Source organism: Anas acuta, chromosome 12 (genome assembly GCF_963932015.1).
Source record: "Anas acuta chromosome 12, bAnaAcu1.1, whole genome shotgun sequence".
Classification (NCBI taxonomy): Eukaryota; Metazoa; Chordata; class Aves; order Anseriformes; family Anatidae; genus Anas; species Anas acuta.
In genome coordinates this window covers 2,147,425-2,216,694 of record NC_088990.1, presented here as the reverse complement: position 1 = coordinate 2,216,694, position 69,270 = coordinate 2,147,425, and the positions used below count along the sequence as shown (strand labels likewise).

The 69,270-nt window shown below is 53.5% G+C and overlaps 1 protein-coding gene and 1 long non-coding RNA gene across 2 annotated transcripts; one reads left to right on the top strand and one right to left on the bottom strand.

Annotated features, from left to right (window-relative positions):
* Window positions 1–21,940: 21,940 nt before the first annotated feature.
* LOC137863126 (uncharacterized) lies at window positions 21,941–28,569 on the bottom strand. Its single transcript, XR_011100702.1, has 3 exons — window positions 28,413–28,569; window positions 22,509–22,630; window positions 21,941–22,417 (listed from the first exon to the last, which is right to left on the bottom strand). It is a non-coding gene; the product is annotated as an uncharacterized lncRNA (long non-coding RNA).
* A 5,756-nt stretch (window positions 28,570–34,325) lies between these two features.
* On the top strand, window positions 34,326–66,730 carry SMAD6 (SMAD family member 6). The gene is made up of 4 exons (XM_068695820.1): window positions 34,326–35,593; window positions 37,988–38,044; window positions 39,230–39,307; window positions 65,820–66,730. Exons 1-4 carry the CDS (start codon window positions 34,816–34,818, stop codon window positions 66,359–66,361), a joined length of 1,455 nt encoding a protein of 484 aa, XP_068551921.1. The 5' UTR covers window positions 34,326–34,815; the 3' UTR covers window positions 66,362–66,730.
* The last annotated feature ends 2,540 nt before the right edge of the window (window positions 66,731–69,270 follow it).

The window sequence follows — 69,270 nt, the reverse complement described above, 5'->3', positions numbered from 1 at the left end:
GGCAGCAATGAGATTTTGCCATGATTTTGCACAGCCAGTAGGCTTCTACCCCAACGCTCGTCTGTCTGGTCGTTCCCATCTATCGGTGTAGCTACAAACAACAACACAAACCCACCCTGCGCCTCTCTTCCCAAAGCTTTTGGCAATATTTTTAGGCCCTCGAGCTATGTAATCACAGCTCCATGACACAGAGAGATAAGCTAAGTATTTAGGAACACAGCCGGGATCTGGGCTGTGGCCCAGCTAGCCCCGTACCCTCTCTCTGACAGTAGCCGGCAGGAAATGAATCAGAAATTTTTGCAAAAATGGCTGGGAGATGATAAGATCGTCCAGCCTTGCTCCCCAGCTGCCGTCTCCTGGACGCTTTCGCTGTGCAGCCAGAGCTGCTCCCACCGCCGGGTACGGCTCCTGGCCCCCACCAAGCTCTGAACCTGCTCAAGGAGCCTTGCCTTGGCTTCTGGAGCCAGGCAGCCCCTCCACCGTGCCAAATCAGCCGGATCTGCGGGGCTTTGGGGTGTGCAGGGCCCCCACCTGTGCCGTGGAAGCCCCCTTGGCTCTTGTGGTGTTTCTCACTCATCGAGCTCCGTCCTGAGAGCTTCCAAGCACAACACCCTCGGCGAAAGTAAAGCTTCCGCAGAGGTGATCAAAACCCCCTTGTAATGGGAAGTGGGTTTGGAAACCCCTGGTTCCAAAATCCCCGCGATACTCTACCTGGCCCCAAAACGTTGGCTGGGATGGGTTTGTTGCTGCAGCAGCATTTGGTGCCTCCATTCAGACAGACCTCTCAGGTGCAGTTACAGACGGAGCTCTCCCTCACGTGCATCCTTTGACCTGAGCAACTCAAGAAATTCTTCAACTAATTTGATTTCTCCATTCTTGGCTTTTAGGGCCCCTCGTTTTAGTGCCGTCACCGCCCGCTGCAAGGCGCGCACCCAGCTCAAGCCTCCCCAGGATAGGGGCTGGGGGTCTGGGGGCTCTGCCAAAAGCCATCCAAAGCAAACAGGGTGTGCAAATACGAGCTTTGCATTCGAAAGGGAAAACACCATTCGATTTTTGGCCCTTTTCAAGTAGCTTTGGAGCGTCCTCAGTGCGTCTATAAATACGGAATTATTATTTAAGGGAACCTTTGCATTAGTGGTTCCTATGGCAATGAATCACTGGGTCCCCGCCGGTGCCAGATTGCACATTATTGTCTAACGCTCATCCAAACAACATCCAGTCGTGGTGCAGTTAGTTAAAGACTTAGCAGATGTTCTAAAGTAAATTCTCGTCAGAGCTGCGCGCCCTGGCAACGTGCCAGCTTCTAATATCTACGCCGAATATGTAAAGACTACTGAATTTCTCCGTTTTTAAAAAAAAAAAAAAAATGTTTGTTAATTGTCTGTACCAAGCCCGTCTAATTAACTGCACATGGATCCACCCCAATGCGCAGGGAGAAATGTAAGTGAATCCATTCTGCCCCTATTTCCAAAAGTATAATAACTGCATGTAGAAGCTGTAATCACCGCCTGTAATGGCTTCCTAGTTGCAGGCTGTTTCATAGCCTATGAAAATATGCTGTGTGGAAATAAACCATTTGTGCGTCGGGCTGAATTAAAACCAAATGCTTCAACTTCTAATTAAAATTTTTCTTCAAGTCGGGGAAAGGAAAGGCTTAATTACCACCAAAATGCTCTCCTCTTCTTTCTTTCTTTTTTTTTTTTTTTTTTTCCCTTTTTATGTTGTTCATAATTTCGCTCTGCCCAATTTTTGTGCATCTTGCGCCGCTGCCCACGCCGTCCCTGCAAGCCAGGCTGGCTTTGCAGGGTACCTGCCCATGTGCTCCTCGTTGGCCGTGCTCTCAAAGTTTACTGCAAACACATGGCTTGCTGCCTCCATGCTCCAGCTGCTCTGTGAGCTCCGGGAGAATGAAATAAGAGCGAGGGAGAAGTGTATGGGTGTGGGGGGGATGAGCAGGGTTTGAGGGAGATGCCGGTCCCTAGGATGCTAACTTACCTCCAGCAGGAATGTCAGAGCTGCAGCAGTCGGGTTTGAAATTTCTCCCTATCTTGTACGCGGTACAACAGAGGACTTGTTTTGAACTTTAACATTTGGACTTCTTACCAGGCTGCTCTTTAGTGTGGTTTGGGAAGGACAAAAGAAGACTTTTGTTGATTTGGCATAAATTATACAGTGGGTATTTTTGGCATAAACGTCGGAGTTCGATGCTTTTTGTTGGTTTGGCAAAATCTACCTTGAAATCACAAAAATATGCTTCTAATTACAGAATGTATGTTGCAGTGATGTGGGACAGCGAAGTAAGGAACCTTTCAGTATTTATATTAACCGAATCAAAAAATTAACCTCTTCCTGTTGAATGTTTACAGCTGGAACCCAGTCAAAGAATCCGAGGCCGGAGCTAGTACTGGCTAATATGGTTCTGCCTCAACAGCAAAGATAAGTAATTCATTATTCAGCTGCTGGCCGTTCGGCGGGCCCGTCCTCGCCGGTAGGGTTTAGACTTTCTCGCTCGGAGAGCTGGCAGGTAGCGGGGGCCCCAAATTGGAGCTGTGCGGTGACATTTTATGAAACCCTGCGTGAGCAGAAACCGTGCAGGGAAATAAAAGGGTGAAAACGCAATGAAAACGGGTTCTTGTTTAGGCTGAAGCCTCCTCCTGCCATGTTTGTCACTCGAGCATTTCGGAGCATGGCAGGCAGAAAGCGAAGCTGTTTGCGCTGCCCGGCTAGAGCAGAAAGCAAACAAGCAGCCTCGAGCAAAGCCTGGCTTTGTTGGAGATGGACCTTCAGCAATAAAAAGCTGGAAGAAGAAGTAGTTGTATGGGCTTGAACGTGGTTCTCCAGGGACCCTCACCCAGTGGTGTTTCCCTCGAGCCCTCCCGCGAGCGGGGTGGCCGGGCGCTGCCGCCACGCCGTCCCCGATAAGGATCGGTGCGCCGAGGAGGCAATGACCCTAATTACCAGCACATGTAATGTTTCGCCCGAAGAGCTTCCTGCGAGTGGCTCTCCCGACATGTCTGTCTTGTTGGGAGATGCTCCTTCTGGAATTAGCATTAAATTGCCATAATCACAGCGAAGGGCTGTAAATCTCATTTAACCCTTTTTGGAGCGCCGGGCGTGGAATGCGAGCACTGCAGAGGTATTGGGTTTGAGTGCACTCTTTATACAGCAAGAAAGATTTTTCTGTGGGCTTTTTTTTTTTTTTTTATGTATCTATATTTCTCCTGAAGGGTTTTCTATGAAGCCAGGCAGAAAGCACCGCGTACAAGTGCAAGAACAACGAACGAATTTAGCGCGCCCTCGACAACTCCGGAGCAGATTGCAAAGGTTTGCTTGACAAAACAGGCACCAAACATGTCAACGTTTGGGAATGCTACAGAGAGACTCTTATGGCCCTGTGCTCCAGGCCCTTCAAACAGCAGCGGTAGGAAAGCACCTCACCCCACAGCCTATAGGCAGCAGAACGCCAAAACAATGAGCCCGAAACCCACCCTGCTGCTATATGTGCAGCCTCCACCTCAGCAACTCATATCAGCTCTCACGTCATAAAATATAGAAGGGAATAAATGCTTTCCCCTTCCCGTTTCTTTAGGAATGGTTATAGAGTTCCTGTGGTAAAATCTGCTCGGCTGTGCTGGTTGCTAAGATAATCGGGTCGTGTTTTGAACATGGGGGGAAGCAGTCTTTTTATTGCTGTATATAATGGCTTTTCCTGTCTCTCGGTCATTATACTTAGGTCTCTATTCTATTTCTTTTATTTTTTTTCCCACGTTTCTCAGTCTTTCTGAGACACCAGAGAAAGGCTGGATTTGCGAAGGTAGCTGGAAGAACAGGGGTCTGTGGAAAATCAGGGGCATGCAGGTAGATTATTGCCACTCTGCAAAATTCATCCCCCCAAAACCCTTGAGAAGTCGGTGGCAGCGGTGATTTTTCTGTTCCTGGTGCTGTTTCCCTAAAAATAAGGAATGCCAGCAGGAGCCACCATGTTTGGGCCCCAGCCGCCAGCGTTGGCCACGCTGTTCCTGGAGATGGGTCAGTGGGAAGGGTTGGGTTCACCCCAAAACATCGCTTCCCTGCCTTCCAGCAGCTCCTTGTAGATTCCTGGGCAGGGGCTGGGTGCCTCCCGGCCTCCCCTCCCTGCCTGCAGTATGGGGATGAGGAAATTGTGGGATCCTAAAAGCCTCAATGAGCCGGGGAGCCAGGGTGCTGTGCATGGAGCTGGGGCTGTTCGCTCCAGCAGCCACCCAGCACCTTTCCAAGGCCTGACACAACCCAGCGCATTTTCCCCTTATGGTTCCCCCTGTGCACTCGTAATTTTTTCCCAAGTTCACATGAGGAATAACATTGCAGGGAAGGCAAAATAACGCACTGGAGAACGTGCTCTGCTGTCAGAGGACGGCGGCAACCATCAGGCACAGAGGAGCAGCCTGCCCTGCCCGCCTGGTGTCCGTGGGCACCTCTCCTGGATGCGCATCGGGCTCTGGTGTTTCACAGCTGCCACACCAGGCTTTGCTTCCCATCATTGCCACCAGCACGGGCGGCTGATGGTGGCTCTCGGCGCCCCGTTACACAGCAGAGAGAGCTCAGCTTTCTGCTGGTTTCTCCCCTTGGGATGATTTCTCATGGAGATACGGAGAGCAAAGAGAGAGGTTTCCCATTCTTTGAAGAGAGACCTTTCACTTCCGCGGATAAAGTAATGTGTAAAACAATGTTTGGGAAAACTTCCAGGGGGCTCGTTTGGGCTTTGCAAAGGAACCCTCTGCATTTGACTCCCGATGGGAAGATAAGATAATCCTGCGGCACTGTTTAGTTATCGCACGTGGTATAAACAGCAGCTCTCCTCTCCTCATCTCCCGAGAGCGCGGCGCTGCTTGGGAAACGCTGCCCCGGACCATTGGAGTCACTGGGACAAACCCCACAGCCCCCAGGAGAGCACGGGCTCCGTCCTCACCCTGCCCGATGGCTGCCAGTAGGGCTGCGGATCTGAACATTGCTTTCAGGTCCCTTCAGAGCCATTTGCTGAGGTCTCCAGATGATTTTACAGCTCCAAAGTAACCCAGAACTGGAGGAGCCGGGAGCCTGGCTCGGGCGGCTTTGGATTTGGCTTTCTGACCCCTTTTGGCCCTCAATGCCTCCTCAGGGCTTTTATGCACGACATTTCTGCCCCCATCACCCAGCCCGGCCGTGGGCGCTGGCAGGAATTGGTCCTTGTTTGTTTGGACACGATTTTACAGGGAAAACCGTGCTCGGTGTGGGCAGCCCCGCTCAGCAGGACCAGCGGTGTGCCCTGCCTCTTATCTGGGACTCCGTGCTAATGAGTTTTAAAGTACTTCGCGGGGAGGTCAGAGGTATTAGCCTCATGTAACGAGAGGGGAGCCATTACTCATCTTGCTCTTGACATTTCTCTCTCGGTGCTCTTTTGTTCCCGAGCCCCTTTAACAGCAGAGATCCCTTCCACTCGCATTTATCTGCAGGGAAGGATGCTGGAGCGGTGACAAGAGTACAGCGGTGGTTGGAGACCTGTGATTGTAGCAGAGCAGCAGTTAAGTCAGCCAGAGGAATGTTTTGCCAGTTTGCCTCTGTTATTTTTTGTTTGTTTGTGTGTTCAGCAGAGCACTCTGTTATCTTCCGCCCGTCCTGACGCCATGCTTTTCCTGTTTAAAATTCCTACTTCTGATTTTCCCTTTGGTTTTTTGTTGCTCTTTTTTTTTTTTTTTTTTTTTTGCTTCCCCAATTGTTGCAGTTTTCTGTTCCCAGTCCCAGACGATAGCTAACGAAAGGATCTGAGGACGTCAGCATCTGGTGCCTCTCGTCTGTACCCGCTGCACCGTGGCGTTTCACGGCTCTCACCTGCCAGACCCGGGGAACATTTCCCTGGCCCATTAACTCTGTTTTATTTCTTAATCCCTCATTGCAAAGGGAGCTCATACAGCGAACATACAGAGAGCAAATCGGCATCACAAAAGCTGCCTCACAAAAAACAAAGGGGAGAAGAGAAGCACAATTCCCTCCTGTGGTGCCCGACATGGCACCGAGCTTTGGCTCGGGGCTGTGTGAGACCACACATTTACTCTGGATGGACAAATGTGCTTCGGGCAGGAGGCTCTCCTGATGCAGACTTGCTCTATGTTAGGAGAAAACTGCTAGCGAGCTGCACCCATAGGGTGCTCCAAGTGGCTCCAGTGCTCGAGGGCCAGAAAAGAGCCGGGCTGCAGCTCTGCCGTGCCCTGTGGCACAGAGCAGGGCTTTGGAAACGAGGCTGCTCCCTGCAGCCTGGCCAGGGCAGGGTGTCACCTCTAAAGACTCTAAATATGGTTTTATTGAGCACTGAAGTAACGTAGGCTCATCAGAAAGATGAGTTACCGGGGTTTGGATCGCCGTGCTCTGACCCAGCAGGAATGCCAAGCAGCAGCTCGGTGCCACTCTCTGACACACACACGAATACACCCAGGAGTTTGTAAGGATGCTCTTTTGTCCCTCTCTGCTTGGGAAAATGGGAACACAAAATTTGCAGGAAACTTATTTTAAAATGTTTACTTTACCCGATTTCTAATCGATACTGGGGCAGCTCAGAAACCTGTTTGAATTTCCCTCTGTATCACCCCAGTACCCCCGACGTTGTCTCTGGTGAAGGATTCAAGTCTTGGCACAGCAGAACTGTTTCGAGAGACTTTGGGAGCTGCTGCCAAAGAGCCCTGCTTTAGCCATTCTGCCATGAAATGTCTGCCCCACTGCTGCTGCTCTGCCGAGAGACTTCCCATAGAAATTTCGACAGCGAGAAGATCGCTCAGTGCATGGAAGAGCCCAAATCTGGGCACTAAGCAAGATTCCTTCTGCAGTTCTGCACTTCTGGGGATCCGTCCCACAATTATTCAGTCACCTCCTTGCACGGAGCAGAAGTGTTATTGCTCCTGGCTCCCTCTGTAGTGGAGGAATGCAGGTGAACACCTCCAGGGATTAATTAAGATCTTAGGTCGTAATTAAGGTCTTAGGCAGTGCCCACTGGAGATGCACACAGCTCTCCGCTCGCTGTGGAGGGGATGCAAGGTGAGCAGCCTCGTAAGACTTTTAAATGCCTGTGTAAGGGGGGCTGAGCCATGGCCCAGGCCCACTCCTGTGCCCTTTCTGAGTTGTGCATCACCATAAAAACGCAAATGCAAGTCTGTGGCGTGTGTGTTTCTCCCTCTTTGGAAGATACTGAATGATTCAGGTGGATTGCAGCAAACAGGCAGCCAAACAAATGGCTGCAGCAGGGAGCAGGGCCCCGCAATGCTCCCTCAGGGGTCGTGCAGAAGGCTGGGACTGTAACCCCCGGGTGCACCTTGTCCATTCGGTGTTTGCCTGGGGACCTGGGGCTGTCCAAGTCAGCAAGAAGTGATTTGAACCAAGCCTATCGCTCATCAATTTTTGATGCAGTGCAAACGTGCAGCAGGCTTTGCACAGCTGTCACAATATGCTAAAAAAGAAATTGCCAGGGTTTCAGTATTGCACTTTTTGCTGGGTAAAGCAGCCTGCAGAGCTTCCCAGCCGGTCAGCAGTTTGCTTCTTGCCTTGCGACTCTCCAAAATTCAATTATTCCAGCAATTTTCAGGAGAAGAACCTGCCGCATCTGCATCAGGATGATTTGCACAGAAAGCCATCGCACCTGCCCAGTATGGCATCTGTCGTCGTGCCTGGCGAACACAATGACAGAGGTCGCAAAAAGCAAACAAGCAGAGGAACCTTTAAAGTGGGACAGGGAGTGGTGGCTCTTGAGAAATGATCTTTCATGAGATGAAGAGGCTGCCGCACAAAAATGCAGCCTTCCCCATAATGCCATTAAAATGCAATGCACCTCAGGCCACAGAAACAAACTGTGCAGCTATTTTCAGGAAGTTTGTTGGTTTAGGGAAGTCTCCGAGGAATTCCCTTTCTCTTTGCCCCATTACAAAAAAAAAAAAAAAATAATAATAATAATCAAATTCCAAATTCCAGTTCTGTACAAGTGAAGCATCATGGATGAGGTCAAAATTAGCAATTTCCCATTTCTTGATCTGAATTTTCCAGCTAGAAAACAAATAAATAAATCCAAATATGTATGAGATGACCTGTGTTCATGCAAAGTCCTGCTGCAGATTTGGGGAAGATCAGCCCATGAGGATGTAAGGATCAGGATCTGGAGGAGGATCTTGCTGAACGAGCACAGAGCAGGGATGGACCTGATTTATTTTCAGTTACAAGGATGTGGGGACAGGACTGGGACAAGAGCTGGCTCCAAACCCATGCCAGGGACTGTGTCTCTTCTCTTCCCCATGCTCTGCAGGACAGTGGCATCCTGCATCCCTCTAAAGTGCTAAATTGGGGAGCAGCGCCCAGGTGAACTTCCACACACTTTGTTCCTATCTGCAGAATGTTAGCTGGTACTTGTGCTATCATTTAGGCTGAAAAGTTCTCCTTGACATTTAATTATTATCAGAATTAGTCATTAGTACTGTCGTCATCACAAGGAGCTTTGCCACTGCTGCAGCAGGACTGGACTTGGGGCCAGAGGTGGGTCAGGTTTTCTCATGCGGCTGTAGGATTGTTTGTGATTCAGACTGAGCATGTGAAAAAATTATGAAAAACTGTGTGAATCTCCAGGCTTCTTTTAGTCTACTTTCAGAGAATTGGTTGGTCTTGCTGGAGTGACCAAGAGGTGATCTCTCCTGAAGGACCAGAGGTGCTAGAGCCAGGATCCAGGCTTTATTTTTGCTGAGACATCAGGGTGGGAGCTTGTTGCCCAACTCTTCATTGGAAAACCTGAAATCTTTGCAGAGCTTTGCAGAGCTCCCCGGGGTCAGCAGCTCCCGCTGAGCTCATGGAGGGTCCTGGTGGAAGATGATGGAGGATGATGCTCTCCCTATGCCCCCAGCCCTCTCCTGCACTGACCCCAGGACCTGGCAGGAGGTGATGCCCCATGAGAAGTGTCCATCCCATCCCCAGGGAACCAGGCGCTCCCGGCTCCTCCGCTCCCTTTCCCCCTGCCCGAGACACCAGGGCTGGGCGGGTTATCTGCTGGCTGCTTCCAGACTGCTGCTTGTTTGGAGAAATCGGATCAGAGATAAGATGTTAAAATGCAGATAATTAAGTTTCCTTGATACGAGCGTAATTCTGAGTTGGGATGGAAATAGCCTGCCTGGAGTTACGCCTCCCGTGCCTCTCCGTGGCTCTGCTTTGGGTCTCTGCTGAAAGCGACGGGGGGAGAGTCCTGTGTTGTTGACATTTGCTCTACAAAAACATTTCCAGCTCTTCTCAGGACCTTTTTCAGCAAAAGAAACCAGTTCAGCCACTTCCCCCCGAGCATGACGTTCCTTACACGGCTGAGGAGCAGACCGAGGAGCCGACCTTGCTGCGGGGCTGCCTGGGATTCACCCCCTGCCTTCCTCCCCGTGCCACCTCTTCCTCTCCCCCGGGGACATTTGGACGCTCCGCCTGGAGCAGGGGCACAGTGAGCTGTGGGGACACCCTCCCAAACAGTGTGCAAAGCCCACGCACACAAGTGTAAGAGAAAAAACCCACCAGGGATGATGCTGACAGTCAGCAGACGTCCTCACGTGCTGACAAGGACACAGGGCCAGGGACATTTTTGGGGGGAAGACATCACCCCAGGCTCCGTTCTCTGCCCCTGGTCCCTGGAGGTACCTGGAGAAGAGCAGAACAGCGCCTGTGGACCCTGCCTTAACGTCAGGAAGACTTTATGTACTTCATTGTCATTGAAAAAGTGTGTGTGTGTGTGTGTGTGAGAGAGAGAGAGAGGCTGAGGGACGGAGCTTTGAAATTTGAGTGGATTCCTCTAGGCTATGTTTACGCTACAGCGTAATTTGTGTGTGTGAAAGAGCCTCTGCTTCTATTTCAGCAGCCTTACGAGGATGGAAGTAATACCCTCTGACAGCCTCTGCCCACTCTGCAGAGGTTTTGGATCCTGGAGCATTTGTGCACAAAAGTCCCAGCTCAGCACAGCAGCAGGAGCGTGTCCTGAGCAAATGGGGAAATTGTCCCAAAGAGCCCCTCCTGCCCCAAAGTGGCACACAAAATCCCTTCGGTGGCCACTGCCCTGCCAGAGCCTTGGGATGTTGACGGACACCGCATCCCTTCCTGCTTATTGCTCTGCCCTAAAAGGGTCCCTGTGCCACTTGGCACTGCAGCCCCGGTCACAGCAGCGGGGGAGCTTGGGGCAGAAATGTCGCAGTGACCCCGGATTCCTGCCCGCTTCCCCAAAGTTCCTTAAAGGTAGGAAGAAGTGTGCTTGATGAAGGTGACCTGTCATCTCAAGCAGAGCTTTGTGGTGCTACAAAGCAATTCCTGCACTTCCAAAACTAACGTGCCACTTGTGGAATGGATGGCTCACCACGTGAGAGCTCCAGATCCCCTGAAACCACGTCCCTAGGAGGGAAGAAGAAGGGCAGCACCACAAATCCCACTGAAGATCTGGCCATTTGATGGGGCAGGGATTTGGGCACCACGGTGCCAGGTGGAGGTGTAGAAATATAAGGTGTGCAGGCAGCTTGAGATCCTTTGCAACTGGGAGCAGCGGTGGAAGTCGGTTCAGATTCAGCAGCGACTGCGCTCCCGTTCCTCTTACATTTACAGGAATGGACTCGAGGGCTTCCACGTGTCCTGTGCTATCGACTGGAGGTTTGCACGATTTAAATTACCAAAGGGGTTTCTGGGTCAGATGCCTTAGGAACAGGAATTGTTCGCAAGCACTGGAACCGGGGTTCAAAAGCTGCTCCCGAAGCCACACAAGCAGGACGCCCGAGTCTCCGGCTGCCAAGCGCCTGAGTGCCCTCGCCGTGCCCTACTTATCTGGAGAGGCTGTCAGCATGTTCTATAACTAGTGGAAACCACTTTAGGGCTGGAGCCAGACACCGAGGTGCCGGGGTCCACATTTCATTTCTTTGCATGGGAAAGTTCTGAAGCAGATACGGCCGGATCCTTCCCCGAGCAACATTTTTCTGCCTATCTAGTTCTCAGCCCTGAGCTGGCACGTCTGGAGATTGACACAGGCCCTGCTCTTTGTAGATCTATTTATTATTTTTTTTTCTCAGAAAGAGAAAAATGTGGCCATTAACAATTGTTGCAAAAGGTTAAGCTGTAGCAATTTTTAGTGCAATCGGAGAATTTTAATTGCATGTTTGCAGAGAATTTCAGCTCTGCTGTGGGAAGCGTGTCCCGGCACACTGTGGGACCCGGGCTCCAGCTGCACTTCGCTTGCAGGGGGGTGGAAATATCCCAGCAGCAGACCTGTTCGGGTGCAGCGCCCTCCAAGAAGCGTATCGGAAAGCTGTCCTAAACCGGTTCCTTTCCAGATGTGTAATTAAACAAGTTGCTCATTAAGAAGTGGCACTAACGAAGCTCGGTTCTGTCGCAATTTGTGTTCTCTGTCCCTTTTGCTGTCCCCTACAGCCATCCCGTCTGTGCTGGGTTATTTCCCACGGTCTGCCCCATCATGAAGCCATCCTCCTCCCGCTTCCCCAGGCGGCCAGGGGCTCCGTGAGGTTCCTGTGGAAGCCAGGAGCACTTTGTCACTGCCCCCACAGCAACCAAACCCTGGTCCCTGGGCTTACCATGCCGGTTGTGCTGTCACCAGAAGTGGCCGAGCCATATGGTCAGGCACCAGGCTTAAAGAAGCAGAAATGGAGCAGTGTTAAAAACGTAACCTCTCTTGCTGGATTCACGTGTAGGATAAACCCATCCCTAGGACAGCCCTCCCCCTGGGACACTGATGCTCTGCTTCTTGCCCCGTTTCCTTAAAGTTTTTCCTTCTCCATGGCCTTGGGCAAGTCAATGACTTTTGCTTTGTGTTCCCGAGCACGAGCAGGACCAGCAGTGCTTTGGAAGGATGCTGGGGCCATGGATGCAGCAGGGCTTCGGAGGCACGGTAACAGCTGGCAATGGCAGTGATCACCTCGAGATGGAGAGAAGGACTTTAACTCCCAAAGGCTCTGCAAGTGCAGAGATTTCTTTGTCAGGCAGTGCGGTATTATTTTAAGGGAAGGAGAATGTTTTCCTAGGGACAAGTTCTGCTCCTTAAGAAACACTTCAGACATTATTACTTTGCACAGAGTCCTGGTTGGGGAAAAACAGAGTTTAAAACCAGCCAGAACTGTTAAAATTTATGGTATCAAAATATATTCTGTCCAAATATTTATACCATAAACTAGCATCGTTAACTGTCCCCTCGTGCTGCTCTCGGGAAAGGAGGGAAAGGAATCTGAGATGTCTGATGTGTAAATTCCTTCATTTATCACTGTTTTATTGCCTGGCGTAGCAACAAAAAGCGGCTTGAGAGTTTGAATGAACATAGATCTGAAGGAATTGCTGTTGTTGAACAGCCCTTCTGTGGGCTGAGGGGGTGTTTTCTAAGTGACACGTTCCCAGGGGCACCTCCACCATACGTAGCATCGCAGCCCGCATGCCAGCACGTGGCATTAGCCCCAGTTACAGCCCAGGAGCTGGGCAAGCAGATGCTGCTCCCAGCAAGTCGTGTAGCAACGGGAAAGGACCAGGAGGTGGTGTGTGAAAATACAAGGCTCAAATATGTATGTGCTGAGCCCCCGTGCTCCGATCTTCATGGCTTTGCCTTGAAAAAAAGCTGGGTTAGGTTTGTGTAGGGCTGGATGCGCATCCTCCATGGCAGCTCCCAGCACACCCCTGGGAGACCCCCGCTCTGCCTTCCCTGTGCTGTGCTGGTTAATTTGGCGGTCCCAGGGATAAGCCCATCATTTTATCGAGCCCCCCGCAGCGTGGTGCTGGTGTACCCAGCATGAACAGGATGATGAACATGCATTCAGGCTCCCATGTCCCTTGCTGGGATGGGTCTGCATGCGAGACCCCCCCGTCTCCAACCCCACCAGCGTCTGCAAGGAGCTCTCCACTACCAGATCCCTCTGGGGAGAGCAAACGGTGCCGCAGTCGTTCATAAAAATGAATTGTTCCGCTTCCTGGAATTAGTACTTTCTGTCATATCACTTATCTATTAATTACCCATGCCTTTGGATGAGAAGCAGCAGATGGACAGGGGCACATTACAGGCGTGATTGAAGCCGCGGGGTTACAGCGGCACCTTTTATCATCTCACCCGAGTTTGGGTCTAATGCAGTGCTTGTTAATATTCACCTTCATTTGACTGTGAATGCCTGGAAAAAAAAGTCATCTCTGAGTTTATTTACCTTGGCAGAGGCGGTGCAATACATACAATGCAACTTCAGTTTTTGTAACAAGTTGAAAACCGGCCTGGAAGCGGGGATGGGGAGACCCTGCTGGAGGCGGCTGGGTGGGAGCTCGCAGCGGGGAGCGGGGTCCTGGGCTGGGCTCCCACTGCTCAGCCCCACCAAATGCTTCTCCTTTTACATCACAGCGAGGGAGTTCTCCTCCCCTGCCTTCTCCCTGTTGCATTGTTGGTTTTCCTAGGTTTTCTGCTGTTTCTATAACCATGAAGAAAAAAATTCAGAAAAAACATGAAAGTGGAGATTTTGGTGTATTCACAGCTCTCCCAGGACTGAGGCTTTACAAAACCCATCAAATATGAGGATACAGCCGTACAAGCTGGCAATAGCAAGGTTTTCATGTCCAAGTGTTTGTGCGAGTCAAAGCCCAGATTTTCATTTGTCTGCAAATTACACGGCGTGATAAGGTAACAGCGCGCGTGGAGAAGATGGCCAAGAAAAAGCAGCCGGCAGCTTCAACAACGGGGCGAAGGCTCTGTAAAAATGTGTTCCATTAAGTCAATGAAACGAGGGTCTTCCGTGGCAGGCAGGGAGAGATTCAATTCAGACTTTATTGGGGCATAATCATGTGAGGAGACACCTTTTATAGGATGGGGCTGTACAGCGAGGGTTTACAAGAGGTCCCTGTCAAAATAACCCCAAACTTCTCCTGGCGCAGTGCCTCTGCCCACCCCCTCTGCTCCCATTGCTCCATCTCCTCCAGTACCAGGAGAGGGAATCCTGGTGTTTGCTGAGACAGGAGACCGAAATGGGCTCCAAAGGGAGGGCAGCTGCTCCCAACACACCACCAGGCCCGGCCTGACACGCTGCCCCCAGCACCCGGCCCCATCGGCACCAGGCCCCGGTGCCCCGCTGCAGCCGTGCAGGGCAGGGGAGGTGTTCAGGGGTTCTGCTCGTACCAATACACAAGGCCGAGAGCTTTTTGTTCTGCTCAGAAATTTATCTCATGGTTTAGGCAGGCAGGGTTTGAATGTCCTCAGGCAGCAGATGTGTCGGTAGTTAGCGATCGCTTGTTACTTGCTGGCACCCTGACGGGAGCGGTGCCAGCGCTTTTGTTGTGAAATCCAAACCCACGTGAACCGAGTGTCACCGGCGGGAGGATGAGGTCAGGTTCAGGAAACCTGCGGAGCACCGGGGCTGGAAGCCGAGGACGTGTGGGCCAGCCCCGAGCCGCTCGAGACTGGGTTTCAACTTGCCTACGTTTCCGAACCGTTTCTGCTCTCAGCGGTCGACACAAGCCTGTTCCTTAGCTGAGGCTACGCCTAGGTTTGAAGAGGAACTGTACAAAAATGTGAAGCATGTGTAAAACGGGATCCCGGAGGAGCTGGCTCAGATAAGAGGAGCCCTCCAGGCACCCCAGCAGGAGATAAATGGGGCCTGCAGAGAGCTGTGAGGGCTGCGCCTCGGGCACCTCGCCGTGAGCAGGGACAGGGCCCGGCCCTCGGAGGCAGCCTCTTGGGATTCCCCCAAAATTCCCTTTCCTGACGGGCACAACTCATGAAGGGCTTCTCTGAAAGCAGGAAGGATGTCCCTCTCGTGGGATGGGGGTGTCACGAGGAAAGCAGATCTCAAAAAGCCCTGCCCGTGGGCTGAGCTCTCGTGCTCCTCGTGAAGAGGTTCGGTGGTACCAAGGCAGCCTCCTGCGGCCTGCTCTGTTTTCTGGAAGGACGTTTGTGCATAGATAAGAGCGTTTCCAAAGCTATTTGTGTCCCAGCCAAAGGGCCCTGCAATGGGAGCAGACCTGAGTTTTATCTCCCGGTGGGAAATGAGTAAAATTAGTTTTCCGGAGGGATGGGGTGAGGCTGGATGCTCCTTCTGTGAGCAGGCTTCTGGGCTTTCACAGCAGGCAGGATCAGGCCTCATCCAGGCATCCAAAATACATCTGCTTGTCTCAAGTGAAATCTAATTTGGCACTTTTTGGAGATTTGGGCATCATTAATTATGCCTGCAGTTAATGGCCTGATGTAGGCTCCAAGAGCTGATGGACTTGAGTCTGCTGCAGGGTCAGGGCTTGGCTTCGAAGGCTGTTTCGAGATGCCATCCTTAGGGAAGATGTTTCCGTGGGCTCTTTATTTGGGACATATCCTAATGGGCGCTTGGCTCAAGAAAGACCTGACTATTACACAGAGTATTTAAACACGACCTGAGAGATTAAAGGTTGGCAACGTGTGTTAAATAAAACTATGTATTTCTGCAAAATTGCAGCGAAATGTATGTGTGCAGCCAAATCGATGCACTGAAAAGCGGTGAAACACCAGGCTGGTGAGAGGCTGGTAGCAGTTGTTTGCTGTCCTGTTATTAACTCTGGTGTGTGGCTTTAAAAAGCTGCCTCTTACCCGTTTGATTTTTGTAGTGCGATCGCACAAAGCAGAGCCCTCCTCCTCCTCTCGGAGAAGCAGGAAAGCGTATTAAGAGCGCTGATAAAAGGTAAACAAACCAGGAGACACAAAGTTTCTTGATATGCTCTAATTGAGCTGGTTTCCTTACTTCGGCTTTGAAAAGGAACAGCCATAAGGCATTCTTGAGAGAGCCAAGTGAACTGCTGTTATCTCAAAAAGGTCTCCTTCATGTCTCGCTCGTGGGGGCTCCAAGTCTGCTCCGGCCATTGCCTGGAAGTCTAAGAAAAGAAGTCTACTGGCCGCTGTGATAAAGCACCCATTTTTAGGCCTTGGGAAGGATGGGGTTGTTGACAGTTCATTCCTGTGAAAATTCAGCGCGGTCCGGTCTCCCGATTGTAAATGGAAGGGATGTGTGGCAGCACTAATGCAAAAGGTATGTGATTAGATAGGCCCGGCCGCTATCTGCCCCGGCGTGCTGCTGATAGGCGGCCCTCGCTGGTGCGAAATGGGAGCCATCAGCGTTGCCAGACTGACGCCAGGCCCTTCATCAGCTGCCTCGCAGATAAGGGGAGAGGGCCGCGAGCTTCACGTCACACAGCGTTTCCCCAGTGGGTGAACTTGAGCATTGCTGGCTGCATCTTTCGCAGACATCTCGCGGAGCCGGTGGGGGGGTGATCTCTGGTTTCGTGCTGTACGGAGTCCAAAAGTTCAGCCTGAGAGATCCCATCCCAGCCACATGCAGCTCATCGCTGCCTGCCCTTCCCCTCAGCAAGGCGACGGGGTACCAGCAGCAGAAATGCCCCTTGGGCACTGCTGGCACACCAGTCTCCAAGCCCACCCGGCATGCCTTGCATGAAAACCCCCCCAAAACCTCTGTGAACCAGGGAAATGTGCTGCTGCAGCCTGCACGGCCACTTCTGGCTCCTGCTGCTGTCTGGGAGCTCAAGGAAGGGTCACAGCCTGCCCCTGCCCTTCGCTGGGGCATCAAGACCCTGGGGGAGATGCTCCTGGTGCCAGAGATTTACTGCGTCCCTTTGGTATGCAGGCAGCTCCGGTGAATAATCCTAAAGGCCAATCCATGCGGCCACTAGGGCCTGGATGGGGCATGAAGGTAGAGTCTGCAGACCCACCCAAGTGAAATATATGGCATTTAGGATCTCAGGTGTGGCTCAAATAGGCCAGCAGGGGATGTGAAGCCACCCATAGGTCGTACCACCAAATGCCAGCTGCTTCTAGGAGCGCTGGGTAGACCTGACCGCTCCTCAGGCGTCGCATTTCCTTCTCCAGCCTTATCTTTTTCCACACCCTAGAAAAACCTTCGAGCTTATTCATTCATTAAAACAGAAGGGAACTTTCCTCTAATCTTTTCCTGGTGACTCAGGCGCTCTGCCGGAGCTGCCACCAGAGGTGTGACCGCAGCATGTGGACGCTGACCCCAAATTTCTCCGGCTGTCTCATGGGTGCCCCAACCGGTGGTTTCCCAGCAGAGTGGGCTTCCATGCTGGTACCTGGCCATTTCTGGGGCTGGAATATGGGTTCCTCGGGTTTAAAGCGAGCACGTGTGTGCCACCCTTTGGCACAAATAGTCTCCTGCCCACCAGGAAGCCCCCATGGCCAAGGCGGCGTGGCCCAGCCTGCAGGGCAGCCGGCGGTGGTGCGCTCCATCAGAGCTCTGTGTGGGCTCCTGTTAGTCATTGTTTGCAAGGATTTGAGCGATGGCCAGGACTGATAGAGACGTCTGCAGAGCCTCCGAGACTCATAACTGTCGGCACAAAAGAGCCTCCTACTGAGAATCCTTAACCTTCAGCCCCCAAACCCAGGAGCCGGGCCCTGGCTGGTGGCTGCTTGCTGCTGGTGACTCCTGCTCCGTGCCATCGCCACGAGGAGGTGGCCGGGCAGGTGGCACAGCTGGGTGTCACCCGCAGCACATCCACCTTGCCGTGCAGCCCAACAGATCTGCAAGCAGAAAAATAGAAGTAAAAATAGGCTGGCATTTGCAGCAAACATTGCACTGGGTATCTAATGCGCCCGGGCTCATTGCTTTGCATTTATTTGGGGCTTGTTTTGCTCTTCTCTTGCTGGGTGCTTTTCTTCTGCTCTTTTTTTTTTTTTTTTTTTTTTTTTTTCTTTTTTAATATTGTACTTGTTTTCTTTGTGCTTTCCATGGAGGAACTGTACGCCAGTAGTTTTGCAGGGAGATGACGGAGATGTCACTTTGAGTTTGTGTCCGATTTCTTTCAGCTTGCCAATTTAACAAGCCATGTGAAGCCAGAGATAAGTCGGAGCGGTTTCTTAAAATGCACAACTCATGTGCAATGTATTGCTTAATGCAAACTAGAAACGAGCAACATCTGGGGGAACTGATGGGCGGCATGAGCTCTCACATCCTGCTGTCTCTCAGCTCACGGTCTGGAGCATCACCTCCTCCAGCCAGAGGAGAGCAGCCAAAAGGGTGTCCAGAGAGGAAGAAAAAGAAAAAGATCCCCTTCTGGCACGCCTGCTGGGTGGCAGCCTCTGGCTGCAGCTCTGCACAAGCTCTGCTGCAGGTTCTGTGCCCTGCTGGTCACAAGGAGCCTTATTTCTGCATGGGGTGGGCCAGGTTTCAGAAGCAGCTCTAGAATGTGGAAATGTCCAGTTTCACACCCAAAAGAAGCAGGGTGGCACGTGCTTGCTGCAGGAAGCTGTCTCGAGGGGCGTCACAGCCACCTGTATGTCCTGGGCATCCCATCTGATGCTGCTGCAGGCAGCGTGGGCCATTTGCTCCTGGGAGCAAATCCGAAAGCCAAGTTTAAACACGCAGACCACTGTTTATGTCAGTGAATCACGCGTGCCTAGGACCTGATCCTGCTAGCTCCAGAACATCTCCTGGGAGATCTTGAGAGCTCTCAAGTCCTTCCTGATAATGCAATTATCCTTTTTCAGCTGGAAGGCGGCAGCTTGTTGTTTGGGGAATTGCAAGAGAGGGCTGCGTGGTTTGGGCTCTGCTTATGAAAACCCATTAGGGGCTAGCTCACCCCATTAATTGCCCAAGTAGCACCTTGCAACGTGCACAGATGTGCACAAACAAGTGCTTACATGAACAACAGCTGCAGTTAAACACACACCTAGGTGTGCAGCCACGGGTTGTTTCTGCTTGTTTGCTTGCTGCTTATATCACAGGAAGGGTTTGAGGAGCTGCCTTCGAGACCACCACGGCTTGCAGCAGAGGACCCCATCCCTGTGGGAGATGAGGAGAGTCAGCGTTACTTTTGTCCCACCGCATTGCTCGTTTCCAGCCTGGCTGAAAGCTCAGCGCTTCCAGGGGCAGGACTCTCAGGGACTTTTATGCCCTGGGTTGCTGTAAGTCATTGGGCTCCTTTTCCAGAAGAAATCATGATGGAAACCTCTGGGCAAGCTCTGATACAGCCAGCACCAGCAGAGTCCCCGTGCAGCGGCCGCAGCGCATACCTGTGCTCAGGAGGTTTAATCTCTTCCTTTCACCGCACCTCCCGTTAGTTGCTTGGCAACTCGGACAATATTATTGCACACGCACAGGTGACATTACCTGCAGTGAGCCTTTATTTATCATTTTCACTTAGCAGATTCAAGCCCTGCCATTTTGAAGGCTGCGCACGGAGCAGCTGCCAGCAGGGAGGTAGTTCCCAGCGCCACGGCTGTGAGTCACCTGCCTACACGCTCAACAGGATTAGGCATTTCACTCCTTAATGCCTAAATGGAAGGTCATTAAAACAACACTGTGGTTTGGGGAGGATAGCAAGTCCGTAGCATGCTTGTTTTGGTGGCGAGTGAGAAGCTTGGTTTGAATCTGAACTGGTTCCCGCTGTCCCATCCGGGCTCTGCCCTGTGCTGGAGGCTGCAGCCAGCCTGTGCTGACTCTGCTCTGGCTTCCCTGGGGCCAGCCACGTCTCAGAACAGCAGGGACCTCGCTGGGAGCCTTTGTGGGTTACGTTCTGGTCCTGCCAGGGTCTGCCTGGAGAGCAGGAGCTGGTGCTGCCACGGGCAGGCACAGGAGAGCCTCTGCTCCAGGAGCACGCAGCCCTCGAGTCAGGTGAAATAAGGGATGTGAGGCGAGAGAGACCGAGGCTCGAGGGAGTTGTTTCATACAACCCTTGGTCTCTGCCTTTTCCAGAGGGAAAGCCCTTGGTACTCCCCCACAGCTCTGGAGGTAGAACCTTTTCCATTTATTGTGGCAATAAAAATAATTTGCTCCACGAGGAGCACATGGTTTGGAACAATCTGGGTTCCTCCAGATTTTTGCCTCGCGATCGGATTCCTGGTAGCAAAAAGCACAGCCTCCAGTTCAAGCTTTTTCTGACATGATATTTCCATCCTGCCCACTGATCCTTCGGTGTCGTCTCTTTTGAGCTTGCACTTTGGCTTTTCCCTCGGTGCACGGTGGCTGTCACAGAGCCTGCCACACGCGCTGCCCCGTGCCTGCTGCTCCGCTGCTAGAGAGACAGCTGCTGAGCTCCGCTTTTTGCAGCTCCTGCTATGGAAGCAAGAGCTTTTCTTAAAAGACCAGGTTAAAACACAGCAGATGGATGCTGGAGAAGGCCATGTGAAGAGTGATCTCCCGAAGTGAGACCGGAGGAGGGCACAGGGGAGGCTGGAGCAGCAGCAGCGGGGCTGGCTGAGCCGGCAGAGGGGCAAGGACATGGGAAGCGTGCCCCAAAACCTGGGTGCTGCCACCGGGTACAAAGCCCCTGCAACAGCTTCAAGAAAAAAACACCGTGGAAATTGTTTTCACCCCTCAGCATCCCCATATATCTGAAATCTGTGTCTGTCACGGATGCCAGCTCTTACTGCAATGTGATGGAGCTACGGGCAGCGCACAAGGGCAAAGCCTCTCGCCACGGTGCCAGGCTCCTAACGCCGCGGCTGGAGCCGAGGGAGGGATGATGAAACGTGTTCCTCTTTAATCTGCCGGGATTAGGTATGTTTCATTGCTCACTGGGAAGAACCTTCCGCGGGATCAGTGATGTTAACAGCGACTAATCTGATGGTGCCAAAGCAAGTTCCTACAAAGCAGTCACATGAAGCTGGGGGAAGAGGCAAAGCCCGGCTCCGCGGGGAGGGACGGCGAGCGCTTTCCCAGTCTATCAGCTGAAGTCCACAAACAACACACTTTGAAGGCCAAAGGCAAGGAGAAATGATGATAGTGAAGGCACCAGCCAAGCAACCACTTAAGAAAAGAGCAGCAGGTAGAGGTGACCCACCACAGGGGCAGCCGTGGGGTTTCCTAACGCCATCCAAAGGCAGCTGCTATGTCGAAATGACACTGCTGTGCCTTCGTGTTGAAGGGGATGCTAGCAGAAAATGAAACATGTAGCTAATGGGGGATTTTCAGTAGAAGAAATGTGTCATTTTAAAAATTGCTGATTTTCAGTCTCGGTTCTATTTTGAGAAGTGGGGAGAAGGGCAGGTGCTGCTTTATGGTTTGTGAGTGCTGGGAGTTGAACATCTGGCTTGTTCTGTTTCTTGTTTCACCAAGACATCTCTTAATTGTATAAACTGTAAAAAGGAAAAGGACTAAGCCCTCTAATCTTCTAGAAATCCATTCCAGAACGGTACCTGTACTCGGTGTTCAGCCTTCTCTGTTGGTCTCACAGCTGTGCATCATTTTTGAGTGCGTCCCATTCCAGAATTGTTTCTAGACTCCGGCCTCAGCCTCTGTAGCACAGCTCCAGAGAACTCAGTGGCTTCAGGTGTCACCTGGAGCAGGATCTGGCAGGAAGCCTTCGTCCTTTTCTGCTTCCTCTGGAGCTGTGGTGCTGTCTGTAGGTTGGGTGCTGCATTTTTCTTCCCTGCTAAGGCCAGCATTTGGCTTGGAGCATCCGCTGCTGGAGGAGAGCGACGTGGCCTCGTCGGGGATGCTCTGCAGCAGGAGACACAGAGAGGAGAGGGTTCAGGAGTGAAATGTGGCTCCTTCTTCACAAAGCGAGGCCAAGGCACTGGTTTACACATTCAGCAAAAGAATTGAGGGCGAACCCCATGGGCAGCACCTTGTTTGCGAGGTGGGTGCCAGGCAGGGAAACTCGTTCCCCCCACAAAATGCCCTGCGGCATTTAAGCACCACTTAAACCCGAGTTTTTGTGTGGCTCCTCTGTTCGAGAACCTGCTCACTCCTTCTTTGCCCTCTGCCCTTGGTTTCCATCCGTAATCAGCACAGCTCCATTCCCTTGCCTTACTCACAGCTGGTGGCCAGCTACTGACAGACACCGGGAGAGAATTCAGCAGGACAGCAGAGGAGAAGGGCAGCAGCACAGCAGGGAAGTGCAGCAGGACAGCAGAGGAGATAGAGAAGAGCCAGGTGAAGACCCCGGCCGAGCACCATGCAGGCAGGTTCTGTTCCTTCCAGGGAGCGTGGGAATTGACCTCTCAGCCAGGATTGCCCGGGCACTGGGATGTTGTTTCTTTTCGCCACTGGTGGTGTGTTTTCGTGAGTGGTGATTATGACTTACATGTCTTCCTCCCGTCCCGGCTGATAAAGATATGATAAACAGAGAAAGTGGGATGGCTGCAGCTCTCCAAAGTAACCTGGAGCTGTGAAACGCCAGAGAGGGTTGTTCGTTATAAAAATAAAGCATGGAGCTATTCCCATGGCAGGGAGATTCCCCTAGAAATGTTCTTCATCACAAAAACCCACCATCGTCCGGCTCCTGCCTCTCCCCTCCTCTGACTAAATATAAAATATTCTTCACGTGCCTCGTTCCGCTGGGATTCTGCAGTGGTTTGAGCAGAGCTGGCTTTTTTCACTGCCATATTTCAATATATGCCCCTTATGACAGACAGCAATGTGCCTTTCATCAGTTTTAGCTTTTTGCTTAATTTTGCCTATGGAGGGAAAAGAAAAAGCTGTAAACATCCCTCGGACAGGGGTGCTGAAGTCTGAGATGAATTTGGGGAGTTACAAAATGGCACAGACCTTAGCAAGGCATCCACCTAATGGCATCTTCAAGATCCAGCAGTTTTATGAAACCATCAAATCTGGGATAAGAATGGATTATTGGCAGCTCCAAAGTCTTGGGGAAAAGGTTTGTTCTAGTTCTGAATTTAAAAAAAAAAAAAAAAGTGGTTTACAACTTTTCTGGGAACTGAGGCTTTGAACAAAAATGTTGTTTTGGTTGAATGCATGGTTGGATTTGCTCTCAAAACTTCGCAGCCTTTTAAAAATAGAAAGAAATGTCATTTAGAAATGGAGATTATTTCACCTCAAAGTACCAAAACGTGTCATTTTGAAACACTCGAATTCTCTTCTAATAGAAATTCAGCATCCATATTACGAGGAAGTGACCGACCTCGGGCTGGTGCATGTCTGAGACAGCTAATTTTGGATCTTTTGCTTAAAATCACTCATCTGGGTGGAGGAGCCTATGACCCATCACCAGCGACGTCTGCGGGAGCGAGAGCTGGCGCTGGGCACCAGGTAGGCTGCGAGGCAAATTAACTCATTATGCCACGGCTCGCCAGCTCATTTTGCTCCCTTTGAACACCACGAGATTCCTCCTTGTTAGTCATCACTTCTGCAGTTGGGCCCAGATTCTTTCTTAAGCATTCACATATTTTATGAAGTTAGAAAGACTTTCAAGTCGCAAAAACCCTGATGTTTTTTTATGAGGTTAACAATAAACAGGCCGAGCCCGAAGTGTGCGCAGTCCTCGGGTGAAACCCGCACCAAATTTCCACTGGCCTCAGCACAGAGGAGCTGGAAGGCCACGCTTTCACTTCCAGATCCTGCAGGGATGGTAGAAAACAGGGTTTGTACTGAAGCTGCACTCACAGATGAAGAATTGCGGAGTTTTTTAGGGTCACTCAGAGCCTGCTGACCCACAGCCCATCCGCTTGGCCTGGACCTGCTTTGGTTTGGTTTATGGAGGAATTGTCGTGCTCCAAATGTCCCGCTGGTGTCCAGGGCTGCGGGGAGATGGCAGAATCTTCCTTCAGGTGCCTTTACTTTTGAGGCAGCTCAATTTTTACTCAATGAAAGGAAAACCCTTTGCAGCAGGGGTATTGGCACTGCAGGGAGAGGAGCTCCAAAGAAAGGGCTGGCGCTGAGCGACCCTCATGCAAGGGCAGAAGGTTTCCAAAATCTTTCCAAAAGCTTCATAAAACACAAAATGAATCCTCAAGCATTTATTGAAAGCAAAGTTTGAATGTTAATTCCCTCTCGCACATCGGCAGCGATTCTGGAGATGAGGAAATGAAACCACAAACCCAGCCAGTGATCTGCCCGGGGCCTGGGCTGTAAATCAGTGTCTGAACTCGCGAGCTGCTCGCTCTGCTCCTCCGGCTCCTCTCCTGGCTCCCCCGTGCCCCCGCGACGAGGCAAAGGGCTGGGGAGAGCAGACAGGATGGGGCTCGATGGCATCCAGGCGGTGGTGATCCTTGGGCAGGTTTTCACAGATTTGTTCCTGATGCCATCCTCGCTGTCCCATATGTTCTGGGGTCTGCCTCTGAGAGTTTCAGCCCCGATGCTTGATTCGAAGGGCGGCTCTGATCCGCGTCCTCCAGCCTCACTGCGAGCGCAGGGGCACAGGAACACGGCAGCTGCCCCGGGGATGGCTCAGGAGCGGCACAGGCAGGCAGTGATTCTCTCATGCTAAGGGATGGATTTCAGACCTCGGTTGTGCAGCGAGGGGTGAGCCCTGCAGCTACCCGGTGAGCACCGGGGAGAGCCCCAGATGTTGTCCCATGGAGCTGGCGTGCCGTGACTTCTGCTCCCAGCTTGTGCCCCTGTGCCCTTATCGATGAAAACACACCTGAATTTAGTTTGGTAGGGAGTTCTGTGTGATTACTGGGAAGAACGATTGGTGTCAGGAGTTGTGTGCTGAATAAGGAGATTTTTCATCTATTTTTAACATCGTTCTGATTTTGCCCAATTCTTTTGTGATTTCTAATCTGGGTGGCCCAAGCCCTATGTGCACAACCAATGCCACCAGTGGCCACCAGTGCTCTGGGTGCCCCAGTTCTCCTCCGGGTGACAAACTCCCCCATTTCTATTTCCTTTTGCACCGAGCAGAGCGAATTAGAGGAGCCGTGTCCCCAGCGAGCACCCGGCCCCGTGGGGGTCTCCAAAGCACCCCGGTGCTGGGCTGGCTCCATCCCCGCTCCGTGCGGGGCAGATGTGCCGCTGGGGCCGCGTGGGACTCTGCAGATCGCTGGCATTACGAGTTGTTTACCCCGTGCTTCGAGCAGGATGCTTTCCTTATCTGCCAGCGGAGTAAATTCCCCCCGGTGCTGTCATTCCTGGCCTGCTCCTGACTCCGGCGCGGCCGAGCGCTGGCGGTGGCTCTGCGTTATCTCCGGGCCGCAGCGAGACAGACCCAGCCTGCAGCAGCCCCGGGCTCTGCACCGCGAAGCCCGACGTCTTCAAAGGCGGAAAATTGCTCTGTAATTTGAATCTTTAACAGCACATGGAAAAATCTACAGGAACTGGCCTGTATCATGTCTCCGAATGGCTTCATAAATATAACACTGAGGAATTTGGAGACTCTCGTGTGTGTCGGTGATGGATGTTTGCGTTCTGAGAAATGCGTTTGCTGCCTTTCCCTATCTCTCTGGACCAGCTTTAACCTCCTGTGCAGCTCCTTTGCCCGTCCCCCGGGTACCTCCAGCCCCTGCCCCGTGTCACCAGCATGGCAGCAGCACCAGAGGGCAGGATTTAGCCCGTGTCACCAGTTCCCGAGCAGCGGGCTCCGGGGGCCCCTCCTGGGCCACCGCTATTGTTGTCGAGCCCTGAGCCCCATCTGCCCGAGCCCCAGAAGCCACATGTAGAAAGTTCAGATACAAAAAAGCTCGATGGAATGTATTTATCTGAAAACAATAGTGTGTCTGGATGGAAAAATCAGTGTTTTACACCAGTCATGTGGTTGCTATTAATGGTTTCCAAAACACCCAGAGGTACTCGATGTGTTAAGTACGAGCAGGCAGCGGCGTTTCGCTTGGGAGGCAAAACGTGCATCTCTGCACCCAAAACTGCCCTTCTGCTCCTGCCCTGCGCTGGGGAATCCCCAGATGTGCCATCGGGGGCTTCATTGCAGAGCCTGAGCCTGCCACAAATCCGCACCGGGGTGTTCAGGGCTTCTCCTCCGTCCCCTTCCTGGAAGCAGGAGAGCGCCAGGGAAGCACGGCCGGAGCCGAAAGCGGAGCGGGCAGCGCGGGGCGAGCTGGAGGCTTGGCTTCCTCGGCCACAGCTCTGCCGCAGCCCCGGGAAGCGAAGATCTGCTGATAGCCATCGAGCAAGGATTTCCATTTTTGGTGCGAGCTCGGCCTTAAAATAGACAGTCTTCGGCGAGGAAGAAACTCTGTTGACAGAACATAGGGAACATTCCTGCCGTGTACTTTTGCCGAGGACTATCTCCGTCTTTAATCTCCGCGCCGTTTCCTGCAGGTCTCCTGGGCCCAGCTTCCCTCTCATTGTTAGTGGTGCCTTTGGAAATGACCTCAGGCGGTTTGCAGCGCCTGGCGACCCACGGTCAGAATGAGTAACCCGGCCTGTCTCCATCCCTTGGACATGTCCCATTGACTAAATAAATGACAGGCACTGACATGTGAATAGAAACACAAACAGCCCGACAAGTGAAATCTTAACTCTTTGTAGCAAAGAAACGTCCGGGAAGCAGAGGGGAAGGGCAGCAAGCTCTTGGCCAAGTGGTGGGGAAGGGCAGAAATCCCTCGTTGGGTGGGCAGAGGGGAAGGGCAGCAAACCCTCTCCTGGCAGTCACAACCTGGCACGCCGGGGGGGGCGGCTGGCCAGCCTCTCCCAGCCGCCCAGGACACACGGGGCTGGGGCAGCCAAGCGCCGGGAATATTATTTTTAATTGTTGAAAATTGTTTTCCGAAGCTTTTTATCTCCGCACCGCTCTAATTAAAAGCGCAGCTGGGTGTCTGCCTGCCCATTTGCCTGTCTGGCTCGGGCGTGAAGAATTCCAGCGAGCTCTGGCAGCAAGGGTTAAGAGCCTGAGTGCGGCTGCGACCCCACGTTGTACCTACACATATTGTACCTACACAGATTGTAGCTACACAGATTGTAGCTACATACCCCTATCCTGTACCTACAAGGAGCTCTGCAGCCAGCCACACATCAGCCCACTGTGGGGTCCACATGTGCCGATGCCTCTCCTAAAGTCAGGGTCCTCTGACCCCGACTGCACCCCAAATTGGGGTCCCCACTGATGGATTTCACCAGGATCCTTCTGGCCCCCAGGGCAACCATCGCAGCCCGGGCTGGGTTTCGGGCCCAGACTGGCTGCCTTTGAAATCTAACAATAGTCTCACCAATAAGAATAGAATTAGTGTTAATAAGCTACATTTGTGGATTTTTTTGGTCGGAAAAGTAGGAAAGTATTCTCTTTAATATAATCAAAATGTATTTTAAACGCCGTAATTACAATAATTAATAATGCTGCTTAGCAGTTATTAGCACTCAGTGCATTGTTAGGATGTCTGCGTTAGCTAAGGCTTAATAATGAGCTCCGTATAAATCCAGAAGAAGAAAATAATGATACGGGGAGTGGTTGCAGCGCTGTGGTCTGAAGGCTTCTTGCTTTAATGTAAGTAACAAATAATTCCCTCTGGCTCCCAGCATTTGTGGATAAGGCCATAAAAAAAAAAAAAAAAAAAAGGAAAAAAAAAAAAAAAAGGAGGAAACCTCAGCTAATAAAAATGCCACCCTTGCTTTACGGCTTTGGGAGAAATGTTTGTTGTTTGGCTCTAACTCGTGTCGGGGTGGTTGGTGTCGTTCCTGAGCACGCATTTTGGGGCGAGGGTGCTGGTGCTGCTCAGCGCCCTGCTCTTGCTGCGGGTGGGCGAGGTGATGCGGGAGCTGCTAGGGGACAACCCGGCTCTGGGAATTTATTTCTTTATGTATCACAATTCATTTTCTCTCCTCCCAAATGCTTCTTCTCATTAGCTGTAGTTAGGGCACTGACACGGGAGCGGAGGAGCCGCTGCTCCTGGGTCCTGGTGTGGGTTTTAGGCTGGCTGCCGGTGTCACAGCCAGCGGTGCCAATGACTTCAGGGCGAGCTCCTTTCCTCCCTAATCCCGCTTTCCATTTTCGCATTCTTCTGCGTGAGCAAGCCCTGGAGATCCTGCAGCCCGCCGCCAACGGAGCCACTCAAAACACAGCTTGAACACAAAAAGCGAAGTCGCCCTGGTATTTCAGTAACGACTGCCCCTGGCTACCTCCGCTCCAGCCTCAAAACAGAGCAGACACTCCGCTCCTCTGCCCTAATGATCTTCACATCCCCATTTCGAGGTTGCAAGAAATCCGGGGAAGGACCCAAGCAGAGCGTGCCGGTCCCACAGCCCCATCCCAGGACCCTGCCTCCTGCCCAGCCCGTGACTCAGCCCCCATTTCTATTTCTCTTCCCTTCCCACTTCTCTTCCTCCTCCTCTGAAGTTTTGCTCGGTGGCAGCAGCTTTTGCTAATGTGTCTTGCGGCTGCTGTCTCCGAGTTATTATTGGAGATGACTGCGAAATAACAGTGCTGCTCTTTAAGCCGCTCCTGCACCGCTGCAGAAAATATTTCCCCGCGCCGTGGTAGGCAGCTCCCTGCTCCAGTGCCTGGCGTCTGCTCTGGAGCAGCCCAGACGCCAGGCACTCCAGCAAAGAGCTGCTGCAACAGGACAAATTGCCCAGGGCAGCAGATCTCGGCAAGGGAGAAAAGCCAGCAGCCCAGCCTGTCTGTCGTTGTGTTTTCTAAGGGAGAAAAATTATCTTTTTACAAGCCTGCCCTAGTTGGCTCTGTCCAGCCCTTCCCAGAAAACGCCGTCGTAAATAGAAGAGCAAACTGGTGCACAACCGGACAGGTTGCCATTTATATCTGACCTTTCTCAGCTCTGCTTTGATGTCTTCGTCAACCTATGCTTCCTCCTCGTCCTGCCGCCCCGCGATGGGAGCTCCCCCTGCTCAGAGAGCACCGCCGGGCGCACCGAGCCCCTTGCAGCTGATGGGCCATGACCGTCCCCTTTGGACTTCCACCTCTACTCCCTCTTTTTTTTTTTTTTTTGGACCGTCTCCAAAGGGAATAATCTTGTTTTAACGCTGCCCTCCCCGGGGAGCTTCCAGTTTTGTGTTTGATGCGGGTATAGGGGCAGAGATACCCCGCGGAGGTGCTGGGCTCGGGGTCGTCCTCGAAAATGGCAATGCACCAAAAAAAAAAAAAAAAAAAGTAAAGGGCAGTTTCAGAACTGGGTGTTATCTGCCTGGAAAAGAGTCCAGCAAGGCAGACTGTCTCCACAGGCTGCTGAATAAATGCTGATAAAGAGGACAAACTCCCGTGTTTGTTATGGGCGGTGTGGGTTTCAGACGCAGCCTCTGGTGGGTGAGGGAGGCTGCAGTTCCCTTCCTCCTGAGCGCAGCGGCTGTGCTGTGAGATATTGCTGGGCTCCTACAGCCAGCACGGGACGGGAGGTCAGTGGCCAGCCCTGCTGGCCTGCCTGCGACCGGGGAAGTGAGAGCTGAGGCTGAAGGGGTTTCTGCGAGCTCCCAAATCCCCAAAGCGCCCTCGTGCAGGTGGGTGGCTGCTTTCAAGCCGTGCTCACGCTGCAGCATCCCCAGAGGGGTGGCAGCTGGTGGCTGGCCACCAGGTGGGATGCTCTCCTGGTCTAAAGGCTCAGGAGGCAATGTCCTCCCCCTCTCCATCCATGCACCTCCTTTTATTAGGCTGTGGGTTCAAAAGGGCACTGAAAGTCACTGTCAGTGGCATCAGGAAACACACTGAAAACTTCGGTGGCAGCACCTTAACAGCAGCTAGGAGGAAAATTAACTCTGTGCTAACTGAAACCAGGACACAGAGGAATACCCGAGGATGTTAGCAGTAGTCCCTCGCCTCCCTAGAGGGTTGGGAGAATAAATACGGTGATGTTGAATTAACGGGGCTGGCGTTTGGGCAAGGGGGAGAGCATTAGGAGGTGGCCACGGGGCTGGGAGCTGGCTTTGGAGAGGTGGCTGGAGCTGGCTGCTGAGCTGGGTCTCCCCCCATCCCCAGCACCTCCCTGCTCGCCGAGGCTGTGCTGGGTTTTATGGAGCCTCTGCTCGAGTGTGCTCGGAGAGAGGCGATCTCAGCACCAGGGGGACCGGCAGAAGATGCTGCTCGCTTCTCAGCTGACGTGGGGGTTGCATCGGGCTCATTTTGAGTTCGTTTTCCTAAAAAAGTGAAAGCAGCAGCACAGGGGATAGCCCTGTACTCATGGCCCTTGCCTGACAGGTGGGTTAAATGCTTGAGCTTCGACTCAAACCGGGGACCCGAACCCAAGACCCCACATCCCAGATGGGCACTCACATCTCCGGGCTGGAAATTGGACTCTCTTTCCATGGATAACTGCTTCATCATTTATACAAACTGGCCCAGATGTTCACAGAAGGGATTTAAAGACTGGGCTTCTCCTGGGATGGGAGAATTTATGTCCCCGTGTCCCCATGTCCCCGTGTCCCTGCTGGCAGCCAGGGACCTCTCCAGGGGCCGGGAGCCCTGCGGGTGGGTGCCATCACCTGCAGGTGAGGACCTGCTGGGAGAAGATTTTACCCCGTGGTTTTGACTAGAAACCCAGGCTCGAGCCCAGGCAACCTCCCCAAACAGCCCTTCGTGGAAACAGATAGGTTGCTACAAAAAAAAGAAAAAAAAAAGAAAAAAAATTAGGTTTTGCCACACTGACATTTTCTGACAGAAGAAAACATGTTGTCAAAAGCTTCCCGAGCGCTCTGCTGGGAATGTGCTCTTTGCCATCAGTCCCCAAGGCTGGAGCGCTGGGGTGTTGAAATGTTACTACAGCCCTGGAAACTGTGAGTCAGCTCGTCCCACCCACAGGAGATACTCGTGGGAAGGGCCTTGCGGAGCCCGGAGAGGCGGCAGCCGCAGCGCTCGCCTCGCGGAGCTGCCATTAACCCGTTCTCATTAATTGCAGGTCGGGCAAAAGGCAGCGGTGGGCTGATTCGATCCAATTTTGATCTTTTTTTTATTTATTTTTTTCCCCGTTTATTTTTATTTTTCGCAGCTTCCATCCCAGCCTGCCCCGAGCAGCCTCGCTGCTGCGTCCCCGCGTCACCCCCTGGGTGCCACCACGGCACGGGACGGGGCCGCCTGGATGAAAGGTGCCCGAGCAAATTTGCTCTCGGCTGCACCCACGTGCAGGGATTTCCACAATTCCTCGTGCCAAGAGGAGGCTGGGGCAGTGCTCTCCCACCTTTATTTACCCCTTTACTCTGCCCAGCCCCTGCGTGGGGACGCGGGCACGGATCGGTGTGCGCCGTCCCCGCCAGCCCCCTCACCACCACAGGATGCTGCAGCCAAAATGGGGTGGTAGTGGTGAAAATCGCAAACCCAGGCTCCAAGCCCTGTGCATGGTGCTGGGCACCAGCCTCCACGTTCCCTCGATGCCCATCCTCTGGGCTGGGATCACATCCTCAGCCCGGAGCATCTCCAGAAGCCGAGGCCTGGGAGCGCCGAGCCCAGTGGTTGTGAAATTTGCCGCGACGGAGAAGCCCTCAAACGGTTTGGGGTTGGGTTTATCCAAAGGCCTCGCTCTGGTTTTAGCTTTTTCCATCCTGAAGACCGTCCAAGGTCCTATCACGGTACGTTGTGGCGCAGAATATAACACCAAAAGTCAGCCTGAGCTGGAAAATCGCCGCGATGTCATTAAAACAAACAAAACGGGACATTTCTGGTGCTGTCAGAGGTTTTTTTTCTTTTTTCTTTTCTCTGGTTCCTTTAAAACTCAGCTTCCAGCAAAACCAGCCTGATTTTACGAGGCCTTTCAGCTCTTGGCAGAGCCCCACCTTGAGCCGTGGCTGCTCCGGCCGGGTTCAGGCGCTCGGTGCCCGTGGGCACGGGGTGAGTCGGGGCCATGGGGTGTCCCCAGCCTCTGCTGCCCCCTGCTCGGGCCACCCAACCTTCAGCACCCAGCACGTGGGGTCCCCACCTCGACCCCATTTTCAAGGTGTTAGAATGACCCAAGAACCGAACTAAGCGCTTTTTATATGGCAATTTTTAATTTTGTGTTTTAACCTTTCTGCCTTTCTCTTTGACCAGAGAAAAAGAACTGGAGACCAAGAAGCTGGAAAATTGGAGATTTTCATCGTGCTGTGCCCTGCTGTTGCCTTCGACTGTTCCTCGCCGTGCCCCCTCCCTGCTGTCGCCCCATCCCGGCCACGTTTTGGCTCTCGGAGGAGGTGAGTGCCGGGGCCCTCGTGGGCCACCCACGGTCCTCCGGGCCCACGAGGATTTGGCTTTATATAGCACCTGGGAGATGCATGTCAGATAACGCTGGCAGGCTTTCAAAACCTTCTCTGCAGCTTTTGTGCCAAGACCTATAGGACGCGTTCCAGAGCATCTCGCAGGAATGTTTGTTATTATGGCAGGCCAAGAAAAAAAAGAGGGGGGAAAAGAGGCAGTGCGGGAGCACATCGCTGTTAATTACCAAAAATCCTTTAATAACTGACATTACTATAAATGATGCGTGCATTACAGGGAGGACAATTGAGGGCTCTGTTTTTCTTGCCCCGCTTTGGGGCGTGGAACAATGCCCCCTTGTTGCCCAGCCCGAGGTGGTGGCACTCCTGGTGGAATTGGGGTTTCTCCATCCCGTACCTGTGCCCGCCGTGAAAACCCCATTGTTCGTCGCCCGGGGACAGGCAGGGGCCGTCACGCGACCTTATCTCCACACAAAGCCCATCAGGACATTTCTGAGGAGGTTTTAAGGTTTCCATAAGAAATTGGATTCACTAACCCAAAGCTGCGCGGGTGCAGCCGGGGCTCCGGAGCACCGCAGGTGCCAGCCCTCAGCTGCAGGAGCTGCCCAAAAATGCTGATCAGGAACCTGCCCAAATTGGGATTTACAATATCTCATTTGACAAATTTTGTTCATTTCTTTCTTTTTTGTTGCTTCCTGGAGTTTTCCAGGTGCTGTGAGGCCGGGCCGCCAGGTGAAGGTGCCCCACTGCCCTTTGGGGGCACCTTCCTGGGGCTGCTGCGGGGCCATCACCACATCCCAACTGCCCGATATCCCCAGTAAATCACGGGGTATCCACAGGATATTCCCCATAAAACACAGCATAAAGGTGCGGGAGGATTGTTATTTTATTTTATTTTATTTTATTTTATTTTATTTTATTTTATTTTATTATATTATTTTATTTTCTTTTATTACTTTAATTTTTTATTATTATTTTAACTTATTTTCTCTTATTATTTTATTTTCTTTTACTATTCTATCTCCTTTTATGATTTCCTTTTATTATTTTAACTTTCATTATTTTCCTTCATTATTTCTTTCATTTCATTCTTTAATTTTTTTTCTTTTCTTCCATACCCTTTTCCATCACTTTAATTTCTTCCTTTGCCTTTCTTTTGTGCTGAAACGCCAAATTCGTGCAGGGCAGCCCCCCCCCCCCGTACCCCTCCCGGTGCCCCCACCGGGCCCTACCCGGGGCACGCCGCCCCCCCCCTCCCCTGTCCCCGCGCTGCCGCCGGCGGGCACAAGGACCCAGCGCGGTCCCCGCGGCGCGCCTTTCATTCACGGCCACGCCGCGGCGCGCGGGGTGGGCGGAGCCGGCTCGGCGGAACAGCCAATGGGAAGCGGCGGATCCGCGCGTCACTCTCCGACTGACCAATGGGCGCGCTCCGAGCCTGAACTTTTGCCACGGCGGACGAGTCGCTGCAGCGCGGGGGCGGGGCCCGGCGCCGCGGCTCCGGCGGGAGGGGAGGGGGGGGGGATGAGGAGGAGCGGCGTTAACCCTTTCGCTGCCGGATCGCCGCCTTGACCTACTTTCCCTGGGGGCAGCCCCTTGGAACCCCCCCATATCCCCATTCCATGCCCGGGTAGAGTCTGCGAGGGGACTGGGTTGCGAGGGGAAAGGGGCGAGCGGCAAGGCGGGCTCGGTGTTCGGGGGGGAGGTAAATAATGGGTGGGGGGGTGTTGGTAATAAAAGGGTGTGTGTCCCTTTAAGAGCGCGGCCGGCCGAGCCGCTGTTTGCGCAACGGGCGGCGCGGCGCGGGGCCGCCGGAGTGTCTAGACTGGCACATGATGGGGCCGCAGCCAATCGCGCCGCCGCTCGCCAGGGGCCCCGCGTGCGCGCCCGAGCCACACAAAAGCTCCGCGAGGGCGGGCGGAGCGCGGCGGCGGCGGCAGCGGCGGCCCCGGCAGCCGGCACCCGGCGGCCCGAGCTGAGCCCAGCCGGACCCGGACCCAGCACCCAGCGCCCAGAGCCAGCAGCGCCCCGCCCGCCCCCCGGATCCTCAGCGCTGCCATCCATGTCCTGAAGCCGGCGTCTCTAGTTCCGAGCCTTTTTGTTTTTTTTTTTTTTTTCGCTTTTTAATTTTTTCTTCCGTTTTTTCCCCGATTTTTTTCCTTATTTTTTAGCGTTTTCCGTTTTTGCTCCTTTTCCCCTACTTTTTTTCCCGTTTTCCTTTTTCCCCCTAATTTTTCCGGGATTTTTTTCCCCTATTTTTTCCCTATTTTCCTCCCTTTTCCCCCTAATTTTTCCCTAATCTTCCTCCTTTTTCCCTTCATTTTCCCCTAATTTCCCCCTAAACTTTCCTTAATTTCCCTCCTTCTCCCTTTTAAATCCCCCTTTCCTCCCCCCTTCCCCTCCTTTTTTTTTTTTTTCCTTTTCCCCCCCATTTTTTTCCTTTTTCCCCTAATTTTTCCTTTTTCCCCCATTTTTCCCCTTCTCCCCCTTTCCTCCCTCCCCCCCCACACCCCCCCTTTCTCCTCCCTACCACCCCCCCGGCCTCCTCTCACCCCCCCCACCTCCCCCCTCTCCCTCCCCCCGGTTTATGCTCGGCCTCCCCCCGGCCCCGTCCCGTGCCCCGGGCCTCGCCGCCGCCGCCGCCGCCCCCTTCTCGCCGCTCCCTTCGCGGCCCCGGCGCGGCGGCGGCCGATGGCGGAGGGCCCGGCGGGGCGGCCGTGAGCCCGGCTCCGGGAGCTTCCCCGCGGCGCCGTCTATGCCCGCCCGGCGCCCCCGCCCCGCCGCCCGCCCCATGGTGCAGCCCCGCCGCGGGCCGGGGGCGAGTCGCTGCGCAGGGCTGTGGCGGGGCGCCGCACGGAGGAGCCGGGGAGCGGGGCCCGGCCGCCGGGAGGGGGCTGAGATGAGATAGAGGCGGCGGCCGGCCGGCCACCAGCCCCCCCCCCCCCCCTCCCCTCCCCTCCCTTCCCCTCCCCTCCCCTCCGCCCCGGCGCCACAGGGGGCGGCGAACGGCGCCGCCGGCCCCCGGCCGCCCGCTCCTCGGCGTATGTTCAGGTCCAAACGCTCGGGGCTGGTGCGGCGCCTGTGGAGGAGCCGCGTCGTGCCCGACGGCGACAACGACGGCGGCGATGGAAGAGCCACGAGCGGCGACCGCGAGCCCGGAGCCGGCGGTGAAAACGGCGAAAAAAGCCCGGAGCGGAGCCGCCCGGCCCTAGGGAGCTGCGGAGGGGCCGGGGGAAGCCGCGGGGGCCCCCCGATGGCGGAGCGCCGGGGGGGTCGGCACCGCCGGGGGGACGCCACCGAAGGAGCGAACCCGAGACGCGGCCGGGAGCGAGGGGGGCGCACGGTGACCTGCTGCCTGTTCGGGGAGAGGCAGCCCGGAGGAGCCCCTCGGGTCGCCCCCCCGAGCCCCGACGGCAGCGGAGCCGGAGCCGGAGCTGGCGGCTGCGGGGCCCCCCCCGGCGGTTCCCCGGAGCGGAGGGGCCGCGAGGCGCGGTCTCGGCTGCTGGTGCTGGAGCAGGAGCTGAAGGCCGTCACCTACTCGCTGCTGAAGCGGCTGAAGGAGCGCTCGTTGGACAGCCTGCTGGAGGCGGTGGAGTCCCGCGGGGGGATGCCGAGCGGCTGCGTGCTGGTGGCCCGCACCGAGGTGCGTTTGGGGGGCCAGGCGGCTCCCCCCCACCTCCTGCTGGGGAAACTTTTCCGCTGGCCCGACCTGCAGCACCCCGCCGAGCTCAAACCCCTCTGCGAGTGCCAGAGCTTCGGAGCCGCCGACGGCCCCACCGTCTGCTGCAACCCCTACCACTTCAGCCGCCTCTGTGGGCCAGGTGAGAAGCGGGGAGCTGGGGGGGGGGCTGTGGAGTTAGGTGGCAAGGGGGTGGTGGGGAAGGAGGGCTGGGGTTTGGGGACGGGGGCCTGAAGTTTGGAGAGGGGGGGCTGAGCTTTGGGGAGCAGTCCTTGGGGTTTGGAGAGGGGTCCTGAGGTTTGGAGAGGGGGTCCCGAACTTTGGAGAGGGGTCCTTTAGTTTTGGAAAGGACGCACTGAGCTTTGGAGAGGGATCCCGAGCTTCGGAGACAGGGTCCTGGAGTTCAGGAAAGAGGATCCCGAGGTTTAAGAGGGAGTCCCAAAGTTTGGGGATCCCCCCCCCAAATTACCCCATGCCCGGCCAGGATGGGACAGGCACCGGCGCTTGGGAGACCCACGCAGCAACCCCCTTTCCCCTATATTTTTTTTTTTTCCTCCCCCCCCCCCGCGGAGGTCCCCCTGCTATTTAGGTGCCGAAGGGGCGATAATGTGCAGTTTGCATCCTGCTGGCGCCAGCCTGGCTCGCCGCTTCTCGGGGCGGCCGCGGAGCCGGGCAATTACCGCCGCGCCTCCAGCCGCAGGGCCCCGCGCGGGGCTGCGGGACCGGGGGGGAGCGGGGGCAGCCACAGCCCCCACCGAGCCCTGGGCTTGGCTTTTGGCTTTGCCCCCTTCTTGTTTTATTTTTTTTTTATTATTATTATTTTTTCCTTTTTTTATTTTTTTTTTAATTTTTTTTTTTTTCGATGCGGATGGAGAAACCCCGGAGGATATCGGAATCCTGCTCACGGTCCCCTTCTTGGCAAGGGCTTTGATTTTATTTATTTTGCAATCCGGAATCCTGCCTCGCTTTGCATCACTTGGTTGAAAGAAACTTCTGTGCTCGGCACGCAGCGCCGGCGCGCTGCTTCCCCCCCGAAGATCGCTAGAGGCTGGAAGTAGCTTTTTGCTTCGATTGGAGGGGATGGGCGTTTATTTTAGAAGCGGCCAAAGTTTCCAAGCCGCCTTCCCGCAGCGATGGCTTTTTCCCAGTGCTCTGTGGCTGCGAGCCCCGGGCGCTTCTGGCGCGTTCCTGCTCTGCAAGGGGGTCCCTGGGCCGGGGGCCCCCCAGCTCCAGCTCTGCCTCTACTGGGGGAAGGCAGCGGGAGGCCCAGCACGGCCCTGGTGCCGCCACGAATGGTGCCCCTGCCCTGGCCACGGGTGCGCCTTCATCCCCAAATCCCCCGTGGGTGATGGGATGGAGCAGCACAAGAACTCAGCCGTGCTTCGAAGAACCGCGCTGTGGCACCGGGTCCGGCTCTGGCAGGGGACCTGCTGCTGCTCCAGGGCTGGATGTTGGCTCCGTTTCCTGTTTGTGTGATTTTTTTTTTTTTTCTTGGAGGCTGTTAAGAGCCCTCGAGGAGAGCATCTAGCTGCTGGCAGCATGCTCGGTTAGGGCCTTTCGGTGCCTGTTTCGGGATGAGGATGAGGAACGTTTCCTTTTTGAGGGGCAATAATTGGGCAGAGGCCACGCCAGAGCACCACGGAGGGGATGCTGACGTCGGTTTTGATGAAATAACCCCAAGTGAGCTGCGGTCATTACACTGAGGGACTGGTCTTGTGCTCAGTGTGGGAGCCGAGGAGCGCACGCTTGTTGGAGAGGCCTGGGGTCAGCGTCCTGCCTCCGAATTTCCAGGGCAGCGCCTCCCCAGCGTCAGCATCAGCACAGCTGCAGCAAGGCCGAATTCTAGAAGGAGCTCACGATTGAGAAGAAAACCCCACCTCTACCCCAGAAAATGATGGAGGACCTTCCCCAGCTCGTCGAGTGGTCTTTACGCTTCCAAGCACAGCAGGAGCCAGCTCGCTGACCCGATTCATCCAGGCACTTCTGGGGACTTGCTGCGGGCACGTGGCTGTGGATGTGCTGCTGCTGAGCACCGGGCACCTTCACGGGGTGAAGGACCAGGAGAGGACCAAAGTGAGGCCCCCATGACCGAGCCCCCGAGCAGCCAGGTGCTGCTGGACACACCAAAGTGACTTGGGTGGCTTTTTGGCCGAAGCCAGCCAGCCCTCAGCATTGGTCTGTCCGTGCCAAGAAAGGAGCCTCTCGCCATCACCCAACGCCCATTTTTTAGTCTTTGTAATGCGGAGTTTGGGGAGCTCTCGCTGGGTCCCCGCACGTGGGTTGGAGCCACACTTGGGGTGGCCGTGCTGGGAGGCAGGACGGCCACGTTCCCAGCCGTAATGCCTGCCTTGAGGGGTCAGGGCTGACCCCTGTTGGGCAAAGACATGGACGAGACTTGGTGTAGAGTTCCTGGTGGGTTCCCAGTGCGAGTGGGCTTCCCTCCGTTGTGTTTGCAGCCTTCAAAGCGCTCCTGACTCAGAAGAGCTTTCATTTATAGACCGAACACAACACTAACGCAAACTTTCCTTTTTTCCAGAGTCTCCACCACCTCCTTACTCTCGGCTGTCTCCTAATGATGAGCAAAAGCCACTGGGTACGTGCCTTCACCTCTTGATCTCCTGCAGCTCTCGTGGTGCAGCCCCGGTGCCGGTTACCGGCACCTCGCGGTGGCGCAGCGGGCAGCGGCGGGGATTTTCTGCCTGCTCATTACTTCTGAGCAAGCATCAGCTGACGGGCTTCGAGCAGTAAACGAACGCCGGTTTATCATCCCAAATTGCCGTGCAGGCACATGCAGATTTCCCCAACTGAGCCGAAGCCCACGGGGGCGTAATGAAGGGTTCCCGGGCGCCGTGTTTTGTCTGCGCGCGGGTGCCGGAGCGAGGGGGGCGTGGGAGCTCCCGGCTGCGCCCCGGCCGGCTCCTGCCCTTCCTGTGCTCATTAACCCGAGACGCAGCCTCTCCAAAAGTCGCTGCTCTGTAATTTTGGAAGGGCATTTTGCTGCTCCTAACGAATCAGAAAAGCTTTGGAAAGGGAAAAGCCCACCCTAGCCTTCGTGTCTGGAGCATCCTGCGAAGGAGATTTGCTGGTCGTGGGTTGCTTTTGTTTTCCTTCTCCTTTTTTTTTTCTTTGTTAGGTGTGGGGAAAAAAGAGAGGGAAAAAAAAAAAAACCAACCTCGTCCCTCCCTGTTCTCCCCACTGCGGGGTAATTCCCTTCAGAAAGTGCTGGTGCTGCAGGGAGGGATGGTAGGGAGCCACACGTGACTTGGTTAAAACAACAGCCAGGGCCTGAAATCTGCTTCATTGGCTTGTTTGATTGGAAAAATAATAGTTAATCTGTGAGCAAACAGTTGAGCACTTAATTAGAGGGGTGTAAGCAAGAGAGAATAACAAAGACTCTTAACTTGTTAAAACAAAGTTTCCTTCGCTTCAGCAAAGAGGAAGGAAGGAAGGAAGCAAGAATAAACAGCTTCAAGAATTTTAATGGCGATAATTAAGTATAGTAACTATGAATTGTTTAGAGGCTTAATGTAACCTTATCCAGTAAGCACCAAGTTCCTACTTGTTTGATCGACTTTGCTGCAGTTATTTCTGTGGTCGAAGCGATTCAGACTTTGCACGGTGGAGGTACAAAGCTAAATGCTGCTTTCTGGCCCAGCTGAGAGTTTGTCGGGAGCTGTGGGCAGGGGATGGGAAGCAGAGGGGCCCCGGGCACGCACGTAGCGCTTGCAAATGCAGGAGGATTAAAAACTGGGCTTTTTTTTTTCCTGTCTCTTTGCAGATCTATCGGATTCCACGTTGTCTTACACTGAAACAGAGGCTACAAACTCGCCCAATGTCACACCCGGAGAGTTCTCAGGTTGGCAGGCGGTCGTGCTCCCGGGGAGCTCGGGGACTGGAGGAGGAGGAGGAGGAGAATGGAGGGGGGGGGTTGTGCTGCGCCCTCCCTGTGCTCGGCACAAACGGGGAGCACGAGGGGCAGCCGCTCAGGGTGGCTGCTCCGAGATGTCTGGGCTCCAAGGCCCTGGCTTTGCTCTGCCCCACCCCTGCACCTTTCCTTGCATTTCGTGGTGCGCAGGCACCACCAGAGGCGGTTTTGGAGCAGAGGATCAGGATTTGGATCCGCGTGGCGCTAGGGCTGTGCTTGGTGGGTGAACCTCTCCGGCTGGGGCTGGGCGCTGTGCGGCGGGGAGGAGGAAAGAAGGGACCTGTCCGTGGGACCTGCTTGTTTCCATGCCAGGAAGGACTTGGTGTGAGGCAGAGCCTGGCAATTAGGTTTGGGGTGGACAAACCCACTGAGCTATCCGGGGCTGAGCACCTGGGTGGGTTTGGTGCTCGCTGGGGCCGGTGCAAGCAGACGGGGTGGCGGTGACTTGGCCGATTCAGCAAAACCCACTCCTGAGGATGCTCAAGCCTTCAAGCAGCACGGCATGGTGGTGTTGTGATCGCATGGCACGTGGCCCCGTGGGCATTTTTTGGGGATGGTCTCCCTGGGAGGCTCCCCAGTGGCCGCAGGTCTTGCCGTGTGCGTGCTGGGGGCTCGCCGGGTGCGTGCCAAGTGGCTGCAGCAGGGGAACGATTGATAGGAGCACGGTGCCGTGATAAACGTGTGCTCCCAGCGCCCAGCAAAACATCTCCTGGGCTGGATCCGTCCCCGTAAAGCTCCCCGTGCCCGTGGCTTTTATTGTAACTTGATAATAGCCATTAATTACAGCGGCGGAGTTTTAAAAGCAGGGTTCCTGAGGATGTAATGGTTTAGCTTCTATCACAGCTGAGTTCTTTATGGGACATCTGGTGGGGTTTCTGGGCTGGAAGGGAGATTTTAACTTTTACTCGAACAATATAATGATAACATGTGACCAGGATCGGGCTGAAATCGGATCCCCGCTCTCCCCCTGCGTGGTTTCAAATGGTGTAACTTTTAATAAGAGTCTGGGGCTGCGTGATTTATTTTTCCCCAGCGCTCCCGATTGCTGAAAGAGGATAAGAGCCTCACTGAAGTTAACCCATACTTGTCATCGCTGCAGAGTAAAAGGAGAAAAAAAAAGCACTTAGGCCGTGGTCTCTCTGCCACGTTTGGGTTTGTTTATTCTCCATCCCGACTTATTTTGTGGGTCTGTGCAAACGGCACAGGAGGCACGCGGCCTGCCCTGCCCGCGCTGTGTGTACTGAAGGAAGGAACTGTGCGTTTAGCTCCCCTTCCAGAAATAAGGACGTTTTGGATCCAGCATCAAGCCGCTACTATTTATTGCTCCGGCTTTGATCATCAAAAAGGCTTTTCCTCCGAAAACCACAGAATTCAGTTTGGGGTAACAAAGAGAGCCATTCTTGCGCTGTCGCTCGTTTGCTTGACGGGCTTCTAAACGGGAAGCTTTAGCATGAAGTGGGAAGATCATCTCTAAAAGTACAAAAACTGAAAATGCTGTTTGAAGTTGGGCCTTTTCATGGTTACAACGATGATCTTTACCATCTGAAAGGCTGAAGCCTGAGGTTTGGGCCATGACATGCAGTTGTCTGCCCATGGGTAACCCCGTGGAGAGCGGGTTTTGGGAGCAGGTTGGGAGCGCTTCTTGTTCCTCTGAAAAGTGCAATGGTCAGGAAGGGGCTGGGGTGGTGTGGGAGGCACTTGGAGGTCTTTGATCCGATGTTTCCAGCCGTGGAGTTGGAAGCAGAATCACTTTTAGGCACACAGGAATTTGTGGGGTGGCCGCTGGTGTGCCTGAGATTTACTGGTGCAGCCGGATCCTGGGGATCCATCGGGGCTGGTTCCTGGGGGATCCGAAAAGGAAAACCTGGGGTTTCGTGGTCCTGTGGAGCCCGGGCAGGTTTCTGTGGGCAGGCTCACAGGGCTGAGCAGCCACGTGGGGACACCCAGGTCACTGCCCCAGCCTGGGGCTGCCGATGGTGGCTCCGTGCCGCGGTCACCCAGGAGGGGACGTCCCCAGCCCAGCTCGCCGGGACGGGGCTGGGGAAATACCAGGGAAAGGGCAAAATCCAGCGAGGCAGAAACAAAGCTCAGCCCCGTGACTCATAACTGGTGGAACATTTGTAGTAATTTCTCTCTTTTTTTTTTTTTTTTTTTTCCCTCTTCCCCTCAGACTTGGCTCCTCCAGCAGTGCCAAGAAGCTGCTGTACCCGTTCGACTCGCCAGGCTTGCAGAGGGCTGCGCGGCTCTGCAAACTGGTTCGGGGTGCAGCAAGCAGCCCGGCCCCGGGGGCTTCACCGTTCCCTGCCTCCCCCAGGGCTCTTCCTCACCCCAAAAGACCCCGTTCCTTGCCTTCCCGGTGGACAAAACCCCATAAATTTGCACGAGCAGCGATCCCGAGGTGCTGTGGTCTTGTTCATGGTGGCGCTGAGCTCTCCAAGGGCTGTGCTGGAGCAGGGGCAGCGGTGCCGCTTGTCGGGAGCGGTTTATCTGTCTTTTGGGGTCCATGGGATCATGTTGGGGCACCTCTTTTCCTTGAGCAGCTCTCAGGACGGGGAGGTCTGAGCCGTAGGAGCAGGCAGCAGCTCCCGCGGCAGCCGGTGCCAAGCCTTTGTGCTCGCTGCTCTGCCCCGAAACGCGCCGCTCGTCGCGCCGCCTCGCCTCGTGTGCCGCCGCACGCCTGCTCCCTTGCATTGAAAGTTTCATTGTTCGGAGGGAAAGGCCTTTGGGAATCGGGCTGCCTGCGGGGCTCCAGCCTCGTGTGTGGCAGGGCTTTGCTCCTCACCATGCCTCCCTCCTGCACGGTCCCTTGGCTACAAGTCCTGGCGAGGGCTTGTACCCGCAGCCAGGGGCTTTGCAGGAGGTGCCGGGGAGGATGCTGCCTTAGGTGTTCCAAAACTGGCGTGCTCTTTGGTCCAGAGATGAATTCAATTCCCCTGTGCTCGGGCTCTTTGAGAGTTTCAGCCCTGGTGGGCACGCTCGTAGCATCCGAAAGGTGCGGCTGAAACCCTGGTAAAGATCTGGGATGAATTTGGGGCATTTGGGAGTCTCGCCTGAAAGGATGGAGCCGGTGTGAAAACACATGGATGGATCTGAAACCTGGAGAAGGAGAGGCTTGTGTGCAGGGCTGGGCTCTGCCAAAGGATGCGCTCTGCATTACTCTGGTGTTGGCAGAGGACAATCGTGGATTAACAGAGTGGAGAAACCGAGACTGGATGGGCCAGAGCTCATTTAGATCACTTCTGTCAGGTCTTGGAAAGCCGAAGGATCTGCTTATGGTGGTGGGATGCAGGGATAGCTTCCCTGTATGCCTTGGGGTGGCTCAGCCCCGTTGCAGCGATGTCCCGGGTACAAAGGGAGAGCTGCAGGGGGATTTTCTCTGCTCGCGGCAGCCTTGGGAGGCTTCAGGAAGCAGATTTCCAAATGCACCGCATGGAGAAAGTGAGCGTCTCCCTTCCTCTCCCCCCCCCAGAAATAACAGACCACGAGGATTTATGCTAACAAGGAAATTTATGAAGATCCTCTGTGTTAGGGATAGGAAAAAAAAAAAAAAAGCCTATAAATATGTAAGGCGGATGTGTGTGGAAACTGGGCAAACACTGCCCTTTCCAGGCGGGGGGAGAGACTGGGAAATTACCTGCTAGTAGAAAACCTGCTATTTTTCTCGTTAGGCAGGCAGTTTCTGCTGGAGGTGATGAGGCAGGGGGGTTTGCAGCAGGTTTGGGAGCATTTTGGGGCTGGGGGCTGAGGTTGGGAGCGGGCAGCATCGCTGACCCTACTCCTCCTGTCTGCCCCCGTCCTGCTCCAGCAAACAGACGTCCCCCCTAAAAAACGAGCGGAGCGTATCTGTGCATCCAGCTTAATCACAGACAGATGTTTATTTGGGCCAGTAATGGTTTTGGTTTCCTTTTTCTTTCATATTTAACTTAAAGCTCGCTGGCGTGTCTGACTCGGAGCAGTCCATAACAATCAGGGTTTGGCTAAAAGGTTTTCTCGTCGGAGGAGCGCGCGCCTTGCCAAGAGCTACTTCTTTGATGCAAAAAAATACATCCTGGAGGTGCTTTGTCAGATGTTTTTATATTAAACATTTTTCCCTCCATAGTTTTAAGTTTGCCAACGGGAAATAAAGTGCATCTATTTTCCAATGGGCTTCAAGAGAGGAATTCTGCGCGCTGCGTGAAGGTTTTCCCCCACGGCCCGTGGGCTGCATGGATGCTGGAACACGGATCAGAGAGCGCAGCCGCACAGCATCCCTTTTCCCTTCCTTTCCTTTCCCTTCCCTTCCCGAGGACTTCACACCACCAAACCTCGCTGTGGGAGCGAAGCCTCCAGCCCTGCCTGGCCCCGACATCAAAGGCAGCCCCGAATCGCCGAGCGAGCCCCCAGGGAAGGTGGGGAAGTCCTCAGGGATGGCACCCCCAGCTTGCAGCACTCACCCCTTTCAGAGACAAAGGTGTGCAGCAAGTGTCCTCAAACCGTCTGGGCTGGTGATGAGTCCTCCAGAGCCTGCAGATCTACAGGAGGGTCCTTGTTGGATTTATTACCTTGGGGCTTGCCACAGCGGTGGCTCCGGTGGCAGCTCCTGGCATGGAGACGTTGGTTCCTGCGGGGCAGGAGGGCAATGAGGAGCAGTGCCCGGAGGTGGGGCAGCACAGAGACCTCACCGGCCTGCAGCTGAACTCATCTGGAGCATCAGGACTCAGCAAACACCCTCTGGGGCAAGATGGTGCGTGGAGAAAGCCCTTTAGACCCAGGCTGCGGAGACGTTCCCGCATGCGGAGCTCCCTCCGGTGCAGCGGGTGGCTCGGGTTGGGTCCTTGGCCCCGTGGTGCGTTTTGGGGTCTGCAGGAGCTTGCCCAAATTTTGCCACCCGTGCACCTTCGTCTCGCCTTGCACACCCAACGCCCTGTGTGGAGCAGCAGGGAGGTGGTGCTGAACCCATCGGCACGAGGATGAAGTTCTGGCGGCGGCTGTGCAGCTGTGGAAGGGTTTCTAAGGCGAGTGCCACCTGTTTGTAAAAATATCCTGCGGGTTATGGGCTCGCAACGCAAGCCTTTTGGGTTTCGGAATTGATTTCTGAGCTGGGCCAGGTTGGTAGTGTGGGGAGGGGAAGTTAATTTCAGAAAGGGTGAGGGGCTGCTGGGGAATGTGCTGGGGATGCGGAGAGGTTTGTGTGCGAGGAGAGGGCAGTTGGCTCTGCGGGCATCCCTAGAAGGGAGGAAAGGCTGTTCTCAGGGTCTGCTGCTGCTGTGCTGTGAGAGGACATCACCAGCCTCCAAAAATGCTGTCCTCCAGGAGGAAAGGAGTCATCTGGGATGGAAAATGGAGAAGTGTCAGCGATGCGTCCAGGCTCAGCAGGGCAGTAGAGCTGGAATCGACCCCGTCACCACCCACCACGTGCGTTCCTGCACCTATAAGAGATCCTTCCTCTTCCATCGGTCCTGCTTTAACAGGCAGCACTTAGAAAAATGTGGACAATCAGAGCTGTCCCTGCTCCAGAAGGACAGAAAAAATGGGAGCTGGCTGCCAGAGCCCTGGGATCGTTTGTCTGCAGCAACACAAGCCCGCGTCTTGCACAGCCAGCGGCAGGAGGTTGGGCTCATCGATATTTGGCCCCGTGCCTGCTGCAGGGATTAAAGCAGCTTTGCAGACGATGCCTCTGCATTTGTGTGTGTACACAGAGCTCCTCGGGACGTGAGAAATGGCCGTGGTGGAGCCGGTAGGGTGCTGTAAAGGCAATGTGTGTGTGTGCCTGGGGTGCTGTGGGAGCAGCGCCCCGTTCCAGAGGGAAGCGGTGGCAGGGCTGGGGATGGGGCACTCGGTGGGTGCCTGGAGGACGGAGCCCCAGAGGTGCTGTCCCTCTGCAGCAGGGACTGCTGGGCGAGGGGACAGCACGAAAAGCCTTTGGGGAGCAGTGTGGGGACAGCACGAGCAGAGTTTGGGGAGCAGAGTTTGGGGAGCAGCGTTGTGCTGGGGACGCTGCATTTTGCAGCACGTGTTGTAGAGGAGTCAGTCGCCTCTCCTCTTCCTTCCTCACCTGGATCCACGCTGGCTTTCAGCAGCTAGCCGAGATGTTTTCGGCGTAGAAGTTCTTGGAGTAAGTACAACACCCAGATAAAATATGTTTTTGTCTGTGGTTCATTGAGTAGTTCTGGTGTTTGGCCTTGAATCACAGAGCAATCACATCCCGCACTTCTCCAAGCACCTCAGCATCACACTTGGAGGGGAAAAAAAAAAAAAGAAAAAAAAAAAAAAAGAAACATCAGGAAGTAAGCAAGTTACTTAAAAGTAAATTAGTTTAATCTTTGTAGCCAAAACACTACATTCTTGCACCCTATTAGGAGTTGGATACGGCTTTCTAGGTAGTAAAAGTCCTTTTGATGTGACTCCGGTTGTGTCTTTCAAGCAGTGCACATCTGATGGCACGGCTTTGTTTGAACTCCCTCTCTGTGCGTGTTTTACTTCTTAAATGGATTTGCTGAATACTGGACACAGTGTATTGCTGACCTTTGAAAATGGTGAATGTTTTGAAGGGGAATTTTGGCTTCTTGGAGCGACCTGTAGAGAGAGGCTAGCATTCAGAGTTACAGTAATAGATTTTTTTTTTATTTTTTTTTGGTGGCACTTTGATGAGTGAGAGGTGTTTATAGGCTTGATTCATACCCGAGTTACTAAGGTTTTCCACGGAAATAACTTATTAAATCTGTGGCGCTTACCGAAACGATTGAAGTCCGTCGATTTGCTATTCATCAAAGGCACCTCCTTTCCTGGCCGCCAGTCCCTAACTCAGCATTTTACCTCTGGAGGATGCTCAAATCCAAGCGGGGTGTGCGGTGCGGGAGCTCGAGACGTGTTTTAGTAAGAAAGAGAAAAAAAAAAAAATACCCCAAGACAAACTGGAAAAAAAAAAAAAAAAAGACTTCAGGAAAAACATCTCCCGTCCCTCGGAGCGGCTGATGGTTAAACCTGCCTCGCTGGAACACTGCTTATTTGTGTGGATTTCACTTCACCGCTCAGCAGCCGAAAAGTACATCCCTTTACTGCCTCTGGCCGGGCTGCTGCCGGCTTTGAAGTGCCTCGCGTCCCTGGAACCACAAGGTAAATCTGCTGGCGAAGGAGACTCGGCTCTTTGTCCTCCCGAAGTGCTGGGGATTAGGCTCACGGCTGTTCCTGCTCGCATCGCGCCGCGGGGCGCAGCCGCTGCCTGGAGAAGATGCCCCATGCTGGGGGTGTCGGGCTCTCAGGGTGCTGCCCTTGCTCCCCCGCCTGTTTTCAGCCAAGATGACCAGAGCTGAATTCCTCCACGCCACAAAACCCGTTCCTGCCTCTCCTTTTGGGTACAGACTTGCTCTGGGAGCAGCCTCACTGCGATGCTTCTCCATGCAGGCGGTGCTTTATGTTCCAGGTTATAACCTGCTAAATTTCCCAATTTCCCAGTGATACAAGAAGGTATGGGGAGATTATTTCCGTATCTGTGTATGCATTGATTCATTTCAGCAGTTTTTCACTGCTGGGGGAGCAGGAGGCCTTTCCTGGCAGAGGGTCCTGTGCCCCAGGGTTGATGTGATCCAGCCCTGCAGCATCCCTGCTGCTCCCCTCCATCACCTTCAGTCCTTCCCTCCCCTTCCTCCACCTGTGCTGAGGTTTTGGGGTTTGGGGATGGTCCTTGTCCTGGGCAGGAGGATCAGGCTGCCCTTCCCTGCCTCAACTGGGCTTCAGAGGCCGGAGGATTTTAGGAATCAATTTTAGGAATCGGTGCCGGATCCAGCAAGCGCCGTGCCAGGGATACCTGGGAAGGATTCCTCGCAGCAGCGCTGAGGAAGGTTCAAGACCCAGATGTGTCAGTTTTATCTATGTATTCCATTAGAAGGAGCAAACTGTGCCAGCAGAAAGGCTATTTTTCAGCTCTTTCCATTTATTAAGGTCTCGTTTGCTAAGATTTTTCCACTCAAAGAGCCAAAGAATGTTAAAGACTTTTTTAAAGGAGAAAAAAAAAAGCCAGCTGCTTTACTCTTTCACACATAGTGATGCAAACCGCTGTTGTCTATTCAAGAAAGAAAAAAAAATATGGATATAATAAAGACCAAAATGCATTTCCTGGTTTGAAAACCAGCCCGGCAGCCACCTGAAAAGAGGTGCAACACTTGGGGCACCTGCTGGGTGGGTGCCGACAGCGCTGCGCCATCTCCTCTATGCTCACCCTGGCTCTGGAGGGTGTGGAGTGTCAGATGTGCTGCTCAGAGCACGTTGCTTTTCCTTCATTTCCTTGTTTTTTCCCCTGGCCTTTACAAAACGTGGCTGGTTCTGGTGGGGACCAGAGGAGGGGAGAGTGCCCGGCGCAGACAACGGCTGCTTGTGAGCTGCCGCGCCGGGCTGTGCGCTGGGAAGAATGGCACGGTTGATCCATCTTCCCCCAGCACAAGGCGCTGTGATCCCTGCCCGCCTGTCCCCGCCGTGCCTGGGTGGCAGAGAAAGCAAACATTGACCGTGGTGGCTGTAAACGCTCCTGGCTCTGCTCTCAGCCCCTTCTGAACAAATGCCGTTGTGTCCCCGCGGCGGCCGGGCGAGCGCGGTCACATCTTCCTCGTGCGCTGCAGCTCGTGCCCTTTTGCTCTTTGAGCCTTGAAGTGAGCAGCGTGTGAAAATGAGGTCGCTGTGGGCTTTCTTTTTCTGTTTTAAAGTGAATGGGAACCGTAGCATAACTTTTTGCAAAAAGGGAACCGGAGAATTGCACTGTGTTTTGCCTTGTGCTCATGTTTCTTCAGAGTCTGATGCTTGCAAAAGGGAAAGAAATGGATGGGGAAGGGTCTTCCCGCTAATTAAGTCAAAGCAGTAAGCACAGCACATGGGGAGTGTCGTACTAAAGCATTAAAAGGCATTTTGAAATATCCCACGGACAGCTGAATGGGCTGGCTCCTGTAGTGTCCTCCTCTTGGGCTTGAGTGGCTGATGGTGCTCTCAGCTCACATCCAGGTGTTGCGTTGCGTTGAATTCTGTTGGGTTGCATTTTATGGTGTTGAGTTGTGTTGGGTTGTGTTGCGTTGGGTTGGGTTGGGTTGGGTTGTGTTGGGATTCCTGGTGCAGTAAAAGTGGTGTGGCCCTGCTGGTGTTGGCCTCGTGGGAGTATGGCTTTGGCTGTCCCTGCTTGTCCAAGAAGAGGAGGAGCTCTCCTCATGCTTTGAGGAAAGGTCCATGGACAAAGTTGAGCCAGGTCTCTCAGCTAAAAATTGCTGGTAATTACAAAAAAAACTCCTGCTCTAAATTTCAACCCGTTCGGTTTATTTAGTGCAACAGCTTGGTGCACCCAGCTGTGCACGGAGCGAGCAGATGCAAAAACTGAGAGTTAAACATCGTGCACCCAAACCAGCCCTAGAAGATGTGTGTGTCTGCAGCCTCCACCCAGGTCTCGGGCTATTTCTGCCCCAGGGCTGATAATGGTGCAGCTGAATCCATGAGGTTTTGATTGAAGCCCACTGAAAGCTGGAGGACCCCTTACAGAAAGGTTTTATGAAGGGCTGGAAGTGGGATGCCAGGGCTTGGAGGGGCACGAACACAGGGGGCAGCCCTTCGTGGGGAGTCCTGGGCTTGTTTTTCCCCCCAAGTGTCTCAGGAAGTGCTTTCTGAGATCTGCAAAGAAAAACCAACCAACCAAAAAAAAAAGAAAAAGAAACCAACAAAACTTTATGAATCAATTGGGAAGCCAGTAAAAATTAGTAGTAACAAGCTCATTTCAATAGAAATGGGTTTGCTGCTCTGCCGGCTGCCAACCATTTATGAGACTGGCTCAGTGCCGGCGAGCAGGGTCCAGCACACTGCATCCTTCCACCCTCCTGCTGCTGGAAATAATTTGTGACTTAAAAAAAAATAAATAACGCTATTGTGGAGCTTGTTTTATGGTTGGGGCCTGAGTTGGGTGAGGGTGACAGCTCCAGCTCCGGAGTTTGCAGAAGCTGGCTGGGGGCTTTCTGCTCCATCACCTCTCGTGGGTTTCTGCAGAGCAAGCAGGGACGCTGGTGGGTGGGTGCCGGATCCACGGCGCATTCAGTCGGCTCCCAAAAATCCAGGGCAAGCAGAGGAGAGCTGGGCAGGTGGCCGTGCCGAGGCAGGAGGATGCCAAGTGTTGGGTAGCTCAGCGGCACGTGGCAAAAGCCTTACACGGGGCAAGGAGCCTGGGTTTTGGTGCTGGTGCCCTGGATGCGTCTGCTCGTGTCGTGTTTTCTGCCCCATTGGGTCAGTTTTCCTGCAGGGAACCTACTGAAATGCTGTCTGGAGGGAAGGGAATGGGCTGGTTGGTCCAAACGGCAGTGGTAGGTAACTTGTTGACCTGCTGCAGCCTATAACCATCGGTGGTGGTTGGTTGATGTGTTAGGAATGAGCCCACCAGAGGATCCCTGTGGTGCCACGGCCTTCGGGAGCTCTTGGCCTTGTGGGATGGGCGATCCTGGGACAAGGGGTGAGCTGTAGTGCTGGGTGCTGACTCTCCAAGCCCTGCTGATGCTTTTACCTCATCTTCTGGCAGAGCTGAGCACTGGAGGGCTCTGTCTGCAGGATAAGGTGGCTTTGGCAACAAGCAGCTCCAGGGCTGGGGTGGGGAGAGCTGTTTGCACCCCCAGGGCTTGGGGTGTGCATCCCATCCGTCTTCTCATAGCCGAGCTGATTTACACCCGGGCTCGGAAGATTTTACGGCCGTAAAAAGAGGCAAACGGCTGTGACGTGAGCCGGGGATCCGTGGAAACTTCCACTCCGGAGGAGATGAAGGAAATTCCTCTGCGAGTACAAAGTAAGGTAAAGATCCTATGTGCGCGGCGAGTTGCTTTTCCCCCCATTGTTGAGCTATTTTAATGAAAGGGAAATGTCAGCAAAAGTGTGTTTAAAAAAACGTCACTCACGCATCGCTGGGCTTGGAGGAAGAGCTCTCCGGGCAGCCTCTTCGCTGCCCAAACAGAAAAACGAAGCCGTGCTTTGTGCCCAGATGATCACGGCCACGTATTTTGAAACACCCCTGCTCTTTTCCACGTAGAGTCACTGCTGTGGGCCTCGGGAGCTGGCCTGAATCCAGCCGTGCTCGAAAGGGTCGGTCATTCGAGACTTGGAACATTAAAGACCTTTGCAGATCAGTTTTGCTCTCGCCGTACTGCATTTGTTTGTGTAAAAAGCCTCGGTGGGGTCGGTCTGCGTCTGTCTTTGAAGGGCTCTGCTTCAAAGGCTGCCTGTGCTGGGTGTTTTGTGTGCTGATACTGCCTCGCCTGGAAAAGCCTCGGCTGGGTTAAAACCTGCAGGAAGGAAGAGCCGAGCTTGGGGTTTGGAAGCCATCAAGGAAACTGCGTGAGGGAGGGGTGAGCGTGCCTACCTGGGCTGGTTTGTGGCTTAGCAGAGAAAAACGAGCTTTTTCTTCAGCACCCAGGGGAGCGCATTGATCTGGGACCAGATTCAAACCGTGCAGGGTCAGGGGTGCGAAGGCAGAGGTGAGCTCTGGTGGTGCCCACCCGGACCTCATGGATCGGGTCCCCCATAGCTGGGGTTGTTCCCGAGGTGCCACCCGGCACGGCCACACTGAGGGGGAGAGATCTGGGCTGGCCTTCCCGAAATCAGTTGCAGCTAAATGCCACCAAACATCGCGTCCGTGTCTGCAGGTGGAAGGACCCACTGATGTGTTTATGCTCACAGTCCCTGTCCAGCTTGATTTTACACCCAGAGTAACCCAGGAGCACAACCCATTATCCATGGAGAGACAAAGTACCTGAGCGAGAGGTTGCAGGTCAAGGGGTGATGATTTTGGGGCCACTTCAGGGTTGCCTGGGTGGCAGTCCTCGTACTGAGATTAATCCAATCTAATATTAGATTAATGCAAAAGTCTGTGTCTGAGCCACTTTTATAAGCTCTCACTGCAGGCTACAGGGAGAAGGAGGGTGCTGGGATGTGTCCTTGTGCCCGCCACGCCAGCAGAGGGGATTTAGGTACTCACACACAGGAAACCCAAACTATTTTTAAGGGATGGAAACGTGCCGCGCTGGCTGGGCCCTGCGCTCCCTGAAATGAATGGCACGGGTCTGGACGGGGGCCGTTGTTTTGTGGCAGTCGGGAGCATGATGTCAAGGGCAGAAAATAGTGTTTGTTGTTATCAGAGTAAAAGCTGAATTTCTTGCAGCCTTTTCCTGGGCTGCCGCCCCTTCCAGCCCTCCCCGGCCCCTCCTGATTGCTTTTCCAGCCCCGTTACACAACGCGCGGCCGCTTGGCTGAGCTGGTGGCGAGCAGCGTCAGGAGCTGGAGGTGTGCAGAAAGGGGAACGGGGTTTTTGGTTGGGGTTTTAGGGCCTTTGAGATGAGAGGTGCCAAATCAGCAGGGAGTTTTGCTAACTGAACAGCTCTCGAGTGGGGTGCAGCCACCCGGGGACCTGGCACTGAGCAGGGCTTGGGGCTCGCGGACACAAATGTCCCCTTGGGGTTGGGGTTTGGGGTTTGAAGGATGGATTTACAAGGAGGTGAGGACAGGAGGGCTGCTAGCAGCACGTGGGGTTGCTGAGCCTTCTGTCCTTGGAGGCTGCACTGTGTCGGTCAAGCTCTGCCCTAAAGGAACTTCACGTTCCCATTCATCTGCTGCTGCGTTGTCCTCCAAGAAAACCTTTCAGAGGATTTCTGCTCCAGGTTTACTCACAGCAGGCTTTCCCCCGTTCATCCTGGGTCTCTCCTCGTTGCTTTTCCTTCGCAGCACAGGCTGGGGAAGGTGCTGGGCCCCCACCCAACTTTGCCATTGCCTGTGGGTGTTGAGGTGTTTGTGAGCCACGGTCACTGAGAAGCAGGGAATGGGCAAAATTTGGGCAGCCGGACCCTTCAATGGGTGCAACCGCATCGTTAGAAGAAGGAATTACCCAGGAATTTGGAGTGTGTTGGAGCTGTTTTGTGCCACTGATGGCAGTTGGTATGATCTAGGCTTGCTTCATAGCTGGTGGCTGGTGGCAGCCCGAACAGCCCGGTGGCATCTGAAAAAGACAATTTGAGTGCCGGGGGCAGGCTCAGCTCCGAGTTACAGCTGTCTAAATCCAACCTCAGGGAAGTCAGGGGAGCTACTTGGCATTTCTGGTCAGTATTTGGGGCAGAACCTGGCTTCCCCCATATGCATCAGGGAAGAATTGATTTTAAAAAAGAGGGAAAAAAGGAAAATAGGTTGGTGAGAGGCTGCTCAGTGCAGGCTGGGTGTTGTGGTGCTTTCCTGAAAGAATTGGTGATTTGGAAAAGGGGGTTGCCTCGAAGAGCAGCGGCCGCTTGCGGAGGGCACTGGGTTATGGCAATAAATAGAAGCGAGCGGCACTTCTAGAAACGCGAGGAATGTGAAAATGTTTAAATGATTTAGTAGGAGAAAACTTTATTTAAACATTTAATCGAAAAGCACGCTTTCATCTTTAAAACATCAGTGTTTGAACTGCCATCCAAGTTTTTTTTTTTTTTTCTGGGCTTTCCTTGCACTTCATCATGCACAACACAAAGCTGTGCCTCGCAAAGGGAATAAACTCCGAGTCCCCCGCTCCCATTTGTTGTCGTTGCCTCAAACACACCTAAATTACAGCGAGGGAGCAGTTCCGGGGAAAACTGCTGAACAAGTTGTTCCCTGCTTTACTCAGGGAGATGTGCATTTATTTGAAGAATGGGAGCTAGAAGGCCCCGTGTCCGAGCAAAACCTCATAAAACTGCGCAGCTTTCCATATGGAAAGCGCCCTGGGTACAGATGCAGCTGTCAGCACGATGTTTTTTCCCCATCAGAAGCCAAAATCCACCTAGGGGAAACACATCGCCGTGTTGGGGTGCAGAAGGCAGATGAAGAAATCCAGGTTTGGGTCAGCCCTGGCACATGGCACTCAGAAGAAAATCGGTTAATCACTTAATTCGGGAAGAAAATCACTTAATTCTTGAAGTGGGTGCTTAGCAGAGGCTGATTTTGGATGTACGTCAGCGTTGGCCGTATGATGCAAAATCCAGGGCTTGGATTTCGAAGGGAAGAATCTCAGGGCTTCTGTCCAGAGTGTGGTCCACTGGGTGGCAACTTTAAATTGATTTTTTTTTTAAAAAACAATGACATTATAATTATACTTGCTGCTATGGCTTGGTGCACACACACCTTCCATTTTGGGGTGAATGAAGGGGCTTTGGAGTTATTTCCTGCTTGTTCCAGTGCAAGAAAGCACCAGCACATGAGCACGTGGCAGGATGGAGCCCATCGTTGAGCTCTGGGAGCTCTGTGCCACATCTCAGCCTCCCCACTGTCACTTCTGGCCCGTTGGGTCTGGGCTTAGCTTTGGAAACGTCCCCGTTTGTGCTCCTAAAACGTCCCTGCGTGTGCCGCACCGATGGCCTGCCGTGCTCCGACGTGGAGATTTACGCTTCCTAAGTACACTGTAGAAATTTTCTAAAGTAGCTTAAATATTTACACAATAAGCATTTAAGGAAACTCTGTTATGTCTCTGAAGGAGCTGCTGCTCCTTTGGGCCCAGCAGACCATGAACGAGGTCTTTTTTTTTTTTTTAATTGTCTGACCTCCAGGAATTTCTTTTTTTTTTTTTTTTTTTTCACCTAACTGTTTTGAAGCAGACAAACAAATGGAAATTCATACACAGGAACCTATAAATAATGTTAATGGCCTGGCTTGTGTCCTCAAACGCCAGGAAATTTAGAGGCATGACGGCGAGCTGGCCCCGGCCCTGGCTGGGAGGGGACGGTGGGCGAGGGCAGCGCGCGTCCCAGAGGTGCCACCCAAGGGTGGCTGTCCCCAGGGAACTGGGGGTGTGTGGGGACCCACATGTTCCAGTTCCCGTTTGGCAGGGAGAGCCGTGACCCCGGGATGCTGAGCATTAAGGGGTTTGGGGGTTGGCATCGTGGTTTGCAGATGGCTGTTGGACCACGGAGCTTTTTCTGGCATCGAGGGCGCAGTCGCGGTGCGGTGGTTTTGGGGCAACGTGAGCATCCCCGGTGCATCCAGCCCTGCGTCCCTCACCACTCCTGGCCAGCTCCAAAAATGCTGTGCCGTGCCCCAGGGCGGGCTCTGGTAGCAGCCACAGCTCTGCCTGCTTTGCCTTGCCTTTGCCCCGGGGTGGAAAACTTTTCTTTTGCCATCAAATTGGATTTTGCAAAGCTCCAGCACTGCTGCTCCTCCTCAGCGTGCAGCATCATCCGGCTCACACAGAGCCCTGGTGCCAGCAGCCCCTCTCGGGGCTCCCCTCCAGCACGTCCCTGTGCGCTTCCCGAGATGCACGTTTTATTTTTTTCCTCCTGCTTGCACGGCAAACGGATGTTTAGATCCGAGAGGAAATCAGGTCGCTGTTTTCTCGGCTCCGCGTGCAGCAAACAGCCCTCGAAAATAACTCCTGCCTCGCGGTGCCAGGAAAAACAGCGGAGCCAAAGCGTTGCAAGCAAAGAATTGCTCCTTCTGTGAGAGTCCTCCTCTGCTGCTCCAAGTCTGCATGTCGGGCCCGTTGTTTTTAGGTTTTGTTTTGAGGTTTTGAACCCCGTGAGCTGTTCCTTCCAAAGCGAAGGGATTTAGCACGCAGTGGGAGCCAGGTCTCGCTGGTGACTTCCTTGGACGGGGAAGCTTTGGGGTGGGAAATTGAATGGTGGGTTGTCAATTTGGGACCCAGTGCTGGGACCCAAAGTGCACGGTGCTTTTGCAGGGGTGACCAAGGTGAGGTGGCCCTGAGGGATGTTGGCTGGGAGAGACAGTGCTCCCTGGGGTGTCCCCGCAGGGCTGGGATCCCGCAGGGCCAAAATCCCCTGCAGGGAATTTTGGCCAGGGCTGTGGGAAGAGCTCTGCAGCCTCCGCACAGCCCAACCCGCGTGAGTCAGCCCGGGCAGGAAAGGAAAAGCTCGGGAGGTTTGGAAAAGTGGCTGGGAGGGCAGGCGATGCCCTGCCTGCACCCTGCCTGCACCCTGCCTGCACCCGCACCCCGCCCCACTGGTACCCAGGATGGGATGGGTGCCACCAGCCCTTCCCCAGCTGCTGGCCCCCAAAAATCCATCACCCATCAGCCTCCGGCTGCTGGGGTGCTCCAGCAGTGCAAGAACCATGATTTTGGGGCAGAACCATGATTTTGGAGCCTGTCCCCATCTCACTGGGGACCGTCTCGGTGACGCTGTGGTGACTGCAGGCACCGGTGCGCCAGGGCGGTGCTGGGGAGCAGGGGCTTTGTTTTTCGACTTGATTTTATTTTTTTTTTTCGTTGGGAAATGCAGCCTCTTGCAGTCATGCTGTCACAGTTAAAATAAGGTTTAAATTACAGGGCTGGCTGTGGCTTTTTCCCTTTCTTTCAGAATTTTTGCCAACTTGCAATTTACTTAATGAAATCCTGCTATTTCGTTTAACGGGGATATTTTTTGCAGATGTTGATTTAACCCAGCTTTATAAAATATGTGAACTGTGCAGTTTCTTTCCTATTTTTAACAATTTCAGGATTCTGGTGCAGTAACACGACAGAGTTTGTAACGTCGATAGCGTGGTTTGTTTGTCCCGTGCAAAGGCTGAGGTTGAAGGCTGAGGCTTTCCGTGTTGCTCGCGGCCGCTCCTCCCCATCAGAACCGCTCAAAATGTTGCAATAAATGAGCAAAAGGAATCCAGAGGAGGAAAGCGACGAGAGTTGGAAGCTCTCTGCTGCTCCGTGCATGCATTTCTGCAAAATCTCGGACTGCTCTTGCACGCAATTATCCTTCAGGTGGTTTTGAGCAGAGGGTACAAAAATATTCATCTGTGTGTATGTGCTATATGGATGAGCTGTAGGGGAACAGAAAGAGAAACGAGGCTCTCCCCGGTGGTTGGCAGGCTGTGTTTTCCATGGATTTCCCCAAATACGCCTCCCTTTATTTTTTGAGCTCGGTTTCCCTGGAGGGAGGAGGAATTCGGCGTTTCTCCGTTAGCGCTTGGCTGAGTTGGGGCGCGTGGTCTTGAGCTCGTTAGCTGTAACGAAGCTCTCACGTGCTCCAGTAATCTCCCTGCCTTTGCTTTACAAAGAGCCCGACCTGCTCTGCCTCCCTCCTGCCCCTCGACGCACGAAGCATCTCGGGGATGGCCCCGGAGGAGCTGCAGCCAGGAGCCTGGCACAAACCCACCCTGGAAAAGATCATTTTTAGCCTTAAATTCCAGCTGCCCCCAAGAACGAGGACGGCTTGTTCAAGGAGGGTGGGAGGCTTTTTAACCCCAACTGGGCCCTTTTTTGCCAACACCCGCTGGTACACCCGGTGCTGTTGGCTGGGTTGTGCTGAATGTTACTGGAAATGGGAGCCCTGGAGCCCCGTCCCCGCTGTACCACATCCAGCCCCTTCCCCTCGAACACCCAGCGGGGAGCAGGGGAATGGGGGTGGCTGGGATTCGTGTCAGTGCGGCAGGACGCGATGCATCCCACTGAGCTGTGTGTATTTTGGTATTTTCCTTTTTTTTTTTTTTTTAAAGAAACTGTGGTTTTCAGAAATGAAAACAAACGCTCCGTGGCCAGGGAGGGTGAGGAGCGTGAGTCACCTCCACTCGCCCTGCGCACACACGCGGCGAGGAGCTTTGTCCTCTGAGAGATCCTCAGGAGATGCTTTTGGGGACTCATGGAGACCCCACACTGCTGTCCCATGGGGGTCTGCAAACATCCTGGGGGTTACAAAAACGCTGCTTTCCCTCGTCCCTCCTGTTTATCCCTTGCAGAATGGGAGGCTCAGCGGTCACGGCCGTGGCGGTGGCACCGTTCCTCCCAGGAGGCAGAAATGGCCAGCGTGGCATCCTCCCTGCTTGGCTGGTGAGGATGAGGAACCGGCTACGGGGCTTGGATCCGGAGATGCTGAAGTCATTGTTTAGTCTTTGCTCGAAGCAGGAGTAAGAGCCCGTGGACGGTGGCCACGAGCAATCGGTGGTGGAACAAGCCGCTCGCTGCAGGGAAGGGCTGGAATAGCCCCAGAAGATGTTTACACATAAATACATGAAGCAGCTATCGGAAAATCTGGCGTGTGTGGGTGCACACGCATGCACGCAGCCCTCTGCACGTTCGGCCCGGCTGCGGCCGTGCAGACGTGCGGGAGCGAGCGGGTGCCGGAGGGCAGGAGCCGTCCCCAGCACCCCACCTCTATCCCAGAGCATTTCACTGCTCTCCACCAGGTAACACCCCTGGGACCTTCCCATAGAGATTTAGCCTTTCAGCGTGGCTTGCACACAGCCAGGATTGTTTCCTTGCAAAACCCAAGGTCTGTAAATTTCTGCTGAATTTCTGCAAAGCCACCGTGAGAGGACTCCGGGTGAACGCAGGCGGGTGCAGCCGCGATGCTGCAGCCCCAGGGCTCGGCCATGCAGCAGAGCTGGGGGTGAGATCTGGCTGGAAAAGGGTCCTGGGCTTAGGGCAGTGAGAACAGAGCCTGGAGCTCCATGCTGCTCGCAGCCCCTGCCTGGTTCCTGTATATGTAAGGGCATTGGAAAATAAATATATATATCAAGGTGGCTTGGGAAGAATTGGTAAGCCTGCAGGGAGGTGACAGCCAGATCCCTTTTGCGGACTGAGAACAGGTTGGGATGTGGGGCTTGCAGCCAGTGTGGATATCAGGGAAGGTTTGGGGGGAAAATCCGAGGTTTTGGTTCTCCCAGCGCTCCCAGGCTGGGATCTGGGAGCTGTGCAGGACCAGTCTCCGCACCCAGGCGGCCGGAGAAGAGCAAAGCGTCTCGTTCCCAGCCCCCTTGGAGAAAAACACTTGACAGGCTCCTGCTCATCGCCCCCAGGGAGCCTCCCCAGCCCAGCACTCCTCCGTGGCAGCTTGTTTTCCAGGTTGGTGATAGCTCCTGCAGCTCTCGCAGTCCTTGACACTCGCCGTTGGGTTGGCATCCAGCCGACAGCCATCTGTCTGCAGCGCCCGGCGTCGCAAAGATGCTGCTCAGGGCTGCACGGCGGCCTCAAGCCGGCCAGATCAGGGTGGCCTTGGTTTTTTTTTTTCTCTTCTCACGTCGCCTGCCCCCTCCAGATCCCCTCCGTTTGTTTGCAGGCGTCGCAGCGATAGAGAGGAGAGCAGGTGGAGGCTGCGCCTGTGCTCACACTGGAGGAGGTGGCTCAGGCTGCAGCGTGGTCCCAGGCTCTTAAAATACAGCTGGCGGTGGTGGTTGAGGTGGTGTGGCTTGGATTCTCCTCTCAGGGAAGCATCTCCACTCGCTTTCTGGTTAGAAAATGCAGAAAAACATGGTGAAGCTGGTGCACTCCCAGCTGGCTTCGTGGTCCCGTGTGAGAGCTGCAGCCCCAAGTCCCCAGCACTGCTGGAGGAGCAGGGTTTGCGCCTGGGGCAGGGTCCTGCTGGGAGGTGCTGAGCTTCCATCTCCTGGACACGGCTGATTTGTGGTGGGCAGGATGGAGCCAAGCTGGAATTTGGGGCTCAGGGTGGCAGGAGATGGGGCTTGGGGAGGTGGCGCGGCTTCTGCTGCATGCCTGGGTGTCTGCGCCTGCTGTTTGGAGGAGCTCAGAGCTCCGAATTGTGCAATAAGTGGAGTTAAAAAGGGCCTTAAAAAAAAAAAATCAGCTGTTTTCTTTCCATGGTGGGTGGAGGGATGTGCGTGTGGTGTCCTGAGTGGTCCTGCTGCCGTGGATGCTTCTGTAATTTTAGCGAGCGTGGGGAGCGGGGAGGTTTGGGCATCCTCAGAGGCATTTCTGCCACTGTCTCTGCGACGTTCTCACCGCGTCAGTGTCTGGCTTCCCAAAACAGCTCCGTAACCTCAGCATCACAGCCCCCCTGGGCAGAAAACCCTCAGCTTAGTGCTGGTGGGCACCAGGCAGGGCTTGGATCCAGGCGTGGAGGAGAATTATTCCCATTTCTCTTCAGAGGAACCTAGTAATTAGTTTTTGCTTTGAAAACACTTGGAAGCTCTCTGCTGCAACTGCTCCTCAATCAAAAACTGTTGTTATTTACAAGCCCTTTTCCAGTATGTTTCTTCTGGGGATGCTCCGAGTTGTGGCAGTGTTTCCAGCTCTGGCCATGGAGCAGACAATTTTCCTTCCCGAGAGCATCCCTGGGGATCTCGAGGAGCACCCAGAGCTGCTCCGACATGGCCAGCTCCAAAGCCAGCGGCACAGACGGCTTCAAACGAGAGCAGAGCTCAGCGGCTCCCTTGGGATTTGCCACAGTTTGCTTACAGGGTCACTTGGAGGAGCTGAAAACTTGAGAGTGCTCGACCTAAAAATTAAAAAAAAAAAGGGATTTTTGTCTTCCCATTTCTTTGCAGCAGCCTCTCGCTGTCTTGCACTCTTTCCCTGCAGATGGACTCAGGGAATGAGACTTTTCCCCAGGTTTTAGTGCATTTTGTGCGCCGTGCCCAGCAAACAAAGCTAACCCCTGCTAGGCACCGCTGGGGAGATTTTCAGCAAAACTCCCCGATTTTACTGCACATCGGTTAGCGCAGTCCCCAAAACCCGGGATTTCGCAGGGCTCGGACGTGCCCAGGGCTGGCTTCCAGGAGCGGAGAAACCTCAGCCAAATTACGGCTGATGACAGGTCTGGTGCTTTCATAATTGGCAGCGACTGCAGGTGATTACGTTCTGGGCTGCTTTTGAAGATGTATTTACATTGTTGTGCTCGCTCCGACGTGCCAGGCACAGCGCGGTGCCTTGCACAACGCCTGCAAGAGAAGCCGAGGTTACGCCGAGACTGTTGGACTACAAAAAATATCACCCAAATCTCCAAAAACATCGGCCTCGGAAGGAAGGCATAAAAACGGCAGTGAAAATACCTGAGTGATGCTCTTCCAGTTTTCTTACTTTTGGGGCTTTTTTCATCCTTGGCTGAAAAGACCTTTGGAAACCATGCAGGGGAGATGGAAAAAAATGTCCTAAAATCCCTTACCCAACCGTCTGGGCTGCATATTTAATGGCTAGAGGAGGTACAGCGGAAACAACCCCCTCGAGTTCAGCTTGAAAATAACCCAGCTGATGCTGGCTTACGAATTTCAGGGCAGAACGAAACCCGGCCTGCGTTTGTCTTTGAAGGATATCAGAAATCAGCACGAGCTGATGATTTTACGGAGTGGTTCCTTCTATGCACAGAAAATTGTTTTCGTCCTCGTTCTTGGCGTTGGCCCCTGTCCTGTGTTGCTTTTGTTTCTCGGGCTGCCATGGAAATGTCCCCCTTTCCCCCCAGGCCTCTCCACGCGCCTCTTCCACCGGCTCTGTTGCCCGCCAGACCCTATTTTTTGAACTAATTCAATTAATTAACCCAGCGCAAGTGTTCTTCTGAGTTAATCATCTACTGGGTTAACGAATTAAATCGGCTGATGGAGGAGGCTGGGGAGCGGCAGGGCCTTGGTCTGAGGTAAGGGCCGGAGGAGGAGGAGGAAGAAGAGAAGGAGGAAGAAGATGAGGAAGAGGAGAACGAAGAAGAGGAGAAAGAAGAGGAGAAGGAAGAGGAGGAGGAGGAAGAAGAGGAGAAGGCAAAAGAAGAAGAGGAGGAGGAGGAAGGTGCCAGGAGCACGTGCAGGGGATGGAGGAGCTGGGACCCCTGGGCCATGTGGTGGTGCCACCAGGCCGGTCGCAGTGTGAAATCCTGCTTTGTACTGCAGGCCCAAGGCGAGCAGAGCCGTGTGCCTCGGCCTGGCATGGAGCTGGATGCTTTGTAGCACGGGGAAGGCACAGACATGAGGAGAAGGCCCAGGAAGAAGCCTGGGGCTGTCCAACCTCCGCTCCCCCCAGCTCCCTTCTCCTCGGCCTAGCCTGGGTCCCACCACAGCACGACCTTCGTGCTTCAGCAGGGAGACCAAAAATTGAACGACTCCTGGGCCAGTGCTGGAGCTGGGAGAGTGGCTGCAGCCCGTCGAAGTCCCTCAGGTCCCTCAGGACCCCCCCCTGCTCCCAGCGAGGGCAGACGGGGCTGGGTGGCACGTCCCCAGTGCCCGTATCCTGCTGGCCACAGCGTGCGGGCTCTGGGAGGGGGCCGAGTGGCACATTCCAGCTGAAACTTGTAAGGCTGAGGTATTTTAAGTATATTGGCTTAACGAAAATGGTTGGGAGCTTTGCTGGGGCAGATTGACAATTATTATTTTATTTTTTTTTTTAGTTTGCAGGGCCATAAAAATTCCATTTCTGCCGTGGAAAGTTTTAACCTCTTCCTTGCCCCCGGAGCTCGTTTCTGAGGGCATTAATCAGGGATTTGAGCCGATGGCTCCCCAGTGAACTGTTAAAAGCTTTGGGGGAAATGTGTGTGTTCTTTGTGCCAGGCTCTTTATCTGGAGCCTGCTCCTGGTGTCCCTGTGTGGCTGTCCCCATCCTGCTGCCCTGCCCTGGGTGCTGGAAACAGGCTCCTGGGCTGCGGCACAGGACAGAAAAAAGGCTCGGATTGGGGCTACGGTGGAGGAAAACTGAATGGGAAGAGCTTGGTCTCTGAGTAACAGATGTGATGAAGCTCAGTGGCCATGGGAGCGTTAGGAGCAACTCGGGAGGGGCATGTGGCTCCACCACAGCGATGGAGAATCCTGTTTCAAATACCCACCGAGCACTCCTGCGGGCTGGCAGCTGCCAAAACAGGATGATATTTGGGGAGAAATGGGGGCACTACTCCCTTTTCACCCCATTTCTGGTGCCCCATCATCACCAGATTTGATTTTGCAAGGGGGACCCACAGCGAGGGTCTTCCATCCCATCCTGCCTCTACGTGCGACACCAAGCAGCAGGCAGGGACTGGCTTGGAAAAAGCATCTTTCTTTTTCCCTTTCTAATGAACTGCTTTGAACTCCGCTGGCATAAAGCGCTGTCAGATCCCAAATCATGTGAAACCTCCCGTTATTTTCTTTACCTCCACGCTCCGCAGGGAGCGAGCACTTACAGCGTGTGCTCTTTGCATTTATTCTCCTACCCGGCTCCCACTCGCCCGAGCCGTGCAAGACCATTTTCCCGTCAAGTTCTGGTTTTGATTCTCCGTCTCGCTTCCTATCTTGTTTTTTTTTTATCTCAAATTGTTTGAATTTCCTTTTGGATGTGCCTGCTGCAAGGCGCTGCAGCGGCAGAGGAAATGGTGACTGGGAGGAACGAGCCCCCGAGTAAACAAGGGCCGGAGTTTCAGCGCGTACATCTGATCGATGGAGGTGGCTCTGATGGAGGAGATAGCCCTGACGCCAGCCCGAAATGTGGCTGTTAGAAGTTGGAGCTGCCTACAATGATAGTTGTTAAAAATGCGGCGTATACCATCGAGGGAGGCACGGCTGCACTCAAACATTTTCCTTTTCTTCATAAAGGAAGGCAACAAGCACGCCTCTGTTCCAGGAGAAGAAGGGGAAAAAAAAAAAGTATATTAAAAAAAAAGTGGGTGTTGTTGTCTGTGCATAAAGGGCAGCATGGAAAAAAGAGGAGGAAAAATGGAATATTTATTTAAATTGCTTTTCTGCCGGCCGCCCCTGCTGTCTGCTGAGTGGTAGCGGCTAATAGCTGGAGGCGAAACTAATACTTGGCAGCGGATAAGACACAGCACAGGCCCCCTTGTATTAGGGGCTTGCTGAAGTGCTTGCTTTATGTCAGGGCTGCAAGATGAGTTCATCTTTCCAGGGGTTGTTTGAAAGCGCTGGGAGATAAAAGAAGGCGCAGGAGCCCGCGCGGCCGGGGCACGGGAAGGGTCCTGCGGGAGGCTCGGGGTCAGAGGCTCGGTGCTGAGCCTCCAGGTGTCTCCTCGAGGTGTCTCAGTGTGCCCATGGACCTTCCGTAAGGCGTCTCAGATTCTAGATGCAGCAAAGCTTGAGGTGGAAAAAAAAAAAGTGATTTTTAGCCCATGGGTAGGTTGATGTCTTTACCCCAAAATGGGAAGCAGACACGGTGCTGAGGGTGGTGACACCCACACCGGTCCATGTGCTGCTTTCCTCCTGACGTTTGAAGTTATCCCATTCTTAAAGGAAGGGAAATCTGGGGGCTGAGTGGTAGTTTCTAAAAACTGAGGTAACAAACCTACCTACCCAAATACTTGGTGGAGGTCAAGAGATGAAATATGCAGGTGATTGCTGCCAGCTTTTGGGCCCGGCAGATGAGAAGCTCCAAGCTCGTCTGTGGCCCCCAGCAGCATTTGGGTGGGACAGGAGCGAAATTTAGCATTTGTGAAGGATTTTGGAAAGGTGCTGGGCTTTCCTTTCCTGGTGTTTTCATCATTTATGAACTATGTGATACTGTATCTCCTAAAATCTGGAATCCCTTGCCTTTCGAAGAGCGAAATACTCTGACGTTTGCACGGTGGTAGGCCAAGGGTTGTTAGTGGAGAAGGCCAAAAGGTTTTCATTGATGCCAAGCTCTTGATTTCGGGGTTTGTACAGATGTGGCTGAGGGCAGTATCGCTCCAGGAATGGTTGATTCAATCAGACTGCGTTTGGGTCAGATTTGTGTTAATGCCACGTTGGTTAACAGTTTCTGCAGTCAGGCACTTCAGCCTTTCGGAGTGCATTGGGTTGTTTCTTCAGCTCCTGGGCATTCAGGGGCAGGAGGTCATTTGAGATGGAAAAGCAAGCGCAGATTATTGGCCAAAGAGCAAGAAAAAGGGGAAAAACCTTTCTGTTTGCTGATTTTAGTCTAAATAGAGCCCATGTCAGGGGCTGTTCCAAACAGGGAGCAAAAAGAGGCACTTGGAGCTCGAAGAGGAGCACAAAATGCACTTTGGAGACTTGTGGCTCTTTGTCATTGCTCCATCCAGGAACGGGCCGGTGGCCGCAGAGCAGCTGCTTGGTCAACATCTCTCCTGGCTTTCTGCTGCTCTTGCTGTGGGGTTTGAAGACAAAAGCAGCCCCAGCTGGAGCGTGTCCCCGTTTAGCCTGGCCATTGCCACATCTATAGGGTCACACGCTGCAGGGCCTGCGTTTTCCCATGGCTTTGAGGCCCAGGACATCAGCTCCAGTCTTAGGAGGCACAAAGCTGTTGTTGTGCTCCTCCACGGTAGGTCACCAGAAACTTCCCACTTCTGGATACAGCACACATCAAACCAAAATGGGGCCGTTGGCATCTGTGTGGGGTCCTATAAATTATTTGAACAGATATGGGGGGGAAAAGGTCTGATTTGGGGTTTTGGTGGGAGTTTGGACCACGTGGAGGGGTCGGTGTGAGATGATGAACATTGCCCGCGGCCAAGGGCATCCCGCCGGCTCTGCCTCCTCCCTGCTTGCCCGATTACCCCCATCTCCCTTCCCCTTAAATTTGCACAGTTACAACTCAAGTTAAAGTCTTAACAAAGCCGCTTAATTCAAAGATCGTTAATGGGGAGGGGAGCCCGTTCCCCTCCGGGGGAATTTGAGCCTGAAAAGAAACGGGGCTGCGGGGCTGTGCTTGAAATCCGGTGCGTCAATGGGGTCTCTGAAGCAAAATAATGGCATCACCCCGCGTGCGAGTTAATCAGACTTGATGGCACGGAGGCGGAGGGGTCAGCAGGCCGCGGGCGCGTGATATATTGTCAGGGAGCTTAATGCCGGCCGTGGAGCAGGGCAGAGCTCCTGGCTTGAAATCCCGGAGCGGTTTTCTTTTAACTGGAGGTAGGAGCGGGGCTGATGTCTAGCAAGAGGTTAATTCGCCCCCTCCGGGGCCCTTGTAGGGCTGAGGTTCCCATGTTCCTTCTGGGGGCATCGTAAAAACTCCAGTGAGCTTTGAGCAGGTTTCTGGCAGTCTGCATCCCTCCCGTCTTCCCCGAATGTAATTCCTAGAAAGAAAAGGCATTTCTTATTGTTCTGGAGAGAACTCCAATGGCTTTATAGGAGGACACATATAGTTCGGGGAAACTACTCCCCCTTTGGCATGAAATCCCTGCTCAGATTTCGTGTTCCCCCGTGGGAACATCGGCACTGCTGTTGAAGAATATTGCACAGCAGAGCTCCTCATCCCAGCAGTTCGTGGGCATCCTCGGCGTTTCAGCTCGACCCAACTTTGCCTTTGGATATGGGGGTGCAGCACCACAGCGGTGCTGGAGGAGCTTGGGGAGCTGCCAAGGTCCAAGGGTGGCCAAGCCGTGATGGGGGTATCGGGGTACAGTGTCCCAGTGGGACCTGGGTGCTGGATGTGGTCACGTCTTGAGTTCATGGGGTCCTGGCTGCTGGACGCAGAGCTGAGCTTTAAATTGGAGAGAGAAAGGGGTGTTGGGCTCCGTGGGAGCTGGAGGGTGGCCCACTGGGGCACCAGCCCTTGCTTGAGCCTTCTTTCTTGGGGCCATTTGACAGAATTGGTTGAGAACAAGCGTTGGGTAGAAGACGAGCATTGGGTTGAAGACGAGTGTTGGGTTGAAGATGAGCTTTGGGTTGAAGATGAGCTTTGGGTTGAAAATGAGCTTTGGGTAGAAGACGAGCGTTGGGTTGAAGACGAGCGTTGGGTTGAAGATGAGCTTTGGGTTGAAGCCAAATTTTGTTTTTCACAGGAACACAGCTGGTGGGTGGGGAAAGCCGTTCATTTGCCCTCAATACTTGTCTTCTCCCAGGCAATCACAGCAAACCCTGACTCTTGCTCTGCTTTCCCCCGCAGATGCCAGCACGTCGCCCGATGCCGTGAAAAGGAGCCATTGGTGCAACGTGGCCTACTGGGAGCACCGGACGCGCGTCGGCCGCCTCTACACAGTGTACGAACAGTCTGTCAGTATATTTTATGACCTACCTCAAGGAAACGGCTTCTGCCTCGGACAGCTAAACCTGGAAAACAGGAGCGAGACTGTGAGAAGGACTCGAAGTAAAATCGGTTACGGGATTTTACTTAGCAAGGAACCGGACGGTGTGTGGGCTTACAATCGCAGCGAGCATCCCATCTTTGTCAACTCCCCGACACTGGACATCCCCAACTGTAGGACTTTGATCGTGCGCAAGGTGATGCCGGGCTATTCCATCAAGGTGTTTGACTATGAGAAGTCCTGCCTCTTGCAGCACACCGCTGAGCTGGATTACGCGGACGGGCCCTACGACCCCAACAGCGTGCGGATCAGCTTCGCCAAGGGCTGGGGGCCCTGTTACTCGAGACAGTTCATCACGTCGTGTCCGTGTTGGCTGGAGATTTTGCTCAGCAACAATCGATAACAGTCAGCCTCTGACGAAAGGAAAATGGAAAAAAAAAAAAAAAAAAGACACAGACTATCCCAAATATCACCTACCTAGATTTAATATAAAGTTTTATATATTATATGAAAATATATATTATACTTGTAATTATGGAGTCATTTTTACAATGTAATTATTTATGTATGGTGCAATGTGTATATGGACAAAAAACAGAAAATGCACTTTGGCTTATATAATTCTTTCAATACAGATTTTTTTAAAAAAAATTATACAGCAAAAATAGGAGAAAGCCCTAATTTTGATGTATGGTTTTTTTGAAAATATTATTAATACCCAGACAAAAAGCTAATACCAGTCACTCATTGATAATAAAGTATTCGCATTATAGGGGGGTTTTTTAATTGTCTTTTTTTTTTTTTTGGTCTTTTTTTTTTTTTTCCCCTGACTGAAGTTCAGAGCAGCATCTGCTCAGGCTCTGCAGTCAGGAGGGATGTCCAGAGGGGTGACTGCTGTCTCCCATCCCAGCCAGACCTCTTAGGAAAATGGTCAGTTGCTGGCAGGCTACAGCAGTGTCCAAGAAGAGGGGAAATGGGGACAGCATGAGACCAGGGAAAAAACAGAAGGTGAGAGAGAAATCTCTTGTAGCAGTCCTTGCTCAGGGCTCACTGCTCTCTGGTAGCACACAGCACGGTGGGGATGTAGTGGCGATGTGTGTGCCTGTTCCCGTTTCTGCAAATCAGTGGGTAGCAGTGCTGGTGGGAAGAGCAGAACAGAGCATGGCCCTAAAGGCCAGTAGGACCCAGTAAGACCAGTTTGCATTGTCCAGCAGGACCAGTTTGCATTACTGACCTTGCACTGACTTGGGTACCTCCCGGATGTGTTTGATGGTTGAGAAGCGAACGGTGCTGTTGGATAACTCGTAGTTGGGTGGCTCCTCTGCTGGAGGCAACGTAACATGGCCTGAATTTTGGGAACCTGAAATAAGGTGGAAGTGAGTTGGACGAGGCTTGTGCAGGTTCGTCTCATGGCTCTCCCAGTCTGCCAGGCAATAACCCAATACCAAATTGTTCCTGAGAAGGAGCAGCTGCAGCCAGAAGTCCTGGATCAATGAGCTTGTCCCAGCAGAGGCACGTTCTGGAAATTGGATAAAATCAATTTTGCTGACTTCTCCATCAGTTTTGTTCCTCTCATTGCTGTAGCACCGTGCGCCTGCACGGGCAGGTTGGGTGGTGTTTGGCTTCACTTTGCCAGTAAAGTTATTTGCTGTGTTATTTATTGCCAGTGACTGGTGTGGCCAAGTCTTGGACTTTATCAGAAATCTGTGTAAGTTGGCTTTTTGTGAAGTCCCTGCCTCTGGAATCCGGTGACTTTAAGGAGCTCCTCAGCTTTCAGTGTTAAGGGGATGGTTTTGTAGCCCTCATATTTGCAGAGAAAAGCAAGCAACAAGAACTTAATGGCTCCAAACCCAGACAGGGACTAAACCAGGACTGACTTAATATTAAAAATCCCTCCTGGTAATACCTGGGGGTTTCTACAGCAGCTCTGAGCAGGGATGGGGCAGGTGGGGACCTCGCTGCGCCAGGAAAGGCGCAGACCTGGTGTGGATGTTGGGGAGAGACGCGAGCGGGGAATGTCGCAATGCCATTTCTGCAGCTCATTTTTCAAATTATAACCATACTTGAAATGATATTTAATTGGGACCACATTGGTTGAGTTCACGCAGCATCGGTACTAATATGACATCATTAATTTTTGTTTGTGTTACAGCCATTGTTGTCAGGGAATGGTGTCAAAACATGTCACTATCGTTTAAAGCCAGCTTTCAAGAGCCTTGCGGGGTTTTTTTATCCCGTTTGGCTTAGATTTGGTGTGTTGTGCCATACCACCTACATCACTCGCTGTATCACTTCCATGCACTTGGTTAAAAGATCATTTTTATTTTAAGATTTTTTTTTATTTCTTTTTTTTGACAAAAAGAGGGTTTCGCAAATACCGCCTTCGTTTCAACTCAGAAGAGCCAGCCAAGAGCTGATTTGCTTCTCCACGTTTGCTGCCGGTTTCCTTTTCCAGCCTCCTCTTTCCTGGCTCCCCCCTCACCACCCAGACAGCCTCACACCCCTGCAGCACCCATCCTTGTCGAGATGCCATTTTGTGGGACATCCTTAACCATCTTTTGAGGCTCTGTCCCTTGCGCCCTCTCCTCCTCCACCCTCACACGAGCGGAGGTGGCCGCGTAGCCCCAGGCAGTGCCAAATCAGGCTGCACCCACCTCTAACTCGTCCTCAGGGAAGGACAATGAAGGACAAGGGAGGATGCCCCGGTGCTGTTCGCTTTGCTCCTTGCACTGCCGTGGTGGCACCGAGCTCCTGGATTGCCTCTGTTTTTGCTTTTCCCTGCGCTGAAACTTGGAGGGTTAAGGTCGGGGTTTCCGTTGTGCAACCCACTGACGGTGCTTCATTTTTCTTTTTTTATTACTCATGCGCTTCCCCGGGCATAAATCTAGAGTTTTATTTCAGTTGACAGCGAGGCTTTAAAGGGAATGAAAAGGATTTTATGGAGAGGCAATGAAATAAGACATCAAGTATTCCTCGCTGTCCCTTTTCTCCCCTTTAATGCTTTACTGTAATCGTTCGAACTTTGGCTCCTCTAAAGAAGCTGTAGGACTTTCTGAGCAGCACCGCCTGCTAAAAGCCTTCCCATTTACAACCAACAACCCCCACTGCTAACTTCAAACACCCCCAAGAAAGCCAGGTGGGCAGGAGCAGGCATTTATCTGCAAGAACTTTTCTCCCTGCCAGGGTTTGCAGGAGCAGCTGGGCATCGTTGGGCGCTGCTACGGACCCAACGGGTCCCAGCTGCGCTCCCCCAGCTGTTGGTGTTTTTTCGTCAGCCCCAGCCCCTGTAGGAGGGGTAATAAACCCCTCACC

Coding starts and splice junctions, on each gene's coding strand:
- SMAD6 (XM_068695820.1), top strand. CDS start 34,816: ATGTTCAGGTCCAAACGCTCGGGGCTGGTGCGGCGCCTGTGGAGGAGC. Junction 35,594..37,987: donor CAGCCGCCTCTGTGGGCCAG/GTGAGAAGCGGG, acceptor CCTTTTTTCCAG/AGTCTCCACCACCTCCTTAC. Junction 39,308..65,819: donor CACACCCGGAGAGTTCTCAG/GTTGGCAGGCGG, acceptor TTTCCCCCGCAG/ATGCCAGCACGTCGCCCGAT.